Source organism: Salvia splendens, chromosome 6 (assembly GCF_004379255.2).
Source record: "Salvia splendens isolate huo1 chromosome 6, SspV2, whole genome shotgun sequence".
Lineage (NCBI taxonomy): Eukaryota > Viridiplantae > Streptophyta > Magnoliopsida > Lamiales > Lamiaceae > Salvia > Salvia splendens.
Genome location: NC_056037.1, coordinates 34660717 through 34732061, shown reverse-complemented (window position 1 = coordinate 34732061; position 71345 = coordinate 34660717). Strand labels below are relative to the sequence as shown.

General features: G+C 38.7%; 6 protein-coding genes across 11 annotated transcripts; 3 read left to right on the top strand and 3 right to left on the bottom strand.

The window, feature by feature from the left end:
* Nucleotides 1-8079: 8079 nt before the first annotated feature.
* LOC121807356 (putative UPF0481 protein At3g02645) lies at nucleotides 8080-9884 on the bottom strand. Its single transcript, XM_042207576.1, has one exon. It carries the CDS (start codon nucleotides 9860-9862, stop codon nucleotides 8168-8170), a length of 1695 nt encoding a protein of 564 aa, XP_042063510.1. The 5' UTR covers nucleotides 9863-9884; the 3' UTR covers nucleotides 8080-8167.
* Nucleotides 9885-21229: 11345 nt separating this feature from the next.
* On the top strand, nucleotides 21230-23476 carry LOC121809655 (F-box/LRR-repeat protein 14-like). Its single transcript, XM_042210400.1, has 3 exons — nucleotides 21230-21388; nucleotides 21663-21762; nucleotides 21847-23476. Exon 3 carries the CDS (start codon nucleotides 21884-21886, stop codon nucleotides 23288-23290), a length of 1407 nt encoding a protein of 468 aa, XP_042066334.1. The 5' UTR covers nucleotides 21230-21388; nucleotides 21663-21762; nucleotides 21847-21883; the 3' UTR covers nucleotides 23291-23476.
* Nucleotides 23477-24171: 695 nt separating this feature from the next.
* LOC121808291 (phospholipid-transporting ATPase 2-like) lies at nucleotides 24172-43523 on the top strand. Of its 2 annotated transcripts, none has more exons than XM_042208699.1 (25): nucleotides 24172-24348; nucleotides 24912-25149; nucleotides 25496-25709; nucleotides 26325-26441; nucleotides 27286-27378; nucleotides 27453-27627; nucleotides 29006-29172; nucleotides 29459-29563; nucleotides 29780-29877; nucleotides 29965-30107; nucleotides 30641-30737; nucleotides 36003-36112; nucleotides 36393-36557; nucleotides 37049-37203; nucleotides 37334-37414; nucleotides 37557-37677; nucleotides 38855-38961; nucleotides 39789-39920; nucleotides 40686-40839; nucleotides 40970-41087; nucleotides 41183-41356; nucleotides 41504-41555; nucleotides 42153-42280; nucleotides 42569-42719; nucleotides 42976-43523. In XM_042208699.1, exons 2-25 carry the CDS (start codon nucleotides 25025-25027, stop codon nucleotides 43306-43308), a joined length of 3315 nt encoding a protein of 1104 aa, XP_042064633.1. In that variant the 5' UTR covers nucleotides 24172-24348; nucleotides 24912-25024; the 3' UTR covers nucleotides 43309-43523. The 2 variants fall into 2 exon arrangements, with proteins under 2 accessions (XP_042064633.1, XP_042064634.1); XM_042208700.1 differs by having other exon boundaries at nucleotides 24901-25149.
* Nucleotides 43524-43987: 464 nt separating this feature from the next.
* On the bottom strand, nucleotides 43988-47502 carry LOC121807713. Of its 3 annotated transcripts, XM_042207996.1 has the most exons (6): nucleotides 47395-47493; nucleotides 47054-47362; nucleotides 45077-45130; nucleotides 44746-44808; nucleotides 44603-44671; nucleotides 43988-44533 (listed from the first exon to the last, which is right to left on the bottom strand). In XM_042207996.1, the coding sequence occupies exons 2-6, from the start codon at nucleotides 47318-47320 to the stop codon at nucleotides 44288-44290; spliced, it is 699 nt and encodes a 232-aa protein (XP_042063930.1). In that variant the 5' UTR covers nucleotides 47321-47362; nucleotides 47395-47493; the 3' UTR covers nucleotides 43988-44287. The 3 variants fall into 3 exon arrangements, with proteins under 3 accessions (XP_042063930.1, XP_042063931.1, XP_042063929.1); XM_042207997.1 differs by having other exon boundaries at nucleotides 45077-45127; nucleotides 47054-47502; XM_042207995.1 differs by having other exon boundaries at nucleotides 47054-47498.
* Nucleotides 47503-60622: 13120 nt separating this feature from the next.
* LOC121809423 (probable receptor-like protein kinase At1g80640) lies at nucleotides 60623-64316 on the top strand. Of its 3 annotated transcripts, none has more exons than XM_042210040.1 (10): nucleotides 60624-61233; nucleotides 61634-61795; nucleotides 61882-62132; nucleotides 62230-62362; nucleotides 62447-62507; nucleotides 62596-62692; nucleotides 62767-62869; nucleotides 63433-63551; nucleotides 63630-63719; nucleotides 63809-64316. In XM_042210040.1, exons 1-10 carry the CDS (start codon nucleotides 61068-61070, stop codon nucleotides 63950-63952), a joined length of 1326 nt encoding a protein of 441 aa, XP_042065974.1. In that variant the 5' UTR covers nucleotides 60624-61067; the 3' UTR covers nucleotides 63953-64316. The 3 variants fall into 3 exon arrangements, 2 of the variants coding, with proteins under 2 accessions (XP_042065974.1, XP_042065973.1); XM_042210039.1 differs by having other exon boundaries at nucleotides 60627-61233; nucleotides 61631-61795; XR_006052264.1 differs by lacking the exon at nucleotides 63809-64316 and having other exon boundaries at nucleotides 60623-61233; nucleotides 61631-61795; nucleotides 62767-63149; nucleotides 63630-63651.
* Nucleotides 64317-70086: 5770 nt separating this feature from the next.
* Nucleotides 70087-70850, bottom strand: LOC121807427 (zinc finger protein 7-like). Its single transcript, XM_042207657.1, has one exon. The coding sequence runs from the start codon at nucleotides 70653-70655 to the stop codon at nucleotides 70167-70169; it is 489 nt and encodes a 162-aa protein (XP_042063591.1). The 5' UTR covers nucleotides 70656-70850; the 3' UTR covers nucleotides 70087-70166.
* Between the last annotated feature and the right edge of the window lie 495 nt (nucleotides 70851-71345).

Below are 71345 nucleotides of genomic sequence, written 5' to 3'. Positions count from 1 at the left end.
GACTTGGAGAAGCCAATCTTCTTCATCTGTGCATCAAACTTCTTATTCCACTGTCTAGGACTTTGCTTAAGTCCATAAAGACTTTTCTGTAACAGGCACACCTTGCCTTCTTCTCCAATCTTCACATAGCCCTCTGGCTGTTCCATGAAGATAGTTTCCTCTAGATCTCCATTGAGGAAGGCTGTCTTCACATCAAGCTGTTGTAGCTCCCAGTCAAGCTGATCCACCACAGCCAATAGAATCCTAATCGAAGTGTGCTTCACAACAGGTGCAAACACTTCATTGAAATCGATTCCCTCCTGCTGTGTAAAGCCTCTAGCCACCAGCCTTGCCTTGAACCTGATTCTGTCTTTATCAGTGGTTTCTACCTTCTTTTTAAACAACCACTTGCAACTGATCAGCTTCCTCTCCTTTCCATCTGTATTCAGCTTGGATTTGTCCACCAAAATCCATGTTTTGTTCTTGAGTAAAGACTCTATTTCCTCATTCATGGCTTCAATCCATCTTTCTCTATCTTTACTCTGCATAGCTTCTTTATATGTGAGTGGATCTGCACCATCAATACCTTCAGCTGCACACAGAGCATAATACACAACATCAGAGAACTTTGTTGGTGGCCTTGTTTCTCTTCTAACTCTGTCCCTTGCAAGCTGATAGTCTCTGATAGAGTCTGATATAGACTCACCAGCCTGGTTGCCCTGAGTTGGAGCCTCTTCTTTATCTGAATCAGACTCACTCCCTGAGTCAATAACTCCACCTGCTCCTAGGCCAACCCCCACAGGCTCCACCTTGAAGAAATCACCCTCATCTTCACTGGAGTCCAGCTTATCTTTCAGGTATGGCATCTGATCCTCCAAGAACACCACATCCCTACTCACCAAGACCTTCTGCTTACCGGGCTCAATACACCAGAGCCTATACCCCTTAACACCCCTCTGATACCCCAGCAAGATACATTTCAGAGCCCTAGCTTCAAGCTTACTTTGCCTAGCATGAGCATAGGCCACACACCCAAACACCTTGTATTTTGAGTAGTCACTATGAGCTCCATACCACATGTAATCAGGAGTTTCAGATTTCAGGGCAGTAGATGGGCATTTATTGATGAGATAGGCTGCTGTATACACAGCCTCACCCCAGAATCTGCTGCTCAAACCAGACCCAAGAAGTAGGCACCTCACCCTCTCTAGGATTGTCCTATTCATCCTTTCCACAACACCATTTTGCTGAGGATTACCAGGAACAGTCCGGTGCCTCTTCATACCCTTCTCTTTACAAAACAGATCAAACTCAGCAGACAAGAACTCTAGGCCATTGTCTGTCCTTAAGCATTTAACACTTCTACCCTTCTCTAGCTCAACCTCCTTACACCATATTTTGAACTTTGTGAGTGTTTCAGATTTTTCTTTAAGAATATATACCCACAACTTCCTTGTATAGTCATCAATGATAGCTAGATAATACTTTCCTCCACCAATTGAACACACCGGTGAAGGCCCCCAAAGATCACTATGTATGTAGTCTAAAGGGGCTGTAGAAGAGTGAATACCTGTAGGATAGGGTGCCTTCTTAGCCTTTCCAAGTATACATTGCTCACAGGGGTCCATCTTGTTGAAATCTCCAGAGATCAGACCCTTCTTGATGAGTTCTTTCAAGCTTCCTTCAGCTGGGTGGCCCAATCTCTTGTGCCATAGCATTATGGAATCATCTGACACTGCATTGCTTTCTCCATCAACAGCCTTAGCCTTCAGATAATAGAGAATATGCTCTCTGTCAGCCTCCATCATCACTGCATCTCCAGATTTCACAAACAATTTTCCTAGACTCATCAATATGGTGAACCCTTTCTGTTCCAGCATTCCCAATGAGATGAGGTTCCTCTTTACTTCTGGAATATACCTCACCCCAGTTAGGATCTTTATAGAGCCATCTTGTAGGCTTAGCTTTACCTTCCCTATTCCTTTGATCTGACAAATGTGATTATTACCAAGAACAACCGTACCCGATGCTTCTTGAAGATCATGAAACCAGCTTCTATTTGGGCACATATGGAAGCTGCACCCCGAGTCCATTATCCACCTATGACTGACCCCACTATCACTGATATTCATGAGTTGAGCCGGGGGATCAGCACTCTCCACACAATCAGATTGATTGTGTCCCTCAGAGGCCATCTTTCTCTTCCATGCATGACAATCTTTCTTCAAATGTCCAGGTTTCTTGCACCAATAGCAAGCTCTGGTTTCCTTCTGAGCATCAGAACTTGAGGGTTTAGGGCCCTCAAACTTCTTCTTGAAGTTCTGCTTCTTGAACTTCTTCACATTCAAGGCCTCTGCAGCTTGAACATTGGAGCTTGCAGAGCCTCTGTTGGCTGTCTTCTGGAGTTCTTTGGCCATCAAGGCTGAATAGACTTCTGCATAGGTGATAGGTTTATCTCTTCCATAGATAATTGCATCACTTAGCTGGTCATACGAGCTAGGCAAGGCATTCAATGTGAGAATGGCCTTATCCTCATCTGAGATCTTGACATCAACAGATCCCAGGTCATCAATGATCTTGTTGAACTCCTCTAGCTGCTCAATGATGGACCTATCTCCAGAAAAACTATAGGCATACAGCCTCTTCTTGAGATACAGCCGGTTAGCCAAGGATTTGGCCAAGTAAACTTCATCTAACTTGTCCAAGATCTCCACCGCAGTCTTGGCTTCTTGAACTTCCCTCAAGACCTTATCTCCAAGGCACAGAATCACTGCAGAATGTGCCTTGAGCTGCATTTCCTCCATCTTTGCCTGAGCTTTTTCATCAAGCACTGGAGCCTTTCCTTTCTCCTCTGGTTTTGCAAGAACTGCCGCCAAGCCTTGTTGAATTAAAACCGCCTTCATCTTCATCTTCCACAGGCCATAATCATTCTTGCCTGTGAACTTTTCTGCATCAAGCCTTGCTGCCATCTCTGAAACCGTTTGATCCTCTGCAAATCAGCTTCAATATCCCTTTCCCACAGACGGCGCCACTTGTTAGGATTCGCACACACAAGGCTTTCACACACTCAATAAGATCACACACACACTCACTGTTGTATGAGATCACACAACGCAGAAAACACACACACTCACACTTTGAGTATTGAAGATGATAATCTTGGAGAGAAAACTGGAAAACTCTTTATTGATTAAACTCTTCTCTAAACTACATACACGGTGAGCTATTTAAAGCTCTATAATCAAGTAGCAACTGCTACTAACTAACTACAAGAAGAATCAAGAAAGCAAGAAGAATAACCGCTACATCTCAGCTAACTAACTGCTGCTCCAACGGCTAGTTCGGCTAGGTTGCTTCTTCCTTCTCGGTTCAAGACCGAACTCCTTCCTCGGTTCAAGACCGAACTCCTTCCTCGGGTTACAACCGAACTCCTTCCCGGCTTACAACCGAACTCTTCCTTCTCGGCTCATTCCAGCTCAACGCCGAGCTTCCTTACCGAGCTTCCTTACCGAGCTTCCTTACCGCTGAGCTTACCGACTTCTGCCTTCTTCTTCTCGGCTAGTTCCAGGCTAGTTCCAGCTCGGTAAGCCGAGCTTACCGAACTCCTTTCTAGCCGAGCTTCTTCCAACTGAAATGAGCACTCCATTATTACATGATCTAAACAAATTTGAATTAAAACATTAATTTGACGTTGTAGGTAACGAGTAATTGTCATTGTACTCTAAATAATTTGTAACAACTAAATGGCCGGTGCTAGACGTGCTTTATTTCCCAAGTTTGGAATTAAGCCAGAAGAGAACTGAATAAAGCCCAACCCATAAATTATGTCCTTCATCCACCACATGTCTCACTTTCACATATTACTATAAAATTTAGAAAATGTAAAAAAGAATGAAGTGGAACAATTAGTAGGACAAGACTAAAATAGAAAACTAAGATATATAATGAGGAGGGGATGAAGGAAATATTATTTTTGTCTTTTCATATTACTCCTATTAATCATTTAAAATAAACATCACTTCCGATTTTAAAGTTCAGCTACATCAAATTATCAACCTCAATATAATTAAACAATTCAAAACCTTTTACACCTAGGGGTGCTTATTCGGCCGGTTCCGGTTAGAACCGGACCGGTTGATCGGTTAAGGTTATAAAATTTTCTAAATTCAAGAACCGGAACCGCAACCACACCAGAACCGATCGGTTCCGGTTTGGAACCGATCGGTTAAGAACCGGCCGGTTCCGGTTTGGAACCGAAGAATCGGTTTGTATCTAATTTTAATTCACATTTTTACTCGAATAAAAATTTAAATAATTCAATACCCAAAAAATTTAATAATCCAACCTCTAAAAATATAACATATAATGAACTTAATACCTAAAAGTACGAATAAATATAAGTCAAATAGTAAAAATTAATAGAGCAACAATATTCATCATCCAATATCTAAAAATATAAATAATAAAATATCTTAAAAAGTCCAACACCTAAAAATATTTGATAAGTGAATACCTTAATTATAAAATAGGGTTAAGAAACTTGAATAATAGCAGGGACATATCCAGAATATTATAGTGAAGGGTGCAAAAATATAATCATACAAATTTCCATCTTATATATTACTAGGACTCGGACTTTTATCTTCTTAGGTGGGGCAATTATATTTTCGTATTTCAAAATATAAGGGAGCAATTAGTGCTTAACAGATATATTAAAATAATTTGTTATATATATTTACATGTATGTGGGAATTTGAGGTGGGGCATTTGCCCCTTCTCATTACATAACATATTGGATTTGTCCTTGAATAATAGTATTAGTATATTAAGTTATATATTAATTACATAACATATTGGATTTGTCCCTGAATAATAGTATTAGTATATTAAGTTATATATTAATATGAAATTATAAAATATAGATTAAAAATTAAATTAAAATTTAATTCGGTCGGTACCGGTCAGAACCGGAACCGATTTTATCAAAAGATTCGGAACCGGTTCCGGTTTCTCAATTAATCGGTCAGTTCCGGTTCCGATTCCGATTAACCGAGAACCGGAGAACCGGTTAAGCACCCTGCACCCCTATAGTTACACCGCTCTTGACAAGTAAAACAGATAAAAACTCAACATAAAAAATTAAACCTACGTCTATTTTGATTTTACTCAGTGTTGTGTCAAATACAGTATACTATGATTGCAACAAGATACTCTTTTAAGTGGTGTTGTTTAGCTGTGCGAACAAGCTCTCTCCTCTTATTCAGCGGTTTATTCTTTAATGTAGCAATATTTGTCCTAATCTCCTACCTATATCAGTAGGAAGCAGATTCTCTGCTGTGCTCTAGATCACAGCACACAATGCTGTGCTTCAAAACGCAAAAGATATCAAACGAAACGCAAACAATCAGCATTGGCCGCATGATTAGCTTAATTCATTATGCAAACACCATTTCCACATGGGCCCACCTTAGCCGATTTATTCTACAATATTTAATAATAAAGCGAATCGAATACTTTTGTCATTAATTATTAAAAATAACTTGCATAATTAATACATATAGGGATAATATTTCAAGTTGTTCAATAAAGCAGATTTTGATTTGGAATAAATAAAAAATAAGACATATTGTGTATGACACGAGTTTTAATGTGAAAATTGGTAAAGTAAGAGAGAAGGGAAAAAAGTAAGAGAAAAGTAGTGTTAGTAGAATGTGAGGTCCATATTAATAGAAAGAGAGAAGGGGAAAAAGTAAAAGAGAATGAAAAAAAATGTAATAGAGAAGTAGTTGAAAATTTTCTTTTTTTAAATGTGCTCTATTTTTTCATGGATAACCAATAATGACAATTGTGCTCTATTTTTCGTAGACGAATGGAGTATTTAGTAAGCAGTGACAAAAAAAATAGTATTAATATATTTAAGGGCTATTGGTATCTAAAACTAAAAGCTTTAGCCAAATTTTAGTATTTTTTACTAACTTTAAAATTTCTCAAAAATATCACAAACTTTACATATTTTTGTTATTTCTCACGATAGGTCAATCACTATATCCGACTAACTTACGTACATTTTTTTTATCTTACTTGACTCTACTAAATTAACGTGGGTTTCTACGTGTCTTTTTATCCTACGTGTCCCGAACTTAAAACGTGATCTAAAATATAAGTATATATTTCACGGTTGTCCATATAAAATAAGTGCTGATATTTTAGACCAATTTAAAAGTTTATATGAAATATTAAAATTTGACCAAAGGTAAAAAATTTAGTGATCAATATCCATATATTTCAACATTATTTCACTATCTGCTATAAATATTAATAATACAAATTCATTTTTAATAATTAATGACAAAAAACGTTGCACAATATTTAATATTACAAATTCATTTTTAATAATTGATGACAAAAAATGTTGGAATCAGGTTTATAAATATATTAACATATGTATGTAAGAGAATGAATCGGGTGAGGTGGGCCCATGTGGAAATGGTGTTTGAATAATGAATTAAGCTAATCATGCGGACAAAGCTTATTGTTTGCGTTTCGTTTGATATCTTTTGCGTTTTGAAACACAGCATTGTGTGCTGGGATTTAGAGCACAGCAGAGGATCTGCTTCCATATCAATACTATTTAAATTCAGAATCATAGGTTGGGAACTCTTTGTTGATAAATCTGACTGATTATGGACAAACTGGTAAATTATCAATTAATGGAATTTGTTAATTTCAATAAGTTTTAGCAACATCATATAATTAATGATGATGTCATAAAATCGTCACTCCTAATGTTAAATTCTCTAAATTCCGTCCCACATCGACTTGGTGAAGATCCCATCTAATCTATATAAGTGTGGATAACCCTCCCCCTTATGAGGCCTTTTAAGGGGTGAGTGGCCCATTTCTAATATGGTATCAGAGCGGGCCCAAGTCGATGATGGAGTTTATTTTCTTTATCTCTTCTCTTGCCTACCCACGTGATGGAAGACCGATGTCCTTTCCGGCCCACACGTGAGGGGGCGTGTTAAATTCTCTAATTCTTGTCCCTCATTTCTAATATGGTATCAGAGCCCCCTTATGAGCCCTTTTAAGGGGTGAGTGACTCATTTCTAATACCTAATTAACACAGTAACAATCTATACAGAAAATTTAAAAATTTAGATATCCCACACTACTCAACATAAATAAATACTCCTCCTACATGATAGGGATGGATTACTATACAGCGAGAATTCAGAGAACCTCTCTTTAGTTATCTTTAAATTTATTTTCTCATAGTTTATTATCGCAACATGGAAGCTAGATTACTTTACAACAAATTAATAAGAAGATTCCTTAATTAATTAGTCCCACCAAAGTTAATTCAATCCGAAACCTGACATGCTTTTGTGGTGATTAAATAATAGACGTTCAAATTATACATAATTAAGTTGTATTGCGCATTATCCATCTCCAATAGTCAAAATATAACTAACATTTGCTCTCACTTTTAAAAGACAACCTTAAATAAGACGAGGTTTGCACACACCAACTCAAACAACAACCTCACACAGACACTCCAATTCCAAACACAAAAGTCTACCTAGATATATATGAGGTCATGTATGTTAGTTTGAGATTTTTTAGCTTAATTGAGAATTGAGATGCATTTTCAGCCACTCATCCACAATATTTTCGAAATGCCAACTGCAATTAGATTATGTCAACTCGAGGGTATTATCGTCAATAGTCTGCACATCAAATGTCAATAGCTTGCACATCAAATGTCAACAACTTATAGTTGACATTATATGTGTATAGTTGACATGAATTGTATATGTAGTTGACATTATATGTGTGTAGTTGACATGAATTGTACACATAGTTGACATTATAATATGTGTGTAGTTGACATGAATTGTATATGTAGTTGACCAAAAATTTTTTTAAAAAAAATAAAATTAAATAAAATATTTATTGAGTAAAATGTACCATGAAATTACCATTTTACCCTTTCATAATTAATTAATCTAAAAATATTTTTCATGTGGCAAATTCTAGACCACTCATTTAATAAAAATGAGTGGCTGATAATGCATCTCAATTCTCAATTAGGCTAAAAAATCTCAATTAATCACAACCATATATATATATATATATATCAATCTTCTTCTCTATAATGAAAAAATAGAAACCCTACCAATTTTCCTAGCTAGTTATTACCATTTGGCTCGAGGGGCTCGAGCGCTTCAATGGGAAGAATTCGACTGCATGAATAAACCTGGCAAAACGCCTGCAAAATCATGAGAATCAGCATCGCTATCGCCGCCACAAACGTCAGAATCTTCCACGACCCAAACACATACTCCCTCATCAACTTCCCCATTCTAACCTTCCACCTCTGGCTGTAAAACCTATTCACATCCGCGATCACCGCATCCAGCGAGGGCACTTTCGTCAATCTCACCGACTTGCTCATCCCATTCCACAAATCCGCCACCTCCTTATCACTCTTTAAGTGGTTCACGATGATCCCCCTCCCGCAGAGGAACTTCGCGTCCGCCTCCGTGTTGATGATCCCGTTCATCAGCTCCACGTACCGCGCCAGGACCAATGGTCCTGACGCGCTACAAGCCTCGTACGCCACCAGATTCCTCAGCACCACCTCCGAGTTCACGTCCAGGCTGATCACCGGGACGTGGAACGTTGGGGTTTTGCTGTCGAATCTGACGCCAGAGATCCCCTCGTTCGTCGCCGCGAACTGGACCCCGGCCTCCGCCAGCTGAGTCACGGAGGGGATCGCGATTTCCTCCTGCAACGGAGGCTTATCCTCTCCGATTGATTCTTCTTCGTCGTCTTCTTCTTTCTTTTTCTCGATTTTCGCGGTCTGGAGTACTTTCTCCACAGGCTCTTTGATTGTTTTGAGAATCGGTATTTTGGTGAGAATCGTCCATGGAAGCTTCACCACCAATTTCAAGGGTTTGGTGAATTTAAGCTTCGACAGCATCGCCCATCCCATGTCAACCAGCCTCCGCAGGTGAGTCGGCTTCGCGAACGCCTCTGCCGCCGTGAGCCCCTCCGTCTCCTCCTCGTCGTCTCCACCGGGGAGAAATTCAATCTCGTGACACGTCGGGAACGATATAACGACTTTTGGCACGATAAAATGGTACAGAAAGTCAAGCAAGTGCGCGTGCTCGCTCACCGCCACCGGCTCCGTCTTCTCCGCCGCCTTGAACGGCGACAGATCGTTGCTCGCCGACGTCAAAACCGCCAGCAGCTTCTGAGCGGCGATTTCCTCGGAAGAGAAATGGAGCTCAAACAGCATGCTCATGACGAACAACGGGATCTGATTCTCGAGCATTAGAAGGTCTCTGAGTATGGAGTTATGCGAGGTCTTCTTCCCCGACGAGTCGATGAGGTGGCAGAGGCCGGAGGGGATCTTGGAGAGGATCTTCTTCTTCCCCTGCTTTTTAACGCGGAGGAACTCGAAGACGAAGCAGACGTCGACGGCCATGATCCAGGCGAGGGCCTCGGGGCCGAAGGGGACGGGGCGGTGGTAGGAGGCGCGGATGCGGAGGTCGTGGTTCATAATTAGGTCGACGAGGGATTGGAGCTTGATGTCGCCGTGGAGCTCTCGCTGGATGCGCTTGGCGGCGGCGACCTTGTAGCGCTCCATGTCGTAGAGCTCGAGGCGGAGGTGGTGGTACGGCCCGATGGCCACGAGGTGAGGAGTGTAGGAATCGGGATCGGAGGCCATGAGGGCTTTTGGAACACCGAAGATTGTGACTGGGATTTCGTTTTCTTCTTCCAGCTCTTCGTCTAGGGTTTTTCGGATTTTGGCTACCCATAGCCTTTCGTCGAATTTGGAGCCCGGGCTTGTTAGGATGCTCTGTTGGAAGAAGGACATGCTTGATCGGTGCTTGCTTTTCTTTTTTGTTTCAAGTGGAGTGTTGATATGTGGTACCGAACTCTATGTATATATATATAGGGATAATAAAGTTTCAATTTGTTGTGACCCATAATTGCTAAAATGAGGGGATTATCCTGTTGAATATTTATTTAAATATTTTGGTAAACCATAATTGTGTTCATCATTAATATTGATCACACATGCAATTTTGTAAACATATATACCACATGCTATTAAAATAATGCGTGGCGTGTTTAATTAGAGTGGATTATATTGGTTCGTATTGAAATAATAGACACATTTTTTTATTAAGAGCAAACTATTCAGAATAATTGTTACTTGTAATCACTAAAAATATCATTTTTTATTAAACATCATAACATAGTTTTATTCATAACAACAATTATTTTTATAATAAATATTTTTATTATAAGAACAATGATTTTTTACGTTAAAATCCGACATGAAGAACTCAGTAAATTTTTGTCTTAGGTATTGTTTAACTTTAATATATTCTACAGCTCAAAAGGATATCTTAATTAACTCACGATTTAATTTATCCAATTAAATATATCACATTCTGTAAGGTCCTCGATTTCAAACGATTCTCCGAACCAAAAGCACCAAACTAATCATATGTTTGTAATCTCCACATTGTCTTTTTGTTTATATTTATAATTTAAAATTATGTGATTTTCATCTTTAAGTTTTTTAATTATCTGAAAGCATATCATTTGCAATTTAGTGATTTGTACAATGAGTCAATGATCCTGGTTAAGAGACAAATTACTTTTTTTAACAGAAGGGATAAATTAACATTAGTATTATGGGACCGCTTTCCTTTCGTATTCTACACACATAGTACTTACTTGTATATTTAATAAGCAAAAAGATTTAATTTAGTTTAATATAAGTGTGCTTTAATTATGAGCAAACTTTACTTGCAATTGTGGTAATATCAATACGAATCCAATAATTGCATTAATTTATCGATTATATATAACTACACTTGTAAATGAATTCAGATCAAATCCCATTTATTGAATTAAAAATGGATGACTCGTGATATTTATATTATAGCTTCATCTTAGTTCTTTATATAGGTAGATGGCAAAACTTGCATGCGGATGCACTCACTATGAGTGCGACCTATTGTGACACATAAAAATGACACAATAGGTAAAACACATGCTTTGACATTTATTCCCTAATTAGTGTTGTGTGATGCCATCATACGAATCGCATCTATTGTGACACTTTCATATGTCCTAATAAGAACTCTTGATAAGTGTTTTACCAACTGTGAGACGTGTGAGATCTCCTCTAAATAAAATTATCCAAAATTATACTAACCTAGAAATAGTTATAGATAGTTGTCAGTCGTCGTTAGTATTGAATGCCTGCTATAAAATAGACATCAATAATGTTCATCATCGTAGCATTGAATTTACTTAGTCATAGTATTGAATTAGCTTCAGCACAATGCAAGAATATTAACCCCACCATAATTAAGGGTAGTTGTTAACTGTTAATGTTATTGGCAACATCAACAAATTCGACGAAATAAACTTCAACATAAGAGCATTAGCAATGGGGCGCCCTATGCACCGCCACGTCATCATTTTTATCCTCTCACCCTCACACCTTCAGCGGGGCGCCCTAACGGACGCCCTAAGGCACGCCCTATATGTTTTACTATTATTTAGTTAATTAATTTAAATGTTTTCAAATATATAATGCAAACTAATTAAAAAACACAATGAGAAGCTATAAAAACCGGCGAAGACTGCATTGCTTAACAAAAGTTACACGATTCAAGTTGGCTATCTACGCAATTCCCAACTCCCGGCGCAGCTCATCGATCAACCCTTGGAGGTATTCGGCTTTGGCTGGGTCCGTACACTTCTCGAGGGCCTTGTGCGTCTGCAACAACGTCTGCGCCATCGAGGCTCTTGCTAACCCCACATACGCGGCGGCCGTCGGGCTCTGCCGGGGTCGGGATCGGGAGCGGCGATGGGGTGGCGGCGGTCGATGATGATGTCACCGTCGCCTTCCCCTTGTTCTTCGCAGCCTTGACGCCTATGGGACGTCGGAAGGACATCGGTGTGCCGGAACTCTCCTCCTCCGTGTACATCCGGTTGAGGTCCACCGGACGAGTTCCGCTTTCGCTGCTCGTGTAACCACCAGAGGTGGTGGTCTTCGTCCTCTTTGTCGCACCGGTGTGCAGAATCCCGCCTTGGGCTTCTGCTTGTCCCTCAAGGGCGCCCAGATGCCCAAATGCTTGAAGTCACCGTACAGGGACTGGTACGACAACAACGCTCTATCGCGCACGTCGCTCAAGCTCTCGCCGCTCCCCTGCTCCCTCGAGCACTTCTCGTACTCCGCCGTGAACAGGTTGACTTGCTTCTTCACCTGATCCCAGTGCTTGAGGAGCTGCTCCCGTTGGCGCTTGTACGCGCTCGGCGGCTTCGCCTCATTGTAGCGCTCGGCGATGCGCTCCCAGTACGCGAGCTGCTTCTGGTTGTTGGCGAATATCGGGTCCTCCGATATATCCACCCAACACCTTGCCAAGATGAGGGTTTCATCCGGCTGGTAGTTCGTACGGCCGGGGGCGTACTCTTCATTCATTGCCGGAGGTGGCAACTTGTTCGCGCGGTGCCGGATCCGCTTCTTTTTGGCGGGGGCGACAGCGGCGGATGGGGTGGCAGCGTCGACGGCGGCGGAGGGAGGGGGGCGGCGGGTCGGTTTGGAGACGGCTCCATGTCAGACAAACCATACGAATCCGTACTGAATTCGGGATCGTACTGCGTGTTGGCGTCGAACGACCGATATTCGTCAGGTTCTGTACCCGGCCAACGCGCATCACCACTAAACATCGGACTATTGGGACTTGAATTCATTTCGTAGTAAATGTGAGTTTCGAGAGTGGAATTGTGAAATGAAATGTTACAAATGAAGCCGGGGTAGGGGGTATTTATACAAATTTTTCGAATTTAGCATTTAAAAAAATAAAAAATGTGTGCCATCGTCCGCGGAGCCCACAATGGTGCCCGATGGCGCGGACGATAGGCCATCGTCCGCGCTTCTTCTGCGCCCGAAGCTTAGGGCGTGGGCATAGGGCGTGACATCAGGCGGGCACCCACAATGGAGCCATCGGGCGCGCCCGAGGACGATGTTACGCATCGGGCGTGCCATCTGGCGCCTCATTATGGGTGCTTTAACACTGAATTTACTTCAACATAACATTGAATTAACATTAGCATAATACTGAATTTACTTTATAATAATGCAGGTATACTGAGATACTTACATATTCCATTTTTTCATGCAAACATCTATATGTAAGCATGTGTCATTAGAATTTCGTTAAAATCTCCGTAACATTATTTTGAACTTGGTGTATTGTTTATGAAAAACTAATTTAAAACTTGGTGTATTGTTTATGAAAAATTAATTTAAATCGAGAGAGTTATATGAAATTTAAAATTTTGGAATATTTATTGAGAGAAAAAGTGGCACCACTTGTCATTGAAAATGAAATGCATTCCAAACTAGAAATATATAGTTTAGCATAACATTGAAGGTACATCAATATAACAAAATTTGTTAGAATCATGTCATAGAAACTCACGCTATTGCGTAACTTATTTTTCATTAATTGACAAAATTGCTCTTGGTTGTTAATCACAGTCGTGATGTGAATTCCCAATTCTAATATTGATATTTATTTTTATTGTCGGGTTGTTCGAATTTGATTACAACTCTATACGTAGAGGTGCCCACGGTTCCGGAACTGGCAGTTACGCGCGGTTCGGAACCGCCCGTTCCGGTTTTAGAAATTGCCGAACCAGAACCGAACTGTGAGGGTGTTTCACGGTTCCGGTTCCAAAACCGTCGGTTTGGTTCTGAACCGGCGGTTTTTCCGACGTTTTTTTATGGTTTTTCACGGTTCCGACTTGGTTTCACGATTTTCCGGCTGTTTTTCGCGGTTCCGGCAAGGTTTTGGTTCGAAAATTTTTGAACCTGAACCGAACTACGGTTCAAAAATCGACGGTTTCGGTTCGGGTACATTCTCACAGTTTCGGTTCGGAACAGTAGCCGGCGGTTACGATTTCGGTTTTAACCGCTGGTTCGATAAACCTTGGACATGTCTAATATATATGTATGTATGTATGTATAAAAAAACATGTTTTGTGCTACTTGTATTTATAAATTATTATTCCCTAATTATGACAATAAATTGTTTTATCACATAATTTGTCTTTTATAGTGATTGTTGATTAAGTTCATAGATTATAAAAGATTTTATAGTGAGTTCCTAGTAGAAGAAAACTAACCTTCACAGCATTTATAGTTATTGACAATGTACTAATATTGACATCATACGAAGTAGTTTTGGAACTAAACATAGATGTTGATTTTGAAATCACTTCCTAGGTTAGCCCGCTTGACTAAGTGGAACGAGCCCGACCGACCACTCGATTGAGTCTTGCAATCGGACAAAGCAAGACATGCTTCTTGACTGAGTGGGATGGGACAACCAACCTTTCGACTGAGTCTCATGTGCGGATGGAGTCAAAACATGTCATTTGATTCAGTGGCTTGAACGACATGCCACACTATCGAGTGGAAGCATAATGCACGACACGACTTTCCTAACATGCTTGACCACATCAATTGCATACACCGGGTATGGAAGAATCATCCAATTGTATGGACCATCATGCTTGAAGCAGTCCCAGACCACTAAAATTTGGAATGTGCTATTTGGTGTCACTGGTCCTAACAGCAATATCAATGTCCTCGACCATTTTTTAGCCTTCAATGACATGTTGATGGTAGAGTGTCAACGATAGTTTCATGACCAATGGATGTCACTACAACACGGGTTACTTTCTCACCGTTGACATCTATTTGAAATGACCAATGTTTGTCAAAATCATTGTGTCTAATTGAATAAAAAAAATAGTATTGCACAGAAACATGAGTTTGCAAAATGACATGGACCAACCATTCAACGCTCCCAGCGGAAGGTTCATAAGCATGAAAAGGTTTGGGCTTATGTGGGTCCAAAAATGTGCTCGCTGATAGACCCTAGATCTATCGTTGTAGAGCACGAGCATTTGTAGTGAGAAGAAGAACGAGATAAACCCCAGTTGAAGTGCTAGGGGTGATTTCCACCAGAACCAGAATGAGAATAAGTAATTAACTTTATTTCTCATTGAATAATAATCTAATGGATTCTAGTATTTATAGAATCACAACCCTAGACGGTTTGACCTTCCTAGTTCATCTCGAGAAAGAACCGAGAAGAAAACCCGAGGATATTCCTAATCTAGACTCAAGCGATACCTTGCGTGCCAAGGCAAGATATCGAGAAATAAAAATACATAATTTAAGGAAACAAAAATAATGCCAAATATATGCATGAATCTTTACTTCTTATGGTTATCTTCCATTTGGCGAGCATTCTTTCGGGCGCGAACGGGGTGATCTATTCGCGATAGCTGGGCTCATGTGGTCTTCGGGCGTGAACGGCCCATGGTTGGAGTAGGCTCGGCGCTGCCAGGCTGGTCGTTCGTCGTCGGGTCTGAGTCCCTATCACTCGCCTACATCATGTATGTACATATGTACTATATTGCACAACAGGATAATTGAAAACGAGGAGAGAACATCGCTAATTAGGAAAATGAACCCACAGACAGTACTCCGATCTCCTCGTCCAGAAGTGTAGTTGATACGTGATCAAATCATCCACACCTAACTCCAACGAGATTTTATAGAAGTGTGAGCATACTTCGGTTTCTCAACTAATAATTATCATTTTCGAATGTAATTTTAAAACATTTAATGATTTTCTATTTCATTGATCGAATTAAAAAGGATAAAGTATGATTTATGTAGTTATGTAAATAGTGGAAGTACAGTAACATGTAGGTGATAAATATTTATGAATGTAAACGAATTAAAACTGTAGTGTGTGAATGTGATGGCATAAGAGAATAAGAGAAGAGGTGGAGTTGTGACTGCATGCGAAGTGAAGTTCAACTCAAAAATGTGGATAGTCAGCTCGGAAGGAGTCCGGCAGCTCGGAAGGAGTCCGGCAGCTCGGAAGGAGTCCGGCAGCTCGGAAGGAGTCCGGCAGCTCGGAAGGAGTCCGGTTATCCACGTCAGCTCGGAAGGAGTCCGTTTGAAGTAAGGATCAGGAGTAACAGCACGAGTTTGTTACTAGAGAATCCAACCTCTCTATGATTCTGTTGTAACCATTCACATATAAAAGCAGTCGACGCACACACACATACAAGTCAGTTAGCTCAATCATTTTTCTCATTCTTGTTGTATTCATCAAGAGCTTCTTGCGGTTTTGCTCATTGAATAATCAAGAGATAGCAGATAGATTGAGAGATTGTAATCTTGAGAGTGGAGTGAATAAAGATCCATTTTGTTGTCCGTGGACGTAGATCATCTTTGATCGAACCACGTAAATCCTTGGTGTGTTTTAGTCCATCGCGTTATTGTTGTGTTTGTCGAGCTTCAAACCGTAACAACTGGCGCCGTCTGTGGGAAGCGGAGCGATGGCGACGACGAAATTGGAAACCGAGAAATTCACCGGGCGCAACGACTTCGGGTTATGGCGCATCAAGATGAAGGCCGTCCTTGTGCAGCAGGGTCTGGCGGAGGCGCTGAAGCCTATCGATAAAGATGCTGCAGTGGTGGAAGAGGATCCGAAAGCTGCGATCAAAAGGCAGGAGATGCTTGATCGCGCGCATAGCGCAATTATTCTCTGCTTGGGGGATAAGGTTTTGCGCGAGGTGGCCAAGGAGAAGACTGCCGCTGATGTGTGGTCTAAATTGGAGAACTTGTACATGACGAAATCTTTGGCAAATCGGCTGTTCATGAAGCAGAAACTATACTCCTATCGATTTCTTGAAGAAAGGGGCGTAGAGGAGCAGCTGGAGGAATTCAACAAGGCCATTGATGACCTTGAAAATATTGATGTGAGTTTAGTTGATGAAGATAAAGCTATTCTCCTTCTTAATGCTTTGCCAAAGTCTTTTGATCATTTGAAGGATGCGATGTTGTATGGCCGGGAGAAAACCATCACTCTTGATGAAGTGCAATCGGTTTTGAGAGCCAAACAATTGCAGAAATCCACCATCAAATCCACCACTGATCATTCAGCAGAAGCCTTGAATGTCAGATTCAAAGGCAAGAAGCCCATGCAGAAAACCAAGAATGCAAAGGCTAAGTATCAGGGGAGTAAAGATCCTCAGAAAAGGGAAACTAGGGAATGTTTCTACTGCAAAAAGCCGGGACACTTAAAGAAAAATTGTCATTCCTGGAAGAAGAAGGTTGCTGAGGAGCAGAATGGTGCAAACGAGGCAGATATTGCTGAAGATCTGGAAATGCCTCAGATAATGAATGTAGTTGAGCAAGACATTGGCAACTCTTGGATTATGGACTCGGGATGCAGTTTTCATATGAGTCCTCACAAGTCGTGGTTCTTGAATCTAACCAAGAGTGATGGCACCGTTCTACTAGGCAACAACCAAATCTGCCAAGTGAAGGGAATAGGAGACATCAAGATCCGAAATGAAGATGGCTCCTCTCTGATTCTTACTCAGGTAAGGTATATACCTGAGGTTAAAAGAAATCTGGTGTCCCTTGGTGTTCTTGAAGCAAAGGGGTGTGTGTTCATGTCAAAAGCTGGGGAGATGATAGTGTCCAAAGGAGGCAAGGAATTGTTGAAGGCAACAAGAATCAACACCCTCTATTATTTGCTTGGTGAGACTGAAGTCAGTTCACAGGTAAATGCTGCTACTAGCTGTGACTTGGATTTATGGCATAGGAGGCTCGGGCATGTCTCAGAGAAGGGCCTGAAAGAGCTCATCAAAAGGGGATTGATAAGATCTGGAACTCAGCAGAATCTGACAAGCTGTGAGGATTGTGCATTAGGAAAGAGCAAGAAGCTTCCATATCAGAAAGGTATTCATACTTCTTCCTCTCCACTTGATTATGCACATTCAGATTTGTGGGGGCCTTCACCTACTGTTTCTGAGGGAGGAGGGAGGTATTTTATGTCAATTATAGATGACTATTCAAGAAGAGTTTGGATATACATCTTGAAAGAAAAATCTCAAGCTTTTCTAAAATTCAAAGTTTGGTGCTCTGAAGTTGAATTGGAAAAGGGCAGATCCCTCAAGTGTTTGAGAACTGATAATGGATTAGAGTTTCTTTCGAATGAGTTTCAGAGTTATTGTGCTCAAAAGGGCATTAGAAGACACAGAACAGTGCCTAACAATCCCCAACAAAATGGCACTGCTGAGAGGATGAATAGAACATTATTGGAGAGAGTTAGGTGCATGATTCTTGGCTCGGGTGTTCCTAAGAGATTCTGGGGAGAGGCAGTGACAACAGCAGCAGTCTTGATCAACAAATGCCCCAGCTCAGCTATTGATTTTGATACCCCGGATTACAGATGGTATGGCAGGGACAGCAGCTACTGCCAGCTTAGGAGTTTTGGGTGTGCTGCATATGCACACATAAAGCAAAGCAAGCTTGAAGCTAGGGCCTTAAGGTGCATTATGTTGGGGTATCAGCCTGGTGTGAAGGGCTATAGGCTATGGTCCATTGAGCCCGGGAATCACAAATTGGTGATAAGTAGAGATGTCAAGTTTGATGAAGGCAAGATGCCATTCTCTGAGATTAAGCAACCTGCAGCAGGTATCTCTGATTATGGTGGTACTTCGACTGAGGTGGAGCTGGGCAGAATGCATGGTAATGATGATGATCAGTCACAAGAAGGAGCAGAGGAGCCAGCTCCAGTAGCTGCTGAGGGTCCTATTCCAGAAAATAATGAAGAGCCAGCTCCAGTAGCTCAAAATCTTGATAACTATTTGCTTGCAAGAGATAGGCCAAGGAGAGTACAGAAGCTACCTACAAGATACAGCCAAGCTGATATGATATACTATGCTTTGTGTGTTGCTGAAGAGATAGAGTATTCAGAGCCACTGACCTATGCAGAAGCCATCAAGAGCAAGGAGAAAGAAGCATGGAAGAAGGCCATGATTGATGAAATAAAATCCTTGTTGAAGAATGGAACATGGATCCTTGTAAAGAGATCTGATCTGCAAAAGCCCATTGGATGTAAATGGATTTTCAAAAGAAAGGTGGAGGTCACTGGAATTGAGAAGCTTAGATACAAAGCAAGGCTCGTAGCTAAAGGGTACTCACAAAAGGAAGGCATAGACTTCAATGAAGTCTTTTCTCCGGTGGTAAAGCATGCTTCTATCAGAATCTTGATGGCTCTCACAGCACAACTCGACTGGGAATTACACCAAATGGATGTAAAAACAGCTTTCTTACATGGGAGCCTTGAGGAGAAGATTTACATGCTTCAACCAGAGGGTTTCATAGCTCCGGGTGATGAGGATAAGGTGTGTCTCCTCAAAAGGAGTCTATATGGTCTGAAGCAGTCAAGTCGACAGTGGTATCTCAAATTTGATGAAGAGATGCACAAGCTGGGATTTATAAAGTCCAAGTTTGATGGATGTGTGTACATCAGATACAGGAATCAGGGAGCTGTGGCATGGTTATTGCTGTATGTAGATGACATGCTCATAGCTAGCCCTGATATCAAGGAAGTAGACTGCATAAAGAGGCAACTCAGCTCAGTGTTTGAGATGAAGGATCTTGGTTGTGCCCAAAGAATCCTTGGCATTGACATTGTCAGGGATAGGAAGTCTAAGAGGCTGTGGCTGATGCAAGGAGATTATCTTGGGAGGATGTTGAAGAAGTATCAGATGCATGAGTCGAAAGGTGTCTCAACTCCTCTGAGCCAGCAGTTCAAGCTCTCTGGAAACCAAGCACCTAAGGATGATCAAGAGAAGAAGCAAATGGACATGATCCCATACTCAAACATTGTGGGCAGCCTCATGTACACTATGGTGTGTACTAGGCCGGACATAGCTCAAGCAATGAGTGTAGTTAGCAGGTATATGAGCAATCCGGGCAGAAGCCACTCGCAGGCTGTGAAATGGCTGATGAGATATGCTAAACAATCTCAGGGCATTGGCATTGTGTATGGAGGAGTGGATGATGTGGGATCCGAGCCCTTGGTGGGATTTTGTGACTCAGATTATGCTGCTAATCTGGATAATAGAAAATCACAATCCGGTTATATCTTCACTCTATTTGGTTCAGCCATCTCTTGGAAGTCTGGATTGCAGTCAGTGGTGGCCCTCTCCACCACAGAGGCCGAGTACATTTCACTCACAGAAGCAGTTAAGGAGTGTAAATGGCTAAAGGGGATCCTTGAGGATTTCGGTGTGAAGCAGAAGGCTGTGGAGATCAACTGTGACAGCAGTGGTGCTTTGTGCCTTGCAAAGCATCAAGTATTCCATGAAAGAAGCAAGCACATTGACGTGCGTATGCATTTTGTCAGAGACGAAGTTGACAAGGGAGAAGTTAAAGTGGTGAAGATCAGCACAGACCACAACCCAGCCGACATGCTCACAAAACCATTACCAACTGCCAAGTTCAACTATTGTCAGGAGTTGGTAAATATGGTTGAGAAATGAATGCAAGGAAAGGTTGACAGCAAAGTGTTTCTATGCTTCACATTCAAGGTGGAGATTTGTAGTGTGTGAATGTGATGGCATAAGAGAATAAGAGAAGAGGTGGAGTTGTGACTGCATGCGAAGTGAAGTTCAACTCAAAAATGTGGATAGTCAGCTCGGAAGGAGTCCGGCAGCTCGGAAGGAGTCCGGCAGCTCGGAAGGAGTCCGGCAGCTCGGAAGGAGTCCGGTTATCCACGTCAGCTCGGAAGGAGTCCGTTTGAAGTAAGGATCAGGAGTAACAGCACGAGTTTGTTACTAGAGAATCCAACCTCTCTATGATTCTGTTGTAACCATTCACATATAAAAGCAGTCGACGCACACACACATACAAGTCAGTTAGCTCAATCATTTTTCTCATTCTTGTTGTATTCATCAAGAGCTTCTTGCGGTTTTGCTCATTGAATAATCAAGAGATAGCAGATAGATTGAGAGATTGTAATCTTGAGAGTGGAGTGAATAAAGATCCATTTTGTTGTCCGTGGACGTAGATCATCTTTGATCGAACCACGTAAATCCTTGGTGTGTTTTAGTCCATCGCGTTATTGTTGTGTTTGTCGAGCTTCAAACCGTAACAAAAACAATAAAACTATGAAATAAGCAAGTGATAAATTTTAAAGAAATGAAATAATTTAAAACATGGAATCATACCGTCTTGCAAATTTCCGACCTTTTCCGGGGCACCAAAATATGTAGCAATAATTTTCACTCAAACAAGTACACTCCATAATCTAATTTAGTGGACCCACTTAAATTTATCCAATTTACAATTTTGCCGTCGCCTGTGTTTCTCGCCCAATTCTCTCTCTTTTGCGATTTCTACTTTGCATTTACTCCTGTCATTTCTTCTTTCTTCTTCTCGTTTGTGATTTATTGCGGCGGAGCATTTGATTTCCAACACTATTTGGTAGGTCGGCAACCCTGATTTATTGTTTAATTTGATCTGTTATGATAGTCATTTACATAGACGAATGCTTGATTCCGTCCTTATTGTTCTAATCTGAGTTTCGAAGGAGATGCTGCAATCCTTTTAATTTCCAGTTCGCCAGAATCTTCCTCTCTCATATATTGGTCATCGTCATCATCTTCCATTTGCATTTTCACAGGATGCGAGTTTTCTGTCTGATTCATGAATTTCTATTTGCTTTAGCTTTCTAATTTGAGGAAACTTCTGTTTGCAGCATGTGATTTATGTACGAAGGAAGAATTCTGCTTGATCTATTATTCTAGTTGTATCAACAAATTTATAAAGGTCGATTTAGTGAATGGCTGCTTAAAATCGTAAGAATCCTTGCCTGCTTCTCTTTCACAATATCACTTTTGTGTTTCTCCTCCTAGAATTTATTCCTTTTTATTTATTTATAGCTTGCTCATGAGATGATACCCTAGAAATCCAGTATCCATGGATGATTTGCCAGACCTAGTAGCTTGGGACATATTGGAGAGGATAAACACAACGGTGGATAAAAGTGCTATATCTCTAACGTGTAAGCGCCTCCACAAATTGGACAATGTGCAACGGAAATCTATCCGCGTCGGCTGTGGCCTGCGTCCTGCGAATGAGGCATTGGTTTCTCTCTGCAAGCGGTTTCAGAATTTGGAGAAGGTCGAAATCTCTTACTCGGGTTGGATGTCCAAGTTAGGGAAACAGTTGGATGATCGAGGTCTTTACAATCTCTCCATTAGCTGTCCTCGTCTCGCTGATCTTACCTTAAGTTATTGCACTTTTATCACTGATGCTGGTTTGACTCACTTGGCTTCCTGCTCCAATCTCTCTGCCTTGAAGTTGATCTTCACTCCGAGAATCAGTGGATGTGGGATATTATCAGTGGTAGTGGGATGTAAGAAGCTCGCATTGCTGCACCTCATTCGTTGTCTCAATATCACCAGAATGGAATGGCTGGAGTATCTTGGCAAGCTTGAGACGCTTGAAGATCTTTGCATCAAGAATTGCAGGGCAATTGGAGAAGGTGATCTCATTAGATTAGGGCAAACTTGGCAAAGATTGAAACGGTTGCAATTTGAGGTGGATGCGAACTATCGTTACATGAAAGTTTATGACAGGCTAGCAGTGGATCAGTGGCAGAAGCAGTCGGTTCCATGTGACAAGATGACTGAACTTACATTGGTGAACGGGATCATCAGCCCTGGGAGAGGTCTTGCCTGCGTCTTGGGGAAATGCCGGAGCTTGGAAAAGATTCACTTAGACGTGTGTGTCGGGGTGAGAGATTCAGACATTATAGGTTTGGCTCGCAACTCAGGGAGCAGCCTCCGGTCCATCTCACTCCGAGTGCCATCGGATTTCTCACTCCCTCTCCTGATGACCAATTCCATAAGGCTAACAGACAAATGCCTGGAGGCATTGGCTCAGAACTGCACGCGCCTTGAGTCCGTGAGACTATCTTTCTCCGATGGTGACTTCCCCTCCATTTCCTCGTTCTCTCTGCAGGGGATCCTCACGGTGGTGCTCACGTGCCCGATGAGGGAGCTTGCTTTGGATCACGTGTACTCGTTTGATGATGTGGGGATGCAAGCTCTTTGTAGTGCAGAGCATCTTGAAATGGTGGAGCTGACAAGGTGCCAGGAGATTACAGATGAGGGGCTGGAGCTTGCAGCACAGTTTCCTCAGCTGCGAGTCTTGAAGCTCAGCAAATGCCTCGGGGTAAGCGAGGACGGGTTGAAGCCGCTCGTGGGGTCGGGTAAGTTGAAGGTTTTGGCAGTGGATGATTGTCCCCAGATATCTCATAGGGGCGTTGAAGGAGCTGCTGATTCTGTTTCTTTTAAGCGGGATCTCTCGTGGATGCATTAGTTCTAGTTTACGATATACAATTATCTGTTTTCATCTTCTTCAATTCTGCTTTAGATATGTTTTACTACTATCTATTAATTTTTCCCATATGGGCTGGATCTGGATGGCAGAGCTCCAAATTTGGATGATTGTTGAAGTGGAAAATACGGGAAGTGTGGAATCAAACAGTCTACTTTTTTACAACTATCACACCAAATTGTCCCTTCAATAATTAAATCCTTTTAATTTGTTTGGCAATCTCGAAATGGCGATTTTGAGTGAAATTGTGAAAGATAGAGTCACAATTTATCATAAAAAAATAAGTATGCCGGTGATTAATGATTAATACAGTAAGATTAATAAAATGTAATAATAATGTAATAGGAGTAATAAAATAAAGGAAAGACTAGCACAAAAAAAATAAAAATAAATATGCATGAAAGAGATTGCTATGAAAAGGTCAAATTATCAGAAAATCCATGGAAGTTTGAGACCCATATTCTGAAATTTCTCAAATTTGATATAGTTAATTATATCAAACTTTGATAAATATTTTTTTTTCATTTGTCACATTGATTTATATTATTTGGAAGATTGCGTAAATTGTGAAGCCGAAATTAGTGATTTATTTGTGGATACTAGATTGGATAAATATATTTTGAATTTCACCTCAAACATAGCTTTTTCTTAAATCTAATATAATGAATAATTGAAAAAAATATTAAAATTATAATATAACTAGATACTAGTATATTTTAAAGTTTTGACAAATAAAGGAAAATTTTGCATAACATCAAGACTTATTTTTTTCACGTAGTTAATCTTTTTTTTGGAACTGAACTTACTTTAATCTTTTGAAGACACATTATTCCACTATTTTCTTCATTTTCCCAAATGAAGACCATATTTTCATAATTTAAAATATTCAACATCTGGGTCATCATCGTCTTCTTCCTATTCTTTGCGACGAATGAAACTCTTCTTCATTTGCTGCAATTGATTTCTCCAACAGCAGAAAAGAGGAGAGCAATTAGAGTTTGAGATAGCTTTTTGCTTTTCTTAACACAGTTGCAGGAAAGGTAAGAACCCTATATCAGTCAATTGCTTGATTTTTTACATGTATATGGCCACCGAATCACCGATGATCCCCTTTCATCGGTACACCCTCTTACCCGCCTCGTTTAATAAGTAGAAACAACGAATGCTGCGTAATTTTCCTACTCACAATTTCTGTTGCTAATCCTCTTTCATTCACTCCCCTCAATCTTCATAATTTCAGGGCACCAGCACCCGCTGATCTGATTTCACCCTCATGGTTTTATCGAGTGTCCTTTTGTCTGTTGGTTAAACGATCGGGGGTCTTGCACAAGCATTTGCATATTTTGTCTTTCATTTCTTCTTTTATTTTAGTGAATGCGATTATTTGAATTCGTTTAATTTGAGTGTAGCTCAGCCAATTGCGAGTATTAAGAATTTTCCAATTTGCGTGCATGTAACTGCTCTAGCTCTGACTTGGCTGGATTATAGCCCTATAATGATGATTTAATGAGCTTTAGGAGGACTTATCTGCATCCTTTCAACTTTTTATTTAGCACTATTCCGTTGTTCTTTTAGCACTAATAAGAGTTTAGACATATTGCAGGGTGTACAAGTTTCTGAAATTCATAGGGCAATTGCTGCACACTGACTGTCCTTGCGATTCATGTTTGTGTTGATGTGAGCTGGCGTTACTTTGACACATGCAATTGAGTTACCATGAAGCGATATGTATACGTAAATGATGAAAATCTAGTAAAAGATATCTACTGTGACAATCGTATATCAAATAGAAAGTATACCATCTGGAATTTTCTCCCCAAAAATCTATGGGAACAATTCAGGTTAGTGCCTCTATAAAATCATGTGTACCACTGTGTTAAGTTTGATCTGATATTGGTCTTTAGTGTGGAGAAGTCAAACCCACCTCTTTATACATGAACACATATAATTCTTAAGTTCTGTAGCATTTCCGTCACTGCTGCAAACTATACTTCTTTTTTATTCACAGCATCATTTGTTTCCCTAGATCATGGAGATATAATTTAACATTATTCACCTGCGATTTATGGTTTTGACTAACGAATCACTTTCAATTTTCAATCAACTTTATCGACAGCATGTGTACTAAATGTTATATCCTTCCATCTGCCTCCTTTATTAAATGTGTGCTCTATGTTTTATTGGCAGCCGTTTTATGAATCAATACTTTTTGTTGATTGCCTGCCTTCAACTTTGGTCCCTCATCACTCCTGTCAATCCTGCAAGTACTTGGGGTCCCCTTATATTCATATTTGCAGTCTCAGCAAGTAAAGAAGCATGGGATGATTACAATAGATATCTCTCAGATAAGAAAGCAAATGAAAAAGAAGTTTGGATTGTGAGGCAGGGTATCAGAAAGCTTGTACGTAAACTGCATTTGATTTGCTTTTATGTTCTATTTTATTTTACAGTTCCATCCAGCATCTGTTATGAGTTAAGCAGATCACTGAAATATGGTTTCAGTTGTGAAAGTCTTTTCACCTCCATAATTATCAAAAAAGGGGAATTAACGGGCCGGACTTTTTTTTGTTGGTGGGGGTTCACACTCTCAATATTGCAGTGTTTTTTGTTGGCTATCTTCTACTTATCTCTCACTAGAAGTGTCTGTAATGTATTTCCGTACAGGGATATTACCAGTTCAACATTATGCATATACATAAAAGGGCGTTAGGCAACATTTAGGGGGGGGGGGGTGTTGGTCTTGCATTATACTCCATTTACTAGTCATTTGGACATGTTCGCATAAAAATGTTTATTATGTAATTACTTATAGAAAATTAGAAACTGCTTGCAATCAATTCATGTCATGTGTCCAAGAGGTCTTCACGAACAAAAAATTACTGTAGAGGTTTTTTTAGAAGTCACTGCTGCAGTATATTGTCTTTTTATAGAAATGCTTCTTGATTTCTCAACCTATATGATTGTCTTATCCCTCCGACTTTCTCATATTTGGGCCAATTTTATTTTTGTTCCTTAGATTCAAGCCCAAGATATTTGTCTCGGGAACATAGTATGGCTCCGTGAAAATGATGAAGTTCCTTGTGATCTTGTGTTACTTGGCACAGCTGATCCACAAGGGTTTTGCTATGTGGAGGTAAATTGTCTACCCCCCCTCTCTATTTAGGTTCATTTGTTTATTATGAGGTGTTTGGCTTTATTGTCCTATTTATAATAAATGCTGATGTTCATCACTCCGGGGACAGAAACACACATGCTCTAAGGCTCATACTAACTATTTGGTTAGTTCTGTATATTCTAGTATTCCAATATGAACATTTCACTGAACAGATGATCTTTTCCAGAATTTAATCTGTCCCCTAGGGTTGTTGTTGAACTTGTACAAAACACAATATTTATCTGATGCAGTTATACTGGAACCATACGCTCTGGGTATAGCAAGACTATGTTTCTAGAGTTACTACTAACTGCGATGATTAACTTTATAAAGAAATTAAACTATTCACCGTGGTAGGTATTTATATGAGCACAAGTGTGGAAGTGGGGTCTGTGACTAATCTATATAAGTAATGTTAAGTCGAGTGGTCTTTTACCTCAGATTTTCAATCCAGTTTGACAGAAAGAAACAGAGTTGTGTGAGGATCACAAATATACAAGTAAAAAATAGATGCCATATTGTTAGCCATGTTCGAATGAGATCTATTTGAAAGAATCACTATATGGATTAGTTCATCAAATGGTTTTTCTGCAGACAAAAACTGAATCTGAAAGGATAGATGCCTCGGGCTGTTTTAGTTCTGAATCTAAAAACCGAATTTATCCTTGGTTTTCCCCCAAAATTACCGGTGTGTGTGGTGTCCTTGTAAATTGATCATGGCAATCAAATTAGTACTATCTGCTTCTATGCTTTGGGGGGAGAATCTACCTGAATGTGTATGTTCACTTGACGTGTTGATGATAATGATGTGTTTGTCTTCTAGACAGCAGCACTAGATGGAGAAACTGACCTAAAGACACGGTCAATACCTTCTGCTTGCATGGGAATAGATGTTGATTTGTTGCACAAAATCAAGGCAAGACGTTTATATATTTTGAATTATTAATTTACTGTATTATACACATCGTTTAATTCTTGTTCACGTTCCAGGGTGTGATTGAGTGTCCCAGTCCAGATAAGGATATTAGGAGGTTTGATGCAAACATGCGACTGTTTCCTCCATTTCTTGATAATGATGTTTTCCCCTTGACAATTAAAAACACACTTCTTCAATCATGCTACTTAAGGAACACAGAATGGGCATGTGGAGTTGCTGTATACACTGGTAAGTTTATATACCCTCAGGCATCTAAACCTAAACCCAGTGTTGTTATACTTGTTTCATTTTCTTGAATGACATACCCTTTCTCTATTGATGACAAATAGTAGCAAAAGGTCATCTTTTTGGTGGCATCATTGGAACTGATAAAATATACTCCCTCCGTTCCATAGTCGTGGAGGTGTTTCTTTTCGGCACGCGATTTAAGAAAAATTATGTTAGGTAAGTTAAGTAAAGGAAGAATAAAGTAGAAAATGAAAAGGGTAGAGAGATGATGAGAGAATAAAGTAAGAGAGAGTAAAGTAAGTGAGAAAAAATTTATTGACTTTTACTAAAAAGGGAAATGACTCCACTATTATGGAACATACCAAAATGGCAAAATGACTCTACTACTATGGAACGGAGGGAGTATAGTTTAAGTAGCTACTGGTTAGTGCTTTAATGAAAGTAGAGGATTTGTACCATGTATGCGTGGAGATGATCAGGGGCATATGCGGTATAGCTAAAGATTCGTTAGTGTAGCCATTGCGCGGTTTTCATCCATCTTTTAGAGTCTTCCTCTTTATTATGAGACAAACATGTTTATAAGGACATACTGCAAAATTGTTTTATGATTCGGGAAGCAATCTTATATTCCCTCCGTCCACGAAAAATAGACAAGATTGTGAACGGCACGGGTTTTTATGTATAATTGGTAAAGAAAGGGAGAGATAGGAAAACGTAAGAGAGAGGGAGGGAAAAGGTAGTGGAATGAGTGTTAGTGGATTGTGGGGTTCACATTTAGAATGATGTGCAGGGTTAGTATTGGTTGAAAATTTCCTTTTTGAACTTTGTCTATTTTTTGTGGACGGACCAAAATGGCAAAACTTATCTATTTTTCGTGGACGGAGTATATTTTTTATTTAATTGAGTTGAGTTATATTTTGGTTCTAACTTGTCTTTCTTTGTTTTTAAATCTTATCAAGTCTATCAAATGTTAAAGATAAACAATTATAAATCTAGAATATACATGCAAATATAGTTGGTTCCTTGGGTTTAGTGGCATTGGCTGGCCCCATAGTTTAAAAAGTGACCGTGACATTCTTTTGGTCCACTGTACATAAGGTTTCGACATCTCTGTCAATGGGAAGAAAGCGGCTTCTGCATACTTCTAAGTTCTAACTAAAGAAACATTTGTTAGATGTACAACTCACTTCTGCTTGGTTTTCATTATTCTTATCTGGTCACATACCTAAACTTTCTCTAGTTTTATATGTTCCAATGTCATAGTTCTCAAGTTTTTGGCTGTACATTTTATTTCTACAAGCCGTATTACTTACCTTCTTTGTTAGTCAGAGATCAAAGTAAATTTCTGGCGTAAGTCTCCATCTATTTCTAATTTCAGGCAATCAAACCAAGCTAGGCATGTGTAGGGGTATACCTGAACCAAAGCTTACAGCTGTAGATGCCATGATTGACAAATTGACTGGAGCAATATTCGTTTTCCAGATAGTTGTCGTCATTGTTCTAGGCATAGCTGGGAATGTTTGGAAGGACACAGAAGGGAGGAAGGTATATCTCTTTAAATAGCTTGTTAAATTCCGTTCTTGCTCCTGCTCTTAAGTTATTAGATCAACATGCAAGAGAATGTGAACTTTAATGGGAATCCTAGAAGAATGTCTTTGTGGAAGCAAATAGTTACAGAACTTATATTTGTAGGTGACTTTTTGTTCAAGGACGTGTTTAGATGAAAGATAATGATCATATCTGTTAATATACATTGCTAACATGCCACACCTTTGATACGCCTTGGTTCTTTTTAGCATCTGATGCAAACATCTTGATCCATCTTTTGTAGCTATGGTATGTTCGATATCCAAAAGAAGGTCCTTGGTACGAGTTTCTGGTCATCCCGCTTCGATTTGAACTACTTTGCTCCATCATGATTCCTATATCCATAAAGGTAAGCTTTTGAGTTTTATAGTTATCTTATTTTCATGTCTTTAGATTGGGGTTCTGATGCAGTGATGCTTATTCTAAAGCTATGCTTGTATATTTATGCTTAAAAGAAACTAGAAAGAATAAATGTATTTATTATGCGAATTCCAACATGTGTTGCTGCATGTCTATATAACATATAAGGACATATATGAGGACTGTCGAATGGTCTTTGTTGCAGGTGTCCTTAGATCTAGTTAAAAGCTTGTATGCCAAATTTATAGATTGGGATGACCAGATGGTTGATCCAGAAACAGGGATTCGGTCGAATGCAACTAAGTAAGAAACTGAGAATGCACTTGTAATTACTGTTGCCTAAATATACATGCAATTCTGATTTACTTATTGTTTTTTTATTGTTGACAGCACAGCAATCAGTGAGGACTTGGGACAAGTTGAATATATATTGACAGATAAGACAGGAACTCTTACTGAAAATAAAATGATCTTTAAAAGATGCTGCATAAGTGGGAGATTTTATGGGAATGAGAGTGGGGATGCCTTGACAGGTAAGTCTTTTAATTCTCCTCATGCATTAATCATAGCTCTGACTGAGAGTGTGGTGATCTATGAGGTTATAGTTGCATGCTTTGGAGTACATTGACTTAAAACCAGTTTGCTTAAGAAAGGACTTCCTGTTGCATTGAAGTTTAGATTCTTCATCTAGTCTTGCAACTGAAACCTTGTCACCCACATTTATAGCTGCAGCAGACAGAATATTTTTTAGTGTGAGGCTTTTCTTGATTAGTTAGTGGGCCTAGGTTTCTGTCTGCTACTGCTTCATCTGGAAAACATTACCTTGGATTAGGAAATGCGAATTACGATACTAAAATAGATGCATGAGTCTTGAGATGTCATCATAAAGTGCATTCAGATTTAGTACCTGACAATAGGTTTAGTTTCCATAACAAAAAAGTGTAGGAAAGATTCGTGATGGCATAGTGTCAGCTTAAGCGAAAATATTAATTGGCTGATGCCTGGTGTATCTCTAGTATTATTCATAATGTAGCTTACATTTATACCCAGATTCTGTGATATGCAGATGCCCAGCTGCTTAATGATGTATCCACTGGGTCTGCTGATGTCATTAAATTTCTCAAAGTTATGGCCATATGCAATACTGTAATTCCTGTACGAAGGTAACTATATCAACTTATATGTTAAATCTGGCTGTGAATAATGTTGGGATTTGCACACAAGGCTTTCACACACTCAAGAAGATCACACACACACTCACTGTTGTATGAGATCACACAATGCAGAAACACACACACTCACACTTTGAGTATTGAAGATGATAATCTTGGAGAGAAACTGGAAAACTCTTTATTGATAAAACTACTAACTACATACACGGTTTATGAGCTATTTAAAGCTCTACAAACAAGTAGCAACTGCTACTAACTAACTACAACAAGAATCAAGAAAACAAGAAGAATAACCGCTACATCTCAGCTAACTAACTGCTGCTCCAACGGCTAGTTTCTCTAGGTTGATTCTTCCTTCTCGGCTCAAGACCGAACTCCCTTCTCGGCTCAAGACCGAACTCCCTTCTCGGCTCAAAACCGAACTCCCTTCTCGGCTCAAAACCGAACTCCCTTCTCGGCTAGTTCCAGCTCAAAGCCGAGCTTCCTTATCGGCTAGTTCCAGCTCAAAGCCGAGCTTCCTTCTTCTGCCTTCTTCTTCCAACTGAAATGAGCACTCCATTATTACAATTCTCCACCTGAGGGCTCATCTCAGTTCTTGCACAAACATTGATCAACTTCTTGCAATGATCAAACTTGTCTCTACCTAGAGACTTTGTTAGCATGTCAGCCGGATTGTGCAAGGTGTTAATCTTAATCACCTTCACTCTCCCCTTCTCAATCTCGTCTCTAATAAAATGCAACTTTATGTCTATGTGCTTGCTCCTTTCATGAAAATCCGGATGTTTAGCCAAGCACATAGCTGAGCTGCTGTCACAATGAATCACCATTGTCTTTTGGTCAAAACCAAAGTCAGAAATCACTCCCTGAATCCAAAAGCTCTCCTGTACAGCTGCAGTGAGAGCTATATACTCTGACTCTGTTGTTGAGAGAGCAACAACACTTTGCAAACCTGATTTCCAGCTGATTACAGTTCCAAACATGGTGAAAAGATAACCTGTTTGGGACTTTCTGTTGTCCAGGTTTGCAGCATAGTCTGCATCACAATAGCCCTGCACAACCTCCTCAGATTCACCTTCCCAGCCATTGAAGACAATTCCCCAGTCACTGGTTGACTTCATGTACCTCAATATCCACTTAAGAGCATTCCAATGCTCCTTCCCCGGGTCAGCCATGTATCTGCTAGTCACTGAGATAGCATGTGCCAGATCTGGTCTGGTACAGATCATAGTATACATAACACTTTCAACCACACTAGCATAAGGAATAGACTCCATCTCCTCAGCCTCTTGCTTAGATTTAGGGGCCTGCTCCTTTGAAAGCTTAAAACTCTGGGACAGAGGAGTTGATGCAGCTTTTGCATTTTCCATTTTGAATCTCTGCAAAACTTTCTCAATATAGTCAGTTTGAAGCATCCACAGCTTCTTGCAGCCTCTGTCTCTCTGAATGTGTATGCCTAGGATCTTCCTTGACTCTCCTAGATCCTTCATTTCAAAGCTAGACTTGAAATCCTCCTTGACTTGCTGAATTTCTGTCATAGAAGGTCCTGCAAGTAGCATATCATCCACATAGAGCAATAGATAGGCAATAGGTGTTTTGCCCTTCCTCTTGATGTAGATGCAATCATCAAACTCTGATCTAATGAAGCCAATCTTCTTCATTTGTGCATCAAACTTCTTGTTCCACTGTCTAGGACTTTGCTTAAGACCATAAAGACTCTTTTGTAGCAAGCACACCTTGCTTTCTTCACCACTCTTCACATAGCCCTCTGGCTGATCCATGAAGATAGTCTCCTCTAGGTCTCCATTTAGGAAGGCAGTCTTCACATCAAGCTGCTGCAATTCCCAATCTAGCTGATTCACCACAGCCAACAAAATCCTAATAGAAGTGTGCTTAACCACCGGAGCAAACACCTCATTGAAGTCAACTCCTTCTTGCTGTGTAAATCCCCTTGCCACCAGCCTTGCTTTGAACCTGATTCTGTCTTTATCAGTGGTCTCTACCTTCTTTTTAAACAACCACTTGCAACTGATCAGCTTCCTCTCCTTTCCATCTGTATTCAGCTTGGATTTGTCCACCAAAATCCAGGTTTTGTTCTTGAGTAAAGACTCTATTTCTTCATTCATGGCTTCTATCCATCTCTCTCTGTCTTTGCTTCTCATGGCCTCTTTATAGGTGAGAGGATCAGCAATATCAATACTCTCAGCAGCACACAGTGCATAATAGACCATATCTGCAAATTTCTCAGGAGGCTTTGCATTTCTCCTTCCCCTATCTCTTGCAATCTGGTACTCTCTGGTAGGATCTGCTGTGGGCTCATCATTTCTTCTACCTTGAGCTGGAGCACCATCACCCTCTGGATCAGGTTCATTTTCTGAGTCAGTGACTCCACCTGCTCCTAGGCCAACTCCCATAGGCTCCACCTTGAAGAAATCACTCTCAACTTCACTGGAGTCACTGGAGTCCAGCTTATCTTTCAAGTAGGACATCTGATCCTCCAAGAACACCACATCCCTACTCACCACCACCTTCTGCCTACCAGGCTCAATACACCAGAGCCTATACCCCTTAACACCCCTCTGATATCCCAGCAAGATACATTTCAGAGCCCTAGCTTCAAGCTTACTTTGCCTAGCATGAGCATAGGCTGCACACCCAAACACCTTGTATTTTGAGTAGTCACTATGAGCTCCATACCACATGTAATCAGGAGTTTCAAATTTCAGGGCAGTAGATGGGCATTTATTGATGAGATAGGCTGCTGTATACACCGCCTCTCCCCAGAACCTGCTGCTCAAACCAGAACCAAGAAGCAGGCACCTCACCCTCTCTAGGATAGTCCTATTCATCCTCTCCACAACACCATTTTGCTGGGGATTACCAGGAACAGTACGGTGCCTCTTCATACCCTTCTCTTTGCAAAATATATCAAATTCAGCAGACAAGAATTCCAAGCCATTGTCAGTTCTTAAACATTTAACACTCCTTCCTTTCTCTAGCTCCACCTCCTTACACCATATCTTGAACTTAGTGAGTGTTTCAGATTTTTCCTTAAGAATATATACCCACAACTTCCTTGTATAGTCATCAATGATAGCTAGATAATACTTTCCTCCACCAATTGAACACACCGGTGAAGGCCCCCAAAGATCACTATGTATGTAGTCTAAAGGGGCTGTAGAAGAGTGAATACCTGTAGGATAGGGTGCCTTCTTTGCTTTTCCAAGTATACACTGCTCACAGGGGTCCATCTTGTTGAAATCTCCAGAGATCAGGCCCTTCTTGATGAGTTCTTTCAAGCTTCCTTCTGCTGGATGGCCCAGCCTCTTGTGCCATAGCATTAGGGAATCATCTGACACAGCATTGCTTTCTCCATCAACAGCCTTAGCCTTCAAATAATAGAGAATATGCTCTCTGTCAGCCTCCATCATCACTGCATCTCCAGATTTCACAAACAATTTTCCTTGACTCATTAATATAGTGAACCCCCTCTGCTCCAGCATTCCCAATGAGATGAGGTTCCTCTTCACTTCTGGAATATACCTCACCCCAGTCAGGATCTTCACAGAGCCATCTTGTAGGCTTAGCTTCACCTTCCCTATCCTTTTTATCTGACAAGTATGATTATTTCCAAGAACAACCGTACCCGATGCTTCTTGAAGATCATGAAACCAGCTTCTATTGGGGCACATATGGAAGCTGCACCCCGAGTCCATTATCCACCTGTGACTGACCCCACTGTCACTAATATTCATAAGTTGAGCCGGGGGATCAGCACTCTCCACACAATCAGATTGGTTGTGTCCCTCAGAGGCCATCTTTCTCTTCCATGCATGACAATCTTTCTTCAAATGTCCAGGTTTCTTGCACCAATAACAAGCTCTGGTTTCCTTCTGAGCATCAGAACTTGAGGGTTTAGGGCCCTCAAACTTCTTCTTGAAGTTCTGCTTCTTGAACTTCTTCACATTCAAGGCCTCTGCAGCTTGAACACTGGAGCTTGCAGAGCCTCTGTTGGCTGTCTTCTGGAGTTCTTTGGCCATCAAGGCTGAATAGACTTCTGCATAGGTGATAGGTTTATCTCTTCCATAGATAATTGCATCACTTAACTGGTCATACGAGCTAGGCAAGACATTCAATGTGAGAATGGCCTTGTCCTCATCTGAAATCTTGACATCAACAGATCCCAGGTCATCAATGATCTTGTTGAACTCCTCTAGCTGCTCAATGATGGACCTATCTCCAGAAAAACTATAGGCATACAGCCTCTTCTTGAGATACAGCCGGTTAGCCAAGGATTTGGCCAAGTAAACTTCATCCAACTTGTCCAAGATCTCCACCGCAGTCTTGGCTTCTTGAACATCCCTCAAGACCTTATCTCCAAGGCACAGAATCACTGCAGAATGTGCCTTGAGCTGCATCTCCTCCATCTTTGCCTGAGCTTTATCATCAAGCACTGGAGCCTTTCCTTTCTCCTCTGGTTTTGCAAGAACTGCGGCCAAGCCTTGTTGAATCAAAACCGCCTTCATCTTCATCTTCCACAGGCTATAATCATTCTTGCCTGTGAACTTTTCTGCATCAAGCCTTGCTGCCATCTCTGAAACCGTTTGATCCTCTGCAAATCAGCTTCAATATCCCTTCCCACAGACGGCGCCACTTGTTGGGATTTGCACACAAGGCTTTCACACACTCAAGAAGATCACACACACACTCACTGTTGTATGAGATCACACAATGCAGAAACACACACACTCACACTTTGAGTATTGAAGATGATAATCTTGGAGAGAAACTGGAAAACTCTTTATTGATAAAACTACTAACTACATACACGGTTTATGAGCTATTTAAAGCTCTACAAACAAGTAGCAACTGCTACTAACTAACTACAACAAGAATCAAGAAAACAAGAAGAATAACCGCTACATCTCAGCTAACTAACTGCTGCTCCAACGGCTAGTTTCTCTAGGTTGATTCTTCCTTCTCGGCTCAAGACCGAACTCCCTTCTCGGCTCAAGACCGAACTCCCTTCTCGGCTCAAAACCGAACTCCCTTCTCGGCTAGTTCCAGCTCAAAGCCGAGCTTCCTTCTCGGCTAGTTCCAGCTCAAAGCCGAGCTTCCTTCTCGGCTAGTTCCAGCTCAAAGCCGAGCTTCCTTCTTCTGCCTTCTTCTTCCAACTGAAATGAGCACTCCATTATTACAAATAATTATTTTCTCCTCTACTGATCTCTGACCGAATTTTCTTTCTGTGACTCTGTACAGCAAAAGTGGGACAATTTCATACAAGGCACTATCCCAAGATGAAGAAGCCCTTGTATGTGCTGCTTCCCGTTTGCGCATGATTTTTGCGAATAAAAATGGGAATATTCTTGGTAAGTGTAGATGTTATCAGGGTATGGATGGGTGATGGGCTTGGGGCCCTCCTGCCTACCCTCCAAGATTATCTGCAGCAAACATGTAGACACACACGTGCACATATATATTATGTTTATGTATAATGTATTAGTTTAGTCGTTGTGACTTGATAACTTTGAGGTCAGGAAAGAGGCCACATTTCCCTTCCAATGCACAATTTGTAAAGGATTATTGGGACACTTAAAGATTGATAACTTAATTTGTGCATGAGATTCTTATAAACTTTCCTGATTGCAGATATCAACTTCAATGCATCTCCATTGCGATATGAAGTGCTAGACACTCTGGAGTTCACATCTGACAGGAAAAGAATGTCAGTGGTGGTTAGGGACTGCCAAAGTGGAGAAATCTTTCTCTTGTCAAAAGGAGCAGATGAAACTATTCTTCCTCTTACCTATTCTGGTAATCTCATTTTTATTTCCATGGGTGCTATTGTTGTTCGATTGGCTATAGTTTGTAGGAAACTTTGCGTCGATTGATCTATAAATTTCAGCCCTTTCTAGTTCTGAAATTATGGTTAGAATTTAGTTCAGCTAGGAAAGCCAGTTTGGCTTGTGAAATAGGTTGCGTGCATCATATAATTTTGTTCCTTGCTCTCAATGATTGTTTCACGCTAAATTAAAAAGCTAAATGCATAAATTATCTCTTCTAAACTGTTATCCTTCATGTGAGTCTCAAAGTCATTTGATTTGATTTTTGTTTCTCTCTTGTATTGGTCTATAAGCTTCTTGGCATATATGCACAATATGTTGGATGCGTTTGATCTGTATCCTCCAGTTTCTTGTTTTTCTCCTGAGAAAATATTAGCTGTAGGTAGGTGTTGTCCATATTTAAATTATCTTTGTACAGTAGGATGGAATTTTTTGTAATATCTAACAGATAGATTATGTCAGGGCAACAGGTTAGGACTTTTGCAGAAGCTGTAGAACAGTATGCTCAAATGGGTCTGAGAACATTGTGCCTTGCTTGGCGCAAACTAGAGGAGGGAGAATATCAGGAATGGGCTTCTATGTTTAAAGAGGCTAATAGTACTCTAGTTGATAGAGAGGTGAATCAAGATACTGCTTTAGTTTTCTTGGATTCCTATTTGCTCTTGATTTCCAAACAATCTGCATTGGGTCAATTTTCTGTTTGAATTCCATAGAAATTATATTTACACTGCTTACTCTATTTTTCAGTGGAGAGTAGCTGAAGTCTGCCAAAGATTAGAGCATGATCTTGAGATCCTTGGTGTAGCTGCCATAGAGGATCGTCTACAGGTGACAATGCCTGCTCATGAAACACCTTGCAGTTTGATGATAATATAATATATTCATATACATGTATTTCCATTGGTCACAAACATATGTAATCTGTCGAACAAAATGTTTTACCAGTACTTCTACTTTGGTAACAATGCAGGAGGGTGTTCCAGAGACAATTGAAACTCTTAGGAAAGCTGGAATAAATTTTTGGATGTTGACTGGGGACAAGATGAACACAGCTATACAAATTGCTCTTTCCTGCAATTTTGTGTCTCCAGGTTATCCTTTTTCATATCTTCACATATTTCTGCTGTGGTAATGGTTTGTCACGAAACGTTCAACAGATATATGTTGCAGTTATGCAAAGACAATTTGATGAAGTTTGGACAAAAAAGAAGGGGTATTCTTAAAGATTATTGCAGAAATTGTTAAAATGGGGTTCTACAAGCATTAATGTTACTTGAGATCTATCAGCCATCTAGAATTTCTATTTCTTCTCCAGTTTGCCATTGTTTCATTCTTGCTATTGTTCATATATGCAAAGATAACTCAAGCAAACACATAAAAATTTTCTCGATTTCCAAACTCATTTTGCAAAAATAGTACTATCAGTAACTCTTTTTTAGTATTTACAGAGTGGCCATAACAAACACATTTCTTTCTTCACTATTTTTACCACATACTTATTTACTCTAGATTTCGAGACAAAAGATTTCAGCTAGGTTATAAAAAATTAGTTTTTCTCCTGAAATGCACACCATGTTTCTGTGATGGTGTGAATTTAGCGAATCATGTTGGGAATCTTTCTTCTTTTTCATACTCCCTCCATCCCATGGTAGTTGAGTTGTATTCCTTTTTTGTTTGTCCCAAGATAGTTGAGTCATTTCCCTTTTTGGTAAAAACTTTATTTCGTATCTTACTCTACTCTCTCTTCACCTCTCTTACTTTCCTCTCTCCACTTTAACCATTAACAAATCAATTTCTTAAATGTCCCGCCCAAAAGAAATGCCCCAACTACCTTGGGATGGAGGGAGTATTATTTTTTTCTTTTGGGTAGTGTGCATAAAAAACACTTTTTGATTGTGTTGAGAAAAATTAACCTTGCCTGGTAGGTCATATATGTTTATTAGACTTGAAGGAATCAGTTGTATGACAAGAAGATAAAAAAAAATAACTTTGTAGTGGACTAAACTGCGTTTGCTTGTTATTAACAAAAACCATATGGCTCTTCAACTTTAGTCTCTTAACTAGCATCTGTTGTTCCACATGTCTTCTGAGTCTGATGCTTCATATCAAAGCTTGTGTATTAATAGTACTCTCTTTACTCTTAATGATTCTTTTTTTTGTCTCAGCCTGTGGCTGAACCTTTTCCACCTGAAATTTCTTTAACTATGGCTTTTTTTGTTTCTGCTACTAAATTTACATATTTCAAATTACTTTGTGCATTATTAACAGAGCCTAAAGGCCAGCTTCTGATTATTGATGGGAAAACTGAGGATGAAGTATGTAGAAGCTTGGAACGAGTTTTGCTAACTACGAGAATCACAGAGTCTGAACCCAAGGTATGAATTTTCCATTTCTTCTGAAACTAGATTAACTGCAACTTTTGCCAACTTAGTTTTGTGCTTCTAATTTTAATTGAGTTAATCATTTTACGTGTACAAAATTTTTTTATGTGCAAATTGTATTGCATTTGTCTTTTCTAGAACATGTACCAGTAGGTTTTGTAGCTTAACATTATTTGATGCCTTATATTAGTTTTTATGATTGTGTTCTTTCTTCTCTCATCTATCATATGTGTTTACTATGAGCCCTGCGTCTGTTTTAGTGCTACCAAATCTGATCCTGGTATCCTGGCATGATAAAAGGATTGGTGGCAACTGTTATTATATGCTTTTCTATGGCTTGGCTGAAAATCTTATCATTTCTGGAAAAGCATCCTAAAGTTTTCCGTCTTATTTACACTTGTGGTCCCTTTTTCGAGTTTATTTTCTATGAGCCATAAGGAGGGAATTTGAGAGATGTCACAGCTTTGAAACTTAGTTTGTCCTGGTACCAAATGAAATATAATTGGTTTATTCCACTATATCATCAACTTGGTAAAATTAAAACATTGAGTACACCTAATTCTATCATCTCCAGCTAAGTACTGATAGCTGTGATTCTGTAAAAGATATGTGTGACTGATACGTTGATAGCAGCATGGTCAAGTCAAGAATTGTTTCTAAAATGGTCTATACTGTATCTGCATCTTACACATTTTGTACCCAGTAAAGATTCCTAGGAGTTCTCTTAACAAAAGACACGTAGAGAGCAAAGGGCCCCTATCTGCACTTGTTACATTTGTGTCTGGAATAGAGATGTTATGAGAGATATTTTGTTGAAGCAGGATGTAGCTTTTGTTGTTGATGGCTGGGCTCTTGAAATTGCCCTCAAGCATTACCGCAAAGCTTTCACAGAACTTGCGATTTTGTCACGAACAGCTATTTGCTGTCGTGTTACTCCATCCCAGAAGGCTCAGGTATGTGACTCCTCTTCTAGCTACTTTCTGATGGATAATATTACAATCAACTATATGCATACACCAAGTACATTTAGTGATATTTAAAAAGAATGTCACATTTTTCAAGCTTTAATGATTTTATAGATTTTTTATGACGTATAATTTTTGAATTACCATGGAAAAGTATATATCTCCAATCCAAGCAGCAACTAATATTCTGGAATCGCCAAAAATGTAGTTTGAAAAATTTATAGAAACGACTATATGCTTTTGCTACATATTGCAAACATTGACGTCTGTCATCTCGTCATGCCACTTATCCTTCGTGACTATACAAAAATGTGATGTTTTTGCGTCCATTTGTGAACCCCAAAAGAGAAAATAGAATCTTATGTCTACAGGGGGTGGTAATAATAACACTTTCCCCAGTAGAACTTATTAACCAGGCTTCTTTGTGTATACATTTACACACATTAATGAATTTCTTTTATATTAGTGCTATTTATATATTATTAATACTTATTTCATGTAAATCATTTTTATATACTACATTACTGCTTTTTATGACAATCGTAGATCATTCAAAAATCAATGTTACAGATTGGTGTTCAGTTCACACAGGGGGAGAAATTCCCCTGTATATGTTCTGAAATTCTGTACAAACATTTTCTTTGAAATTAGTTTATCTTTCTAACTGGAATAACCATTTCACCATTATTATTACTCTTGTTTCCTGACGTTTTTTAGCAAGATATGACTGAAACTTTCATTTAATTTTTTCAGCTGGTAGAACTTTTGAAGTTATGTGATTACAGAACTCTGGCCATTGGGGATGGTGGAAACGATGTGAGGATGATCCAACAAGCCGACATAGGGGTTGGCATAAGTGGAAGAGAAGGACTGCAGGCAGCCAGGGCAGCTGATTATAGCATCGGAAGTAAGATCTTTGTTAACGTTTTAGGTTTCCATACTTGCATTCAAGTAATACTTCAGAAATTTGTTTTAGTGGACTCACGGTAATATATTCTTACTAAAATTTGTTATGTCACCATATTCTTCACTTGCAGAATTCAGATTTTTGAAAAGACTGATACTTGTGCATGGACGCTATTCATACAACCGCACAGCATTTCTTTCCCAATATTCCTTCTATAAGTCGTTGTTGATATGTTTTATCCAGATCTTGTAAGTTCTTTAACTTGCTAACTTGCTCACATACATTCACTTGAGGAGCAAAGGAGTACATGATTTCCTTGTGTGCTAACAGTACAATCTTCCAGTTCCTCTTTCATTTCAGGTGTCTCTGGAACCAGTCTATTCAACTCAGTCAGCTTGATGGCTTATAATGTGTTTTACACAAGTGTTCCGGTTCTGGTCAGTGTTCTCGACAAAGATCTTAGTGAAAGAACTGTAATGCAACATCCCCAGATACTATTTTATTGCCAAGCAGGAAGGTTCAATTCCGTACTCTCTTAAAACTTAAAAAGCTATTTCACTTGTTTCCAAGAGATTGCACTTGCAGTAAATAAACATTCATGAATTTTCTGTTCTTTTGTTACTTGTTTCTTTTACTTTGACTGACTTAACTAAAACTGAATCAGACTTCTTAACCCAAGCACATTTGCTGGATGGTTCGGGCGGTCTCTTTTCCATGTGAGTGTCTTTTTAATTTGATGCCCTTTTCCTCTTCTCTTTCTCGTATACAACATACTTTGACAAGTTTGCAAGTGAATGGAGGACTTATCTTCAGATATACAGAGTATTTATTTCAAACAAAAAGAACACATTCGTACACACATATACATAGAGGAGATCAAACAAAGTGGATAAAATGGTTACTCAATCATGCTCTTATCATTGCTCTGCAAAATAAATTAATTTGTGTATAAAATTTGGGATTAAATACTCCAAGAAAGAGTTCCCTAGGGGACGTTCAAGGGGTGATGACTATAATGTTTCATACCCCACCACTCCTGCCTCCCCCTGGTAAAAGGAAAATACTCCACCAAGAAAGAACTAGGGTTTTTTTTTGCATGAAGCTTAGATAGAAATGTGAGACCTATAATTTTGGCTGTACCATGCATAACACTTGCAACTATAAGTGACACCTTATTCTAGCAATATGCCTCAGAGCAAATGTTGAGTATTTTTAGTCCACAACCCATATCTGTTTTCTGACCTAGTATATGTTAGTATGCGGAAGTTTCATTTTTCCTTAATAAGGTACTTGATACTACTCTGATTCTCTAGGCAATTGTTGTTTTCGTCATCACCATACATTCCTATGCTTTTGAGAAAAGTGAGATGGAGGAGGTAGCAATGGTTGCACTGTCTGGATGCATTTGGTTGCAGGCATTTGTCGTTGCATTGGAGACCAAGTGAGTAGCTTAATACCAAAACTTTGCTAAGAGTAAGCATGTGAAAAAAAAATCTACATTCTTGGCTGACCTCACTATTACCCCCACCCCTTACCCCCTCTTTAAAGGTTTTGGAAAATGCACTTCAAGTTTGTTGAATTTATTATTTCCAACATTAAGTTGGTTAAGCAAATAGTAGTTGAATCGGTCGTTGATTACTATAGGTGTATAGTTTGTATACTATCATCATGCTTACTGGCACTGCTATATTTGAGTTTGATTGACACAACTTTCCTTTGTTGTTTACAGTTCTTTTACGATTTTGCAACACCTGGCAATATGGGGCAATCTTCTTGGTTTTTATGTCATCAACTGGATTGTTAGTGCCATCCCAGCATCAGGAATGTACACAATAATGTTTCGTTTGTGCAAGCAGCCGTCTTACTGGATTACAATGATTGTGAGTCATCTTTTCCTCTCTTTTTTTTCTTTATTTTTGTCCCTTTAAAGTTCTTTACTATATAGACCACAATGACATACTCGTCTGAACACTATTTCACATGGAGTACGAAACATGATTGCATGCTTATATGATAATCAGTTATATCATTTTGTCCGATTGCCCCAACATTCTCTCTCTCGCTCAACGTTACTTTCAGTATGTAGGCAAGTTTACTTGGCGTATGTGCTAACCAAAAGCCGAATTGCTATGTCAGCTTATTGTAGCAACAGGAATGGGGCCTGTTCTGGCACTGAAGTACTTGAGATACACATATAGGTCAAGCAAAATCAACATACTCCAGCAGGCAGAGCGTTTGGGAGGGCCGATCCTTTCGCTGGGAATCATAGAGCCTCAGTCAAGATCCTCCTTGGACAAAGATCTTGCCCCTCTCTCTATAACACAACCAAAGAACCGCACTTCTGTATATGAACCTCTCTTGTCAGAATCTCCTAGCGCCACGAGACGCTCTATCGCACCCGCACAGAGATTCGATTATTTCCAGTCACAGTCCCCACTCGCTTCTACTCATACAAGAAAGGATAACTGAGGCTGAGACATATACCGTGTATAGTAGTTGGTTAGCACTGATTCGTCATATATTTCATGTCTATTAGTTAGACTTAGGAGGCGCATTACTCAAATTATTTTAGTCCAGATTTTTTTAAAAAAATTCCATGGCTCACCTTTTTGGGTTTACAGCTTAGAGACCATTATGAATTGTATATTTCGTTATTTAAATATATTTCTCTAAATTTTAAACTAGAGCATATATAGGTGTAATATGGTAGATGAGATTCTACTACTGTCTACTATAGAGGACATTATTCTCGATAATGTTTATCTACATTTTTTGTTGGAAAACCTCTCATCTTTAAACTAACAACAAAGTTTCAAATTCATTCCCAAATATATCTTGTTCAAAACTAAAAACTGTTATTTTTAAAGTCTATTGCTGGACCCAAAACTTGGCAACCCATCATCTTAACAAAACAAACATAAATCTGCCAGTCCAATCACTGTTTCTAATGGGGAAAGCAAGTTTCAAATTATCGTCATCAAATCATTTTGTTTTTTGTGATTTCTAAAACTGTAAAGAATAATAGTAGTAATAATTTCATTAGTAGGCAGTTGTGTACGAAGACCAACATTCCTTTTTTGTCTTTGTGAGTTTGTCGTTGGTTTATTCAAAATTTGGATGAATCCATTTTCGTTGATCATAGGGAATCTGCCCAAAACAAACCAAACACTTTACATTTTCGCCTATAAAAATCTCTAGAAAAATTCAAGAGAAGAAGAATTTGACATATTCTCACACGTTAGTATTTCCAATCTAGTACATTGGTGATAACTAACAAAAAGAATAGATCCCAACCACTGGCAGTTGGTCGGGCCGAGTTGGAGGTAACTGCTTCTACCGTATAACTACAGTACTCTGTCCTAAAGAGGTTAGTCTCTATCAAGTATAGATATCATTCGTTGCACCTGTTCTATCTTAGTCGAGAACAGGTGCACCGTTGATGGTCTAGCTAGCTGGGCTCATCGAATGGAACGTTTAGATCAGGGAGGATGAACTTAGAACCAGATGCTGCATCAGCATTCCCGTTGCAACGAGCATTTGAAACAGAGGATTGTAGAGGGACATCACTCCCCGAGACAATTGGCGTTGTGAGAGTAGTAGTAGGATCACAAGCCGTTGATCCCATTTGAAGTTGTTGACCAGAGACTGATTCCTCAGCTACGGATGTTGATTCGTGAGATGGCTGCAGATCAATCTGAACAGAAGAGAATGTAATTGTCTAACATAATTGAAACAAACATCAAAATCTTCAGAGTGTAATTACCTTCATCCGCTTTAGTTTCTCGTGTGTAGCCCTTTGTCTCTCCAGATTCATTCGTAAGGCAGCCATTTCCTGAAGAGGAAACGACGTCGGTTATTGAATCAAAATTCATTAGTACTACATCGTAGATGAAGCACGAAATATACCCTTTTTAGCTCTCTTCTTTCATTGAGCAGTGAGCTCTCTTCGTCTTTGAGCTCTGCCAAAGTCTGTATATAATATACACAAGAGTTGAACACATTAGCTTGGCTTATGCTCATCTTCAAGGCTATAGTTGATTAACATGAATGATTTTGTCCCTGGCTTACAAATAAAATAAACTTGATACATTTGATGAAAAAAGTATCGAATGTGCATTCCTCAAAGAAGTGAAACATCAAAATGCACATAATTATTTTCATCTTCCAAATCCACATACTTTGAAATGGCTATTAGTACTATATCACATAACTAAATCAAGAAACCTATTAAACTCACCTTCTTTTTTCTTGACCTCTTGGAGTTGGTCTTTTCACCATCTACATTATTACTCTGCAACAAAATTTAGAAAATCTGAGAGTCAGGACAGTGAATCGAATTTGAAGTAATAATGCCAAAAAGATACACTCCCACACATCCTTATTTCCAACCAAAAACGAACTCCACAATATATAACTTACAAAGAAGGAAAATGAGTATAAAAAGGCATAATCAGTTGAAAACAAGAGTTTGGTGACAAGAAAAGAAAAGGGGCCCCCTTCACCTTCAACCACTCAATCCATTTCCCACACCAAATCACACTTTCCTACAAATGGAATTAGCCTCTTTCACGCCACCGAAAATTACACACATGCTAGCTATGCTACTAGTATTTTCAAACCCAATCATCCCCCCATCCAACTTTATTCTTCTGAAAAAAAATTCAACCTTTCTTGAAGTAACAAAACGGATGATTATTTAATTACAATTGCAGCAACAGCCCACGTTAACCCAATAAATCAACCCCTTTTACAAAACCCAATTACTATGCATACTTCAGAAATAGTAAATTGATGGGGTACGAACTAAACAAGCCCAACAGCAGTGACGGCCCATCAGCCCAAAGCCCAAGGAAGAGTATGAGTTCGGCATTACCAAAGAGTTCGGAGGAGTTCGGCATTACCAAAGAGTTCGGCCTCAGCCTACAGCTCGGTAAAAGCCAACCAATCAAGCTCTGCTCTCAGGTCGGCATCAAGCTCTACTCTCAGATCGGCAACCAAAGCAGTTCGGTCTCAGTATTCGACCGAACAAGGAGTTAGTGGACCCATGCAGGATTTCCACAACTTCCAACACACCCACTACCACGTGGCGTCAACTCAGGCCACGATCTTAGGCCATGACCTACACGACATCCACGACTTAGGGTGGTGATGCAAGCCACGATCTTAGTTCAATATATAAATAGAACTTAGATCTGATAGAGAGGGGTTAGAATCTCTCTAGAGAAATAATCATATAGCAAGTCTGTGTTGTAAGCTGTAATTCGCAGATCAAGCAATACAAACTGGCCCCCATTTCTCCCCGTGGACGTAGATTTACCTCAGTAAATCGAACCACGTAAAATTCTCTGTGTCGTAATTTATTTTTACGAGCATTCATCATCATCAAAAATTCGCCGATTCATCATAAATGGTTGTAGCAAAGCTGTCACGTTCTTAACTAATTTTGTCCTAAACACAACCTATACTACTACAGTTTAATTAGATATGCCGTTTAACAGGTGGCATGTTCTGATTGGAGGAAAGAGACAAGCAGATGTGGGCGTACGAACAGCATCCGCTGCACGGGATCTTTTACCCTCCCCCTTATTAATTAATGAGTAATTAAACCACCACTCGTAACGCTCCACCAAACCCCCATTTTGCGACGCCACCGCTTTAACGGAGCACACCTAAATTACCCAAACTACCCCTACCTTAAAACCTTCTAATTAGAAAATTAAAAAAAATTCCATTTTCCATTCAATTCTCTCGGTCCGAGAAATTCGGTAAAAATATCAGATAATTAGTGCGTGAACGGACGAACGTGCCCCTAGAATCGAGGGATATTTCAGTCTTATCAGATGTGGCCACAAGAAGTGTTGGGCGGATGACAGAATGGAAAAGTGGTGAGGAAAAAAACGTGATAGAGTCATTCAATGCTCCTTCTTACGTTGAAACAAAGTCAAGCTATTTTTTTATTTTCACAAAACCTAGAAACAATTTTGTCAATTCAAAATTAGGAAGATGGAAGCGTGGCGCCGGCGCCATGCAGGGTATTTTTGTCAGTTTCAAACCGTTAAAGTGAAGAAGAGAAGGAGCAGAGGACGGCCTGCAATGGCTGAATTCGAAAAGGATATTCTGGTAAATTCATCACTGACACGTCACCTAACGGAAAACTTCCGAGTGCGGCATCCTCAAAATTAGATTGGTAGACGCACGTGATACGTAGTCATACCTTAGATCTGGTTGAGGTGGAGAGTTTGAAGGGAAGCGGGCGGGTAGAGTCCTGAGAGGCGGAGGTGGCATCGCTCCACGACAGCGGATTGGTGGGGCTGCTGCGACCAGGTTTCCTCGCCGTCGCTGGCTTTGACCTCCTCTGCCGCACGCTCCACTCCAGCGGCTTTGACGGCGGCGCGCGGTGTAGGCGCACCAGGAGGTCCACCACCATAGCGTCGTCGGTCATGGCGGCGTTGACCCACTCCTCGTCGGCGCCACCACCCATGGCTGTTGTTTGTTATGTTCACTTTTAGAGAGAGAGAGAGAGAGAGAGAGAGAGAGAGAGAGAGAGAGAGAGAGGGGTTTTGTAGTTGTATGAAAAGGGAAGCTGGAATGATGGTGTGTTGGCAAACAAGTTTTGATATTTATTTATAGTAAATTAGTAATAGTAATAATAAATGGGAGCGGTATGTATGTATATACTCCTCCTAAGATTAAAGTCCTTGTGTTGTGCGCGCGTGTGTTGAAATGGAATTATGGAAGGATGCTTCATCCTTTCCTTTTTTCTTTTTCTTTCCAATTGTTTATCATTATCTGTTATTTCTTTGAATTAGAAATTCCACATACTACATGACACACAGCCTCGCATTCACCTACTCCACGTAATTTGAATCCATAATCTAATTAACATCGATAATCCATACCCCCATCACCTACCTCAATTCATATGGAGTGAAAAACTGAACAGGTATTCCATTAAAGATGCCCAAGGTTTTCGGTTCCGGCGGTTAACCGCGGAACCGTGACTTTTTTCTTGAACCAGAATCGCCATATTTTGAACCGCGGGCCGGTTCTGGTTCTAAATTTTACGAATCGAAACCGTGAAAAACCGTCTGAAAACCGTGAAATCTAGCCAGAACCGCGAAAAATCGCCGGAAACCGACGGTTCGGAACCGAAACCGGAACCGCCAGTTTTCGAACCAAAACTGGAACCGTGAAATAGCCTCACGGTTCGGTTCCGGTTCCACATTTCTCGAAACCGGAACCGGCGGTTTACGAACCGTGGACATGTCTATATTCCGTACCCCATCATGTACCTCAACTCATACTACCTCACATCTTTCTCATTATATTTTACTCCAATTTATATACCAATCCACAATTCTTACAATCACATACTTCAGCTAATACGTGTTAGCATGAATTTTATATCCTTTTATTTTTTTTATCATCATCCAATTTCCCTAAATAACACTATAAATAACAACATTGTTCTATTAAAATTTCTATGAAATAAAAAAAATAAAAAAATAAAAATTCACACCCACCATATTCCCCAACATCAGCAGTGCATAGTCTCCCCTTCCACATCGCTCCACTTGTTGTCCTCCCCAACAACGAGGGGGTGCCTACGGTGCACGAAACCCCCTTCCCACTCAGTACCGATGACCCTATTGAATAAAAATATCATTAAATCTGTAATCTAATAATCTATTTATTCTTTAAATTATTAGTAAGAAACATATAGAAAGAATAAGCAATTGAAATATTGTTATAAGGGAAAAATGAATCTTACAAGAAAGAAAAATATGCTAGAAATGAAAATCGACTAAGAAAATAAGAGTATTATTATTTGGCTTGATGGGCCCATGTAAAGAAGTGGTATGACCGGCTATTTTTAATGTCACACATAAGTCATAACGCAGCTATTACTATTACCTTGTTTTCACATCTGAGGTTATTTCAGGGATTTCAGTCTGGATGTAGGTCAATCCTCTATTTAATTATACGATTTAAGTGAATTAAGTGTCTTTAACAACTATTTCTGCGCTTAGAATTATCCAATTAGTTAAGCATTATTGGCTGATATTAAATATTGAGTAATATGCTAAAATTGGATGGTCTTGAATGCGCACATCATTTTGAATTTACTATGAATTTTGTATACAAACGGCACTATAGTCTACCATCAATGAATAACATTCAAAATATTTGAGACCAACAATAATTCATCTCTATGTTAAAATGGTTTCTTAAATGTTATATAGCTGCAACGGATTTGATTAGCGTAGCTGTATTTGAATGGCAAGTGTTAGGCGGTTTTGATTTGGGGTGATTAGAGTTAATGTTCAAATTTCAAGAATCATTACTCTCATTTGATAGTACCATGTCATGGATGACGAGGAGATTCTTGATTCATATCCGTTTATATAATTTTGCACAATTTTTATCACTAATTTCGTCTTTATTTTATTTGTAGTATATTTTATGAGCATATTGTTTTTGTTTGTTCAATGTCTGAATTTTAAAGTGTTACCGAGTTTTAAAAATAAAATAAAATGGTAGTATGTTACTAATATAAATTAACCTACTTCCAAGTGTGCAGGCTTAATGCAATTGATTTAAGTTCTTATATGGGATTTGTATAGAAATGTTCAAAATAACAAACATTTTAATGTATGTTCATTGACTATATGTATATAGGTATTTGTTTAGTTTTGACCGCACAATATTTTGTGTGGTATAATCTCAAAGGTTAACCTTGTGGGGTCAGATTATTACATCTTCCTTGAAATTATAGTATTACTATTTCCCTGCGAAAATCTAAATTAGCCTTTTTTTTCTTACAAAATTACTACTCCTTTTTCCTACTTTTACTTAAGTATCTAACTTTTTTACTCGGACGAATGTAATATTTTATTTAACAAAATTAAATGTAAAATAAAATTAGTTTTTCGCAGTGAGTTATTAGTTTTTCATTATTATTACAAATATTTCCTTTTTTACGAACCCACGTAATACTAATCACTATTTAGCTAATCCCTTTCGGCCATCAATAAAAGGTAAACCCGCTGCTAAATATTTATCAGAAAAAAATTGTAACGATCTCATACATTAGAAACAGGCAAAACATGAAGCATAATAAGGTTAGATTGTGAACAATATACGGATGTGTTTATGCCTAATTAACCAAAAGGGTAAAGGAAAAGAATAATGATAATGGGAATCTAGAAAAAGATGATATTTCCGCTCAATTACTTCAAAATTCTAAAATGGGACACCACTTCCACAGATGCGTTGCCTTGAATCAAAATTTTGTATGTCCCACTTAAGTCTTGTAGCATTTTGGTGCCGACCCACTTTGTACATATTAAATAGCATCCATACCTAAGTTTTAGGGTGGAGAAGAAATGAGTCCACAAATCACAAGCTATGACTTCAAATACGTTAATTTAGAATCGTTCTTTATTAGGAACACCCAATTTTTGAATAACGATTTCATAGCTTTCTCTTTTGTAAGAATTGTATCAGAAATTGTTCATGCATCATATTCACATACACATGGATACCGATTCACCAGTATAATTTTTGATCAAATGCTGGAAACATGTAGCAAGAGTAATTTTTATGGTGAGTTTATATCTGTTTAATATTATTGAATGTAAACTCCTACTGTAGATAGGTCATAAATTAATACAACTCTCCCTAAACAACAAAAGTCGTAAATACTGTAGTAGGAGTAGGAGTAGTAGTAGTACCATCTCTAGTTGTGTCCTAGTAATATTGATGATTTTGTGATCATTGATTGATTCAAAAATATTGATGACATCTCATTTTAAGTGTAACTCGGAATTAACTAAAGTATTATATTTGAATTATAGAATCTCCAATGCTTACTTTTAAGATATTGTAAGGTGAATAACATAGTTGGTATGTTGAAAATATTATGCAGTTGTTATTGTTTCTGTGAAAAAAACTGACTTCTTTGTGTAGTTGACCACTCTATGATTATATTCAATTGGTAGCTACTGATCAATGTTAGGATCTATCAACTCGTATTTACGATTTATTAATTCACAACTAGAATTTAGTAGTCACAACTCACAATTAAGATAAACGTGTGAAACATGTGATTTTGATTAATCGACCATTAACGTGGTCTAAGCCTTGTTCCTAGTTTAAAAAGGGCAACTCTGAAGTACTCCTTCCTTCATATTAAGGCCTAGTTTTAGTCTACCAAAAGAAATTGAATTTATTATTTTGGGCCAAATCAAGAAAAATAAAATTTAGACTCTATCATAAATTTGGGCTAGTAAATTTCGGCCTTAGGAAAATGGAGTGGGCTGAGAGAACGTTTTTTTAAGATGCATTAATCAGTTTAGTAATGCCATATTACTTTTTTTGGGTTATTAATGTTATCTATCTCCGAGATCAGTGACTATTCCCCGTGCTGATTTGTAGGCACATCGAACAGTGGGATAGTTTGTCTAAGGATTTAAAGTTGCCGCATACCCAAAGGTAGGGATCGATCCCCTTTCTATTTGGTCAACAATGGATGAATCTATGACAAACTAAATTATACTAGTAGTAGTATTTAACTAAGTTGAATTGTATTTTTACAACTGTGATGAGTTTTCTCTACTACTTCTAAAGCACATACAGTGGTTCTAAGCCCACATTGTTCATTGTTGAGTAATTTAAAATATTAAGTCCTCAAATAATTCAATTGGGCTCTAAGCCCAGATGAACTTAGGGGATTGACATTTGGCCCAAGTGATGTCTCCATGTATTGGGTTGCATCACATTTGGGCTCCCTCCTTGTTGGGCAATTTAGTAATCACTTTTGAGTTTTAACTTTGGTTTGGTTAGAAACATATGAGATGTTAGGAAATTGTGCACACGATTCTGTAATGCAATTGTGTATGTACACTATATGGTGTAAAATAATGAAATACACAAATGATGCAAAGTAATGAAATCTTGTACATCATCATATCGTGCCACTATAGTGCAAGTGCTTTCGTTGTAATGCGAATACGATATGGTACAAAGTAATTAAATACGACATACAATTATGCAATGGAACTGTGTGATTCATGTAATGCGAAAATGATTTCGTTGTAATGCAAAATGTACTACTCTTAATTTAAGATATCAATATCGGCTGAAAATTAGGGAAAATCGATACTTACCATGAGTACTAATAAAAAAATTTAGAAGATTAGATAAGATAAAATAAAAAGGTACATTACATAATTACCCTTGTGGTAAATCTCAACCCATAAGGATTTGAGATCTAACCGTTATTAATAATTACATATATAAAATATTAATTATTTTCATATGTTAAAATAAACATTGTGTCCATTATTAAACGTCAAGATGGTGCCGTTGTCATATTCTGACAATGGGATAGAACAATCTTGTTTCCTCTATTTCACTAGAGATGAAGATCTCTGCTTTCATTTTAATATTCACCAAATTATTTCATCTTTTCCGAGCAAATTTGGTCTTTTAATGAAAAGAAATGCTCCATAATATTTTTTTTTGGTTTGACCACAGGTTACCGAATCCGCCTATGGCACTCGACCGGCTCAGCAGGTGGTGGGGTTTGAACCCGTGACCTTAAGATCACCACAGCTCCGCGCTGCCAACTGCACTACGACCCGGTGGTGAAATGCTTCATAATTTGATTGTGTATATTATTTCAATGTTTCTCACTCACGAATATAATTCTTCCTATATGGAGTATGCATTAGCCATCATTAGCTGTCTTTTTATTTAAAAAAGGGGTACAGAAAAGATTTGTCGGACATAATGCAATTCAAAAGAAAACTAGAAATACATTATAATTGAAACTAAACTACAAAAGAATTGAAGATAAGCTGTAGATAATCAATCAAGCCGGGTGAGAATTTCTCTTTTTGTGAGACGAGAAACGCCTCAATAATGCTCTTGAATTTGGCGTGTGATCCCCAAATATTAATTACATTTAATAATTTAACCTCTTAATCATATTTAATAAATGTTGTAAAATTAATGTGGGATGATTAATACACATATTAATTATAATCTCATAGCTCTATTATTGTGACGAACTTTTGTCCATTATTTTTCACTCGCCAGAAACTGATTTAGAAAAAATAATATATCGAGGTCATTTACGCAGAACTTAGATCATTTTAATTTAATTTAATTTAATTTAATTTAATTTATACAAATGGTCCGTCAATCTACGGCTTAGTCAAACTACCTTGATAAGATTTTAATTTTTAACACTTTTCCTATATCCTAATGGATCGGCCCATGTTTCCAAAACTTTTAAAAAGTTTTCTTTGATAAACTGTTGAAGTATGATTGTTACAATCACTTTAGAGCATCCACAGTGGTGGTCCCGTGGACATCCCAAAAACACCTCATGTCACATCATAACGACTTCCCATTGCACTGTCACGTTATAAGGACATCTCACTGCACAGTGGCGGACATCCCCAAGGACATCCCGACGGACTTCCCACAATAATAAAAATTCACAAATTCACCAAATTAAACAATTTACGGAATTAAAATTTCGACACAAATACGGAGAAATTGCAACCACTTTATTTAAAAAAAACATACATAGTACAAAAAAAATATACATAATTATTAAAAAAAATTACATAGTTAAAAAAACTGTCGTCTCACTCCTCGGATTCCCCCCGCCAGTACCCTCGTCGTCCCCGCCGGTAGTCCCCTTGTCACCACTCTCCGCCATGTCTCCCAACCCCAAATCGCGCCGCATACTGTTGATGATATCCTTCAGTGACGACCTGTAATGACGATCGGTCGATGTCTGCCATTCAACCATTGCACGTAACATGGTTTCATGTTGCACGACGCGGGCGAGTGAGGGGAGCTCGGGATCGTTTTGGGTAGGAGCTGCCGATTGGGCCTCGGCGGACCCGCTGGCGCTTCCACTCGCCATCCGCGCCGCCGACTTTTGCCCCACCTGGTGACGGCGGCGGGCCGACGATGAAGGTGTCGGAAACTCTGCCTCAGCGGGGGGGAGTTCGTGGGAACCAGCACTGCTATTGTACTCCCCGGAGGCGCTAATCTTCATCTGCTTCGGCCAGCTAGATTCAACACCCCTAGTAAACTTGGCCGAAGTCTGCACCACAAGATACACATCCCAATATTTGAATTCTTCGAAGCCCACCGCAGCGCCTTTGAACTGATGGTGAGACAGAAGTTTCACATCCTCGGCAGACATGTCGCTGGTTGCCGAGCGGAGGTTGTTTGTGTAAATGCCGGCGAATCGGTTGAGCTGCCTCTTCAGCCGCTCCCACTGTTTCCGGCATTGCTCTCCGTTGTGAGGCTTCCCCCCTGGCTGTTTGAATTGGAGGTAGCTTTGGCTAATGCGCCACCACATCCTGTCGATATGCTGGTTAGCCCCGATATATAGATCCTCAACTATACTGATCCACGCCTTCGCAAGCGCGATGCACTCCTCTATACTTGTCCACCGGTGATTGGGGGACCCCCTGCCTACTCCCCCAGCAGCGACAGGCGAGCCCTGCATCATCCCCGGGATTGGGGTCATTCCGAAACTCACCCGGCATTTGGGGCATCATCCCATACCAAGGCGGGTACATGTTGTAGTACCCGGACATCATCCCCGCCGTCATTTGGGCTTGGGGCATCATCCCCGCCATTCCGGACATCGTGGCGGACATTGGGGTACTTCCGCCAATGGGAAAGATCGGTCCCTGTGACTCGCTCGTGGCGGGGGAATCACAATCGTGGTGCTATATTTATCTTTGAAAGAAAAGTATTTAGAGAGAGAGATACTCGTTAATACAAGTGGTGCGAATGAAATGAATTCAACGAGCCGTATTTATAGAATTTTTTTAAAAAAATAATAAAATAATCGGGACGTCCGCGCGGACGTCCGTGGAGTCAACGCAATGGCAGACGTCCCGGGAATGCCACGGAACTCCGGTGTCCACAGCGGACGTCCGTATCCGCGTCACCGCTGCACAATGGCGGACGTCCCGCGCGGAACTCCGGCACGCCGGCCGGACGTCTGCCGGGACGAGCGCCATTGTGGATGCTCTTAACTTTTCCCTTTTCACTTTCCTAGTACCCTCGGCACAAAAAAAAAGAGCATTCAATTTTCGTTAAAATCACGCAGGATAACTTTAAAAAGGGCCAATCCAAGCCCCCTAGCTCAAGTGGCTGAGGAGGGTGGCAAGGATACCGCGCCATCCTGGAGGTCTCGAGTTCGACTCCTGGATGTCGCAACTTGGGATTAATTTCCCCTGTTGGCCTAAACAAGGTTTTTTGCCTTGTGGCTTTGCAAGCTTACGGACCTGGACCCGTCTGAGGGTGGACAACTTATGGGCTTGGACCCGTCTGAGGGTGGACAACTTACAGGCCTGGACCCGTCTGGGGGAGACTAGTTCGTGCGGCCACGAGGGGATGGGGGAGGCTAGTTCGCTTGCCAATGTATCTCGAACTCGAAAAAAAAAACTTTAAAAAGGGCCATACGCCATACATTAGGGATATATTTAAAATTTAAGAGTTATATAATGAATTTTACTAAATAAAATCAACTCATTATCTCTAAAATCTAAGCTCGTTGTTTTATAAAGTAATAACTATTTGGTATATTATGATATTTTTCTACTAGGCCTAAGAGATAATTAGATTCTCCAAATTATTAGGAGGATCAGCCTAGACATGCCCACGGTTCGTAAACTGGTGGTTCTGAACACGGTTCGTAAACTGGCGGTTCCGGTTTCGAGAAATGTGGAACCGGAACCAAACCGTGAGGCTATTTCACGGTTCCGGTTCCGAACTGCCGGTTTTCCTGCGGTTTTTTACGGTTCCGAACCGCCGATTTCCGGCGGTTTTTCGCAGTTCCGGCTAGATTTCACGGTTTTTTGACGATTTTTCACGGTTCCGTGTTTAACCGCCGGAATTGAAAATCTTGGGCATAAGTGGATCAGCCACCCTGATGTAGCCTAATAAATAAAATGTACATATATTAAAATTGACACAATCGAGAGTGCCGTTCAACTTCAGGGTAAAAAGTCAAATAAACCACGAAGAGATACTAGCGTTACAATTGTCTAAATATCTTTTTGATAAAGATGTAGCAAGATCCGAGTCCTTCCTCGCTAATTTGGTGAAGCGTCTTTGTCCTCTTCTGCAAACCAGTTGGACAATCATATAATGCATGCATAATATGTAGATATATTATATATTTAATCCAGCACTAGATTTATGGTCAAAATCAATAATTACACTATTTTGTCGCTCACATTATTGACCTAAATGTGTGGATCCTATTAATGGTGTACTATTTGGGTGTTAGGACATATATATTACTACTACTATTTTATTCAATAAATCTGTATGACTAATATTATGATCATATATTAATATATTAATGTTTTGTGTATAATTTTTTTATTTTTTAGAATCATAAAACGTAATTAATGCATACTTTAAATCAAATTTGAAAAGCAATAGAAAAATAATTTAAATATAAAAATAAAAAATGAGGCTGAAGACTAATAAAGTCTTTTTAACTTGTCCACTAATTACATTTATTATTTTAACATATAATTAATACATGAAAATTACTAATATAATCTTATTTTGGTTGTACAAAATTTGATTGTTTATCGTGACATTTTATTTTCATCTTTTGTTGGTTTGTGAACAAATTTTCTTCACATGCATGCATTTCGGTTTCGTCTCCAACGAGGACAAAATGTGGTGGTTGGTTAAGTTGGTATGTGTATTGTCGATTTAGGGTTTCTTTATCATTGAGACACTAATTGTAAGTGTATTGTCTATTGATTAAATAATAGAACTAACGTTTGTATAAAACTGATTACTAATAAACTTACGAATCAGACACATATTTATTTATCTCTTGAGTATATATATGTGTGGCATAACTCGTATTCAGCTATATATAATCATTGATTTTTGTAGTATATAGTTTTGTAATCTACTCATGATTTTTGGTGAAATTGACACAGATATTACAAGCCATATGAATTAATATATAGGTTTAGATAAATAATTAACCACGCATGTCGTATACCAGAAAATACAAATGTTGTAAATCCAAATAGTGCTTATATAAATGAATAAATTACGTGACATTAGGAGAGATGTAGTACTATAAATTATTTGCACTCGGGAAGCGTGAGATAATTAATTAATTATGCATCACTGTCAACATATCTTAGTTGATAAAAAAAAACATATCTTAGTTGATGTATGTTATAACCCGATAACACTTTTTTTTGCATCATTGCAATCTTGATTCACTAGGATATTTAAGCTCTCCAATAGAATTGTTTTGGAAAAATTGACTGAAAGATATATCACCAAGTTTTCCTAAATTTCAGTTTATTATGTAAATTTAAATATTATTTGGAAAATCCTAAATTTTGGATTTATTTAAAATTATCTAAGAGAAATTTTTTTAGTAACTCGTATATGACTCGAAAATCATATATACACGACGTCACAACTGGAGAATAAACAATTTATCTTACGATGGTCGAATTTATTCATTGAAATTATAGATCCCAACACTTACAGAGAATTTTTTTTTAATAGTTACAATATTTCAAGTTAATCATATATATACACGACGCCATTGCTTTAATAGTTAGTACAATATTTCAATTTAATCATATATATATACACGACGTTATTGCTGAAGTGTAAACGATGTAGTATCTTACTAGAGTCGAATTTATTCATTGAAATTTTGTATCCAATGACTACAACAAATAAATGTTTTTGTAATAGTCACACTATTTCAATTTTATTTATTATGAAATGATTTTTTACGTCACAGCCGGCTATAAATATTCAATAGAATTCGTTGCACTTTATGGTGTCGGTGCAATGAATATCGATGATGTGATCCATGCAAATTTGTGATCACTACGCCATACTACAATACAACTCATGTGTTTCTTTGTAAAACAGCACAATAAATTAAGGGCTATTTTCTTCAACTAATTCTGTTGGATAAGCTGTCTCAATCTTATTCCCAGCTTATACAATTTTGTCTTTATTTATTTATGTGATGTGATTATTTATTTTTTGGTAATATATTGAAAATCAAGTTACTTTCAGCATCTAATTTTCTCAATTGTTTAAATTTGAAATAGTGTATTAATTTTAAATTAGATTTTTCTGCCTAATCTTAATTATAAATATAAGCGCACTAAAACAACTCCACGAGCTGATATTTTTATTATTAAAATCAATACCACGCGCATAAATTAGCTCGGTGCATTTTCGTTGATAAAATGAAGATATTTTCGTAATGATTCTTCTGATGAGAAGATTATAGTACTCCACTAAATAAGCACAAATGAACTAGGTTGGTAAGGGCACTCACAAGTCACAATGGAGGCCGATCGCATGCATGGCCGAGCGATCGGCCTCCCCATCGGCCTTCAAGGCCTCCTACTGTGGAGAGGGAGCCCATCTCCACCCCCCAAGGCCTCTGCCCCAGCGCCGATGATTAGCCTCAGCCGATACCCAAATTTTTTAAAAAATTTTTAATTCAATTTTTAACCCCCTACATATACTTCATTCTCCATCAATTCACATTCATCCCTTTCCAATCTCAATTGCAATTTTAATTCTCCCCATGGTGATATGAATTTCAATTTTATCTATCTTTATCTTATTTATTTTTATTTTTTTTAATATAGGATGTTTTATTTTATTTTTAATGAATTTGTTTTTTGTCGTATATTACATTGTCTTTAATTTACACAACAATTACAAGTGAAATACTATATAAAAATAATGATGATGTGAAAATGAGATGGGCTCTGAGATAGGCTCTGGGATGGACTCTCATTGCAGAAAGATAGGCTCTGATATGGACCTGCTGACGTGACAGGAAAAAATGGAGATAAGCTCTAAGATGGGCTCCAAATATTAGGGCTGGCAATTTTTGACACGATACGATAACACGACACGAACCGGCACGAAAATAATGGGTTTGGGTCGGAGCTTATTGGGTTCGTGTCCTTATCGGGTCGACCCGTTAAGGACACGAAAATTTCGTGTCGTGTTGGTGTCGTGTTCGTGTCGGGTTCGTGTTATCCGTTAACAATACGTGTTCGTGTCGTGTTCGTGTCGTGTTCGTGTTATCCGTTAACAAATAATATTTTAATATTATTAATTCTTATTATTTTCATTTTTAATAGGATTAACCTTTATCAGGTCGTGTTGTTATCGAGTCGTTATCGTGTCATCTCGTGTACGTGTTGTTATCGTGTCGTGTTGACCCGAATTGGTTCGTATCGTTAATGGGTTCGTGTCGTGTTCGTGTCGTGTTCGTGTCTGAGGATTTCGTGTCGTGTTCGTGTTCGTGTTTGAGGTTTTCTTAACGGGTCGTGTTCGTGTTTGTTGTTATCGTGTTCGTGTCGTTATCGTGTCGACACGATAACGACCCGACACACACGATTTGCCACCCCTACCAAATATAGCCTCCATTGAGAGTGCTCTAATAGTACTGACACTTGATGCAAGCTCAAGTAATAGTGAATAACACACTTTGATGGACGAACTGATTATTATAGCATATACAGAGTATTATACTTTCTCATGTCTCCTAAAAATAAAAATTCTTTCTTTTTTAGTCCGTCCCCTATAAATAAAAATTTTCTATTTTAGGAAATTTCTTTCTTTCTACTGATATTTTCACTAACACACTTTTCTTTCTATCTTTCTCTTACTTTCCCAATTTGGTATTAAAACCCCGTACAATTTAAAAAGTTTCTATTTTTAGGGAATGGATAGAGTATAAATTTTAATAAATAATAAAAAATATTTTAAATAAGATGAATGATGGCTCATTTTTATCTTTAATTTCTTCAATCCTAGTATTTTTGTGAGATATGAATAAAGCAAAAGTATCTCAAATATTAAAAATTAAATAGTCTTGACCTTGAGTATCCTAAGATTATGATTCAATCCATGGTAATAAATACGGAGTAATGGATTAGCCTACTATTTAATACTCATATTGGATAGCATCTGATCCGATCCAAAAATTTTAAGATATCTCAAGACTATTTAAATTTTAACATTTAACTATTTAAGATTATTTTACTTTATTCATCTCACTAAAAATACTAGGATTGAAGAAATTAAGATAAAAATGTTCAATCATTTATTAAATTTTAATATTTTCATATATTATTAACTCATGAACTGATAATAACTTGGTTTAACCATCGGTCCAATTTTCAAAATATTGATATTAACCATGTCTCACAATATCTAAGCAAGAATATCAAAATAATCCCCAATAAACACTTTTCCACGATATCAATCCACATAAAATATGATACAAGCATAACGTAAAAATCACCGCTTTTAGAAATTAAAAAAATCGTTTGAAAAACCACTTTGATATCATTTGATGCCTCGATGGATAACTAGAAAATAGCCACTTTACTACTGTGAGTAAAAAAAAATTCTCACCTAATTTAAAACGAATAACGATATTAATTATGCATATAAATATGAATCTAATTTCCTTCCAAAACAGTGCAATCATTTGATTCTACATTAAATTTTGTAATACCGTAGTCAAGAGTGTCCTTCCAGTCAATCGTTTTTCTTTTTGCCTTTAAATTGTTGCATATTTGAAACGATTCAAAATGCAAAACCTTTCACTAATTTTATTTCAGCAGTAAAAAGTAAAAATCCAATATAAATAGAAAAAAAACTACTCCCTTCATACACAACTTCCACCGAACTCTCATTTCAAGAAAAATTAAAACTTGGCTTTTCACCCATTTTGGAATGAATTCATTTCTCTTAGTTCATAAAGCCACCTTGCTTCAATTTCTTTATTTTTCTCTCCAACAACCATCGCATACAACGTGACCTTCGGTTAACTATAAAGAAGAGAGAGGAAGGAGGCGTTCACACTTTAATAACTGCCACATGATTTGCAGCTGTGTTTACTTTTCTGGGCAGCAAAAAGGAACCTCATTGCTTTTACTTGACAAATCTTGTTTCAATCCTTTGTCCCCTTTTCTCACATTTATAACAGACCACCACCTTTAAAACATTTCAAATTTGAATTCCTCACTGTCAGACAAAACCCAGATAACTTTCGAAATAAATCCCATTTTCCCTTTTCTCTTGTAGCACCCCATAAATTCTTTCAAGAACAAGGTGGAGAAATAAGAAGAACTCAAAGAATGAATCTTTTGTTTCTGCTGCTGCTGTCAATTTGGGTTTTGAGTTTTCCTGCAATTTCTGTTCCACTTGATGTGAAGCCCGACCCTCCTGCTTCTGACCCGGTTATCCCCACTGAAAAAGATCCCTTTTTTAAGAACACTTCTGATCTGGGAGCACATTCTCCAGGTAATCTCCCCAACATTTTTGTTGCTGTTTCTTTTGTTTGAGAAATTGGTCTACTGAAGTCTATGCTTTTTTGAAGAATTGTTTGGTTCTTCTTGGGGGTTTGGGTATCTAGATTAGATACTCATGTTTGCATTCTTTGTAGCATTGTGGAGATTTTCAAGAAAGGTGTTCTAAAGCATGATGGTGGACTAATTGGCATGTTATTTTAAATGCTTTCCCCATTTTTAAAATTTTATCTTAAAAAAAAATTCTCCTTCCTCCAATTTTTTTGGATGAATTTTTGGGCATATTTGGAGCTAAGAGGTGGTGGTGATGATTTTATATGTGCTGTTTCCTTTATGTTTCTATTAATATGTATTTGCTATTTGGTTCTATAATTCTCTCTTTATGGAATCAGAAGTTGCAGAAGTGAATGTAGTTCACCACCAGGATTTAAACAAGAAAATCCTTGTCGCCCTCGTTGTCTCTTCATCTCTTCTTGCTGTGATATTGCTGCTGTTATCTTGTTTCTGGATCTTCAGGCTCAGGAAGAAATCCAATGAAAAATCCCACCAAAAATCAGGTTTCTTTTCACTTGAATTGATGAAGTTTCATTAAGTTTTTGCGAAGCTTTTGTAGTATAAGTTTTATAACTAAATGCATTGACAGATGGTGCAAAAGGCATCTCATTTGGTCCGATTCTGGACAAGTTCCCTTCAATGAGAACTGGGGGCAAGAAGGGCTCCATTGCTGCAATCGAGTACGAGTTGTTAGTGAATGCTACTAACAACTTCGATGAAGCCAATATTCTAGGCGAAGGTGGGTTAGGCCGCGTGTACAAAGCTCAATTCAATGGCCACTTCCATGCAGCTGTCAAGAAAATATATGCTGGTGGGCTCGAAGCTGAAAGAGAATTCGAGGTATATAACATGAATGCTGTGCTGATTAGTCTTTCACAGACTTTGTTTATGATTAGCTGATGTTCATTATTGCTCATATTTCGTCTTTACATTGCAGAATGAGGTTGAGTCACTGCGTAAAATTCAGCATCAGAATATAGTCTCGCTTTTAGGATATTGTATACATGGTGAAGCGCGTTTTTTAGTTTATGAAATGATGGAGAATGGATCTCTGGAACTCCACTTGCATGGTAATCTTTATTTTACCAAAGTATGGTATGCGATATGAAGCATTCTGTTTATACCCTGATTCACTTTACTGAATACTGCCTCAGGACCTAATAAATCAAGATTGACTTGGCATCTGAGAATGAAAATTGCTCTGGATGTTGCTAGGTATTGATGTTGATTCTTGATTTTGCAAAATATTTGCATTTCCTCGTCTGTTTCCTGATGCTAGCGAACTTCGTTGATTATTATCCAGAGGATTAGAGTACCTCCATGAGCGATGCAACCCTCCCCTGATCCATAGAGACCTCAAATCCTCGAATATCCTTCTGGATTCCAACTTCCATGCCAAGGTAAGTTGGTTTGATTATAAACTCATACAGTGGAAACGTTATGGATTCGTTAACTGATTCCCATTTTGGTTCAGCTTTCTGATTTTGGCCTTGCTGTTATGGAGGGGCACTCCAACAAGGCCAACATCAAGCTTTCCGGAACTTTGGGCTATGTAGCTCCAGAATACCTGCTGGATGGTAAGGACCATTCCCAATTCTCTCAATCTGTACGGATTAAAATTAATAAGATGGTGTGTACCATCCATTTTGATCGTGTGCCGTTTTAGTCCTGCTCTGATATTCGCTGCAAGAGCATTTCCTTTTAGGGGGAAACATATTGTTGTTGGAATGTTCTGCAATATTCTGCTTTAAATGAAACAGAATAATGTTCATTTAGCGGAAGGCTAATTATGAGAGATGGAGTTTGATAAACCCTGAATAACATCTTCGTTATGAACTAGTTGCAACCGGGATAGAGGTTAGTTTTCCATGTAGAAATAGATTGTGCAAAGTTTGAATTCGTTATATTGTTGTCAAATTTAAATGCATGAACATTTGAACCTAAACTGACCTTGGCTTTGTTTCGAACTTCATATTGCAATGCTTAAAAGGGATGCATCTTGTATCTGTATGGACTTTATCAAGGAATTGTTTTATTTCTTACTACATGCTACAATGATTAAAAAAAATCTTATTTCGGACTTTTTCATGAAAAAAGTTTGAAATTTTGATGCTAGAAAGTTCTTGCAACAATCTTGCAGGCAAGCTTACTGACAAGAGTGATGTATATGCATTCGGAGTGATTCTTTTGGAGCTTTTGATGGGAAGAAGGCCGGTCGAGAGAGTAGCTGAAGCTCAATGCCAATCTATAGTCACCTGGGTAAAAGCTTGTTCGAAATTGCTACAAATATGTTTACGAGTCACTGTTCTTATATATTTCACCATCTTCAACGAGCAGGCGATGCCTCAGCTTACTGACAGAATGAAGCTCCCAAATATCGTTGATCCCGCCATAGTAAACACTATGGATCTGAAGCATTTATATCAAGTAAAGTTCTTACACAATCCGTGAACTCCTCAAAACATTTTTACCATATTTTCGAACTTTTGCTATAGTTTTATCATTTGCACGCGCAGGTGGCTGCCATAGCTGTGCTATGTGTGCAACCGGAGCCGAGTTATAGACCACTGATAACGGATGTCCTGCATTCTTTCATACCGCTAGTGCCTGTAGATCTCGGTGGATCACTGAGACTGATGGATCCTGATCTGCTAAACTAAGTACAAAAAAGCTTGCTACTCATACACAAGATTCAGGATTAGTATCAGCAGGAAGCAGGTTTTGGTTCGGTTTGTACAGCGTCTCAAACGAGCAGATCCGCAAGCTGAGCTATGTAAGTTACTCGGCGTTCGTGTGCGGGTGTGTGTATATATGGATTTGGTTCATAGAGGCACTGAGAGCTGAGTTGAACACATTGTTGGGACCTCTCTTTTATCAGAAACTGCACATTTGATGTGTGTCATTTTGAAAATGGAGTTACAAAGGTTGTATATTGCCAACATCAGGGCATTAATAATGTCAAAAATCATACTCTCCAAATTATGTTCATTATTTTATTGGTGACACGAGATTTAATTTCTTCAACTCTGTTAATTCGAAGATTTCGTGTTCTCATATCCTTATCAATGTTTAAAAGATTAAAGGTCAATTTTGAACCTAAATATATGGTCAAAATACGAATTTAGTCCAAAATATTCACTTTTTGAAATACAGGTTCATAACAAATGAAATCCTTATCGGAGTCGTCCTTTTTTTTACGGTTCCTTGAAGTTTCTTGAAGTTTTATACTCCATCCGCCCCATAAAAATATGAGCGGATGAGATGGCACGAGAATTAAGAAAAAATTGACAAGGTAGGAGAGAGGATGAGAATGATATGATAAAGTAAGAGAGATGAGGAGAATGACAGTTAAAGTAGAGTTAGTGGATAGTGAGACCACATTATTAAATTGATATAACTTTTCAAAAATGAAATGCACATATTTTTGTGGGACGATCGAAAATGGAAAGTGCACGTATTGAAAGCGTGATTATAAAATGAAAATGGGCTTTCTGCATGTGTTTCTCTTTTTGTTTGTTCTTGTTCATTTTGTTTTCCCAATATGTAGATCCCAAAGAAAATGACATATTCTTTGTTATACAGAATGCTTGATTGATAGAGTAGCTTTTTCATTTTTGTTTTTTTTTCAATCCTTCTGTAATGTTCATTGCTAATTTTTAAGAATCATCACAAGAACTTTGTACCGGATTTGAGTTTTTGTATGATTTTCTTATCTAAACATCCAATTTGAGATTACAAGATAGATATTGTTGCTTCAAAATATGACATTTAATTTTGTTTTTCTTAGCTGCAATGACATTGATGCAACATTTATTGTGGTTGTTATACGACATTCAGATAGGTCTACCTATGCCTATTCATGTACTATTCCATGGCTAAATAGTTAGGCCATCCACAACGATGTCTCTATACCGTCTCTTAAACCGTCTCTTAACTACTATTTGAGCACTATTTGAGGGCCCCACTGTCCTTTTTTCCTCCATCTCTTAACTAAGAGACGGAACCTGCAACGCTCCGTCTCTTAACCGTCTCTTAATTACTATTCATTCAATTTAATTTATAATTTTTTTTAAAACCCACTTCAATTTAAACAAACACACTTTATTAAAATTAAAACAATATTACAACTTAACATTAAAAAAAACGAAGACATAATTAAAATTCTAAAAAAATAAAAATGACATAATTTAATCTTCTCCGCCAAAGTTTTCCCAAATGTGCTCAATTAGATCCTCTTGGAGTTGGGTGTGGGCGCTAGAGTCGCGTGTCCTTGCCCGAATAGCCAACCGTTCTTGTATAGATGGATGCGCTCCACTTCGCGGCGGACTACTTGCGGTTGAGCTTCCGGGGGATTCGGGGTCGAACCAATTTCCGGCATCGGGTCCTTCGTCTCGGACAATCATGTTGTGCAAGATTATGCACGTATACATGATGTCGACCATGCTCTCCATGAACCACGAACGAGCCGGGGCTTTGATGATGTTGAAGCGCGCTTGGAGAACCCCGAACGCCCTCTCCACATCCTTGCGCGCAGCCTCCTGCTTCTGCGCAAAAAGAGCCTGCTTTGGGTTCGCTGGCCTGCCGCACGTCTTCACGAAGGTCGGCCACTTCGGGTAGATGCCGTCGGCGAGATAGTACCCCATTTTATACCGCCGGTTGTTGGCGACGAAGTTGATGGCCGGCGCTTTACCATCCAAAACTTCGGTAATAGAGAGGATTTGAGAGGAATAGATGTGTGTTTGTGTTTGAAATGAGTATGGAATAGAATTATTTATAGAGTAAAAAAATTAAAAATTTAAAAAATGAAAATAAATATTTAACGGTAATATTACCGTTTGAAAAAAAAAAAAATTTTATTAAAAATCGATTTTTTTTAAAAAAAAATGAATTATTGCGTCATCAGTGACGACGCCCACTCGCTGGCCCACTCGCGGGCCAGCGAGTGGGCGTCACGCATGCATGGGGACGTGCCACGTGTCTCGGGCGCGTGGCGAGACAGCTCGTCTCGTGTCTCTCCGAGACGAGCTACGCGACGAGACGGTCGCGAGCTGGAGACGAGATGGCCGCTGCAATGCGTCTCGTGGGGGTCTCGTCTCTCCGAGAAGAGACGCGAGCCCGGCGCGAGACGCGTTGTGGATGGTCTTAGAGCACCCACTAATCATGTCATTAATGACGAGTGCCACATTTGTTTTTGGTCAATCATAGGTTATTGGAAAATGAACTAAAGAAGTACTTATCTTAAAAGCGATTGTGACATGGTATTACTTTTGTGACTGGTGAATAAACACATTTTTTAAATGAAGTAAGGCCATTGAAGAATTTTTAAATAGAGTAGAGACTAGGCTGGGACCCCACTCTTGTCACATTGCACTTCTTCATTTAATCATCATATATAAGTCATGCTTTCACTCACACACCACCATTTATCCTCAAATAACAAACTAAGCCACGATCGAAATTCCATGTTCCATAGGAATGATTTTTTCATTTATTTTTCCTTCCAGTGATGATTATCTACTTCTTCGTTTGTTTGTTTTGAATCTTAACTAGAGGGGACTAGAATTATAGAAAATAGATCAAAGTCTAAAATTAGTCTAGTACATTTATCCAAATAAAATTTCTGGTTAGTGTTAGCTTCTGGTCATCCATAATATATATGGTTTGGTCCATATTTAATTGTTAAGTTAAAATTTAGCAATCAACCGCATTTTTGACCTAATTAATTAGTTAAATATAAACCAAAACATATTGTCTAGGATCATAAATTAACACACTTAATATATAAGACCAAATTGATTTTTATTTTGCAAATGTACATGACCAATTTTGGATATTGAAACTCGGTTGACTATTAATTTTTGTTATAGAAATGTTAAATATATATCAAAACATAATTATTTACAAAATCAGAAACTCACCTAATATATAGATCTAAAAAGTATCTTTGAGAGAATGTACGCGACAAATTTTTAATATTAATCTATAAAATGTTTAGTTAGAGCATCCACAATCGTGCTCTCGCCAACGAGCACGGTTGTGGGCCCGGCCCCACTTTTTCTGTCTGTTCTTAGGCAAGAGCACAACACTCACAGCCGTGCTCTTCCGCAAGGACGAGCACAAGGGCCCCACCAGATCTATTATTCAATTTGAATAAAAACATTTTCACAAAATTAAAATGCATTAAAAATATCCGAAATAATATTACAAATTACAAATAAAATAAAAATTACCTAATTAAAATCCTAAAAAATAAAAATTACATAATTAAAATCCTAAAATTTAAAAAGTACGTAATTAAAATCCTAAAAATTTAAAATTACATAATTAAATTCATAAGTGACCGAATTTCGTCCAAATGGATGATGAATGTGTGTATTTATAGATGGTTTTGAGATTAACTTTTTTAAAAAAAATTTCAAAAAATCGGTAATAAAACGCCTATATTTTTAGGGAATCCGATTTTTTTTTTAATTTTTGGTATTATTTTCAATTTTTTTTTAAAAAAGAAAATGTCAACGGCCAATAGAAACACGCCACGTCGCCCTGTTCGCTGGCACAGATGTGCTCTTAGCTAAGAGCACGTCAGTGCCAGCGGCAAGAGCGCAGCGGCGGACAAGCTTGTCCTTGCCTGCGGCAAGGACGGACGGAGAGCTTGTGCTCACCGTTGCAGATGCTCTTAATATCACAACTTAAGTTTTACTATTGGTTGTTTTAAGCCACCATATATGCCACGTGTCACTCATTTGTTTGCTAGTTGGATTGCTCATCACCCAAACAGGGCATTGGATAAGTCAAAAGTGTAAATTGCCAATATGATTATACTAGGAAAAATCGACATTGAGTTATATAAAACTGGAGAAAAACAGTATATATGGCCTACATATATAAAATAATCAACCACACACATAAAATCAACTCTGAGTTAGTAGGGTTGATTAGTACTCACACATACCCTCTCACTAGTATGTGTGAGTACTCCTATATATTCCTCACTAGTATTTCTTTAAGATAATCCCTCTCTAATTATTTGGTAGAATCATACCTGAAAAAAAATTTGATCTCTATGAGTATTTGAAAAGATTGTTTTTTTAACATTGACAAATTTTTAATATGACTGCAATGTGTTTTTATGAATTCATACCAGATTAACAACAAGGAGATATCATCATCGGACTTATTGTTAGAAAATTTGAAGTTAGTTTTACACAAATTTCGGGCTTACGCCACTGCATGCTAGGTGTGATTAAAAGATGTGGGGAAGAATTTTGAAGGGTAAAAACATAAGAATAAATCAATATTAATTTTGGTATGTAAATTTGCATTTGATTTATTGTAAAATAATAACAAATCAATACTAGTGCTATAATTTATAAGTGAATTTTAAAGTTAAACTCAGATTTTGATGCGAATTTAGAGGCAAATACTTTTTCATTATATCTATCACTATTATACATGTTGTGATGACTATAAAAATCAATAATCCAAATAGGATGAAGTTTAGTGCGAAAATACCAACACAACAATAGAGATATTTTGTGAGTGTCCACTATAGGGGCGGCACGGCCCCGGAAGTGGCTAAGCCGCGCCTGTCTATAGTGGGCGGGGCGTCAGCCCCGAAGTGGACAAAAAATCGGGGGCGGAAGGGCGTTCGGCGCCGAGTCGCCGAGGACACGGCTGAGGAAGAAGGGGTGGGGCGAGGGCCGCGGCGCCCTATTGCGTGGAAACTGTGAGCCTAATACGAGCATTATTAGTTAGATAAATTAGGATTTGCATATCTTTTCCATATCTTTGTTTTCTTGTTCATTAAGTTATTATTAGCATTATAAATAGGAGTTATTGTAATTATTTGAGAAATCAATCAAGAATATCAATATTATCGTTCATTCTCTTCTCCAAGTGAGAAAACCGTCGTGCTCGACGGGCACTCGCCCGCGACAAACATTTATCGATCGCCGATCTACGGACGCCGATCAGCCCGATAGGAGGTTTATCCTATCAGAGCCGTGGCTATGAAACGGCTGTGCGAGAGGGGGGCTGCGGTGGGAGGCGGTTGTCCTCTTATAGTGGACACAGGCATCCTATAATGAATGCGCACCGAAAGTAGTTTCATCATTTTAATATCGGTTGGTATATTATGATATACAGATTAATGTCCGTTGGTATCTTGTCACCAATTAATCCATCCACCTTATGCATATATCCATATCACATATATGAGTTTATTTAGTATCATAGACCCACTATTGTCGGTATATATATGTACGAATTTATGACTTTCTTCAACCTCGCAATAAAGGGACAAGAAGTTTGCAAATAATTCAAATGGATTAAATTATACTACTACTTACACTATAATTTCTACAGAACTAAAGATCCTAGCTAGTGGAGCTAGGATATTCTAGCTGACAACTTGTACTTCATATTTCATTTAAACGAACCAACATTACCAAATTAACCACTTCATAATTTCAATATGCATTTTAATATTGGTTGACCAACACTATAAGAAAAGAATGTCCAAGGATGTTTTTTTATTAATTACTTACAACACTAAAATTAAGGGAAACAAATGAAAGTATCCCACTCAAATCAAAGCAAAAGATTAGTGTTTAATAGACAATTGTATTTTCAACTTAAACACAGTGTTCTTTGAGTTCTCAATTTTGGTTAATGTTCAAAATTTTTCAACACAAGTAATTACGTTATTTTGTGGCAAGTTTATTATAGTGTAGACTAAAACGTAAAATTATCAATATGACAATGCAACAAAATGTTGTTGATGGTGAGGGAGAAATTCAAATTGGGTCTCATAAAATTCAGCGATGGAATTAAGAGAATTGAAGATCTTACATTGTTACTGGAAATTGAAAGTAATTAGAGTTTGAGAGACAAATCCAAGATTTTAAAGTCTTCAGTCTTCAACTGCAAATTACCAGCATCCCATTTGATCTCCGCCGGCAGCCGCCCTACAGCCGGTTGCGGATGGAGAGGAGGCCTCCTCCCAAACCCACCAAATTTGTACCTGAATGGTGGGGCCACAAGGGTAGTAGTAGGCTTATGGATGATGGAGCTGTGAACCTGCATCGCAAGAGACCTATGCAGAGGGAGAGGAGAGTGGTGGCCGAGGCGCCTCTCGCGTTTGTGGGCGTTCTGGTGGCCGCCGAGGGCCTGGGAGCTGTAGAACTTCCTGGTGCAGTAGTTGCATGAGAACACACGATCTTGTGATGGATTTGGCTCAGCATCTTTGCTCGACAGGCTTAGATCCAAAACCAGATTCATCTTCTCTTGTTTTTCCCTGAGGCATGATGATGAATTGGTGCTTACAGAATGGTGGGAGTGTTGCTCTGAATTTGGTGACTCCATATGTATGGACTATGGAGGGTTTTGAGCTCAACTTCTTATTTTATTGATATTTTAAACTAATTCCTTTTAAGTGTGGGGAAAGATGGGATAGTCTCAAAGTGTTTGCAATGCTAATTGATTACAATAGTAAATGCTTTGGTACTATATAAGGAACGACAATTTTCGGTTAAAATTTACCAAGATCACCTAATCATTGAAGAGATATTGCTACTAGCTAGCTAGGAATATATATATATATATATATATATATATATATAGGGTAGTGATCTATGGCAAACACCCCTTAACCAAATAACTAGAGAACAAATCATAGCCACAAGATTAAAAAAATCAAGGGTTAGTATTAATGCATGTAATTTTTGAATTTAAGGAGAAATTAGTTCCTTCAATCACAAATTTACTCCACAAAAACAAGGCGGGGGTATAATGGTCATTGCATGGCTGAGATTAGGTTATGTATTATTCTTCTCCTCTCCTCGTCGCGATTCAATTTACGTCGCGATTATTAATCGTCTCCAATTTTCAATTCTCGCGAGTACAAATTCCTCTGAAAAGCTTCCAGCTGTGTTGTGATTTCTCTTTTCTAGGCTTCCCGATTCTCAATTCTTTTGGAGATTTAATATTTCAATCGAGATTCTAGTTTCTGATTTGTTATTTTTCTTTAGCTTTCTTCATTTCACTAATAGTTTT

Coding starts and splice junctions, on each gene's coding strand:
- LOC121807356 (XM_042207576.1), bottom strand. CDS start 9,862: ATGTCCTTCTTCCAACAGAGCATCCTAACAAGCCCGGGCTCCAAATTC.
- LOC121809655 (XM_042210400.1), top strand. CDS start 21,884: ATGGATGATTTGCCAGACCTAGTAGCTTGGGACATATTGGAGAGGATA.
- LOC121808291 (XM_042208699.1), top strand. CDS start 25,025: ATGAAGCGATATGTATACGTAAATGATGAAAATCTAGTAAAAGATATC. Junction 29,564..29,779: donor TGATTCCTATATCCATAAAG/GTAAGCTTTTGA, acceptor TCTTTGTTGCAG/GTGTCCTTAGATCTAGTTAA. Junction 41,357..41,503: donor TTTTATTGCCAAGCAGGAAG/GTTCAATTCCGT, acceptor AAACTGAATCAG/ACTTCTTAACCCAAGCACAT.
- LOC121807713 (XM_042207995.1), bottom strand. CDS start 47,320: ATGGGTGGTGGCGCCGACGAGGAGTGGGTCAACGCCGCCATGACCGAC. Junction 44,672..44,745: donor AAAGAAGAGAGCTAAAAAGG/GTATATTTCGTG, acceptor TTTCCTCTTCAG/GAAATGGCTGCCTTACGAAT. Junction 44,534..44,602: donor AGAAACTAAAGCGGATGAAG/GTAATTACACTC, acceptor TCTTCTGTTCAG/ATTGATCTGCAGCCATCTCA.
- LOC121809423 (XM_042210039.1), top strand. CDS start 61,068: ATGAATCTTTTGTTTCTGCTGCTGCTGTCAATTTGGGTTTTGAGTTTT. Junction 62,870..63,432: donor TCCAGAATACCTGCTGGATG/GTAAGGACCATT, acceptor ACAATCTTGCAG/GCAAGCTTACTGACAAGAGT. Junction 63,552..63,629: donor GCCAATCTATAGTCACCTGG/GTAAAAGCTTGT, acceptor TTCAACGAGCAG/GCGATGCCTCAGCTTACTGA.
- LOC121807427 (XM_042207657.1), bottom strand. CDS start 70,655: ATGGAGTCACCAAATTCAGAGCAACACTCCCACCATTCTGTAAGCACC.